This window comes from Toxotes jaculatrix, chromosome 9 (assembly GCF_017976425.1).
Source record: "Toxotes jaculatrix isolate fToxJac2 chromosome 9, fToxJac2.pri, whole genome shotgun sequence".
NCBI classification, from domain to species: Eukaryota; Metazoa; Chordata; class Actinopteri; family Toxotidae; genus Toxotes; species Toxotes jaculatrix.
In genome coordinates, this window is record NC_054402.1 from 7,996,374 (window position 1) to 8,061,764 (window position 65,391).

The following is a 65,391-nucleotide window of genomic DNA, read 5'->3' on the forward strand; positions in this document are numbered from 1 at the left end:
CTAGACTGGTAGATACTAGCTGCCTGTGCTAGCTGCCTGTGCTGCTACAGTTACCGGTGGCCCATCTTCTCAATCCTATTTTGAGAATCGCTAATCATCTAAAGCCAGATTTACTATAATAAGCACTCTGAGTTGTGATAGCCTGGTTGGTTTGAGGGTAGCACTCACTACCCTCAAGCCCCTGTCATACCCATGATCCTCTGAGATTACTCATGCAGAGCCATACTTGGGTCAGTCATGGGTCAGCATTGTTGGTCAAACATGTATTTATCCACTGTGAGATGATAGTGTTCACAAGTTTTCTGTATTCTCACAGACTCAGACTTATTTGACTAATGATCATATACTGTATTCTTAATATGTTTTATCCTCCTGCTAATTCCATGTCAACACAACCAGTTTTTATTTCTTATCATTAATAGAAAAGTGGTAGAGAGCTCTCTAAGCATAATAACAAGCTTCTTTGCTTGTCACTAAGAGAAAAATGAAGCCCTCACCCACCTGCATGTTGATATCACACAGAAGATCCTTCAGTTACTTTGACCTGGTTGTGGCGAGTGCTGAAAACCGTTTAATTCTTCACAATGATAGGGAAGAAAAGGCAAAGTAACTTTTAACAATTTCAACTTATTGTGCTTTACACTGAGGCACATACAGCAGCAAATTAAACTGAATCAAATAAAATCCAAGAGTGGTATCACTGGACATGAAACCTTAAGAGGACTGTTGGATCATGCATCCATTGAATAGTATGTCCTAGTATTGTCCCAAATATATTGTTCAGTGGCAGTGTGCAAACCAGCACAAAGCCCCAGTAAGTACAGTGCAATGCACTCTGCTGCAACATCAGTTCTATAAGCCCATTGAGAGTCTGACCTGAGCACGAGCGGCAGCCTTTACACTCTTGTTAGCCTGTTAGCATTATTTAAAAAGTCAAATAAAGTCATATTAAGCCACAAAATGATAATATTGTTGCTCCTTTACATTTTTCTTTAGCTTTTATTCTTTGCGTCTCTGAAAAGTATTTGTCATCTTTTAAAAACAGAGACATAGAAATAATAGACTTATCAAAATTATTACCTTTTGAAAAAAAAGTACATAGATTTACATGTTTCACCTGTTTATGTATAGGTACTGTAATATGAGTGACTATATTTATCATAGATAATAATAACTTATGTAATATTTCACAAGAGCCTTAATGTGGTTTTGTAGGCCAGAAATATCCTTTAGGCTGTACATGTTTGTAAAGAGGATACTTAGGTAGGAATTTCCTTGGGTAATTCCAGAGGAATCTCAGGGTGTGTGATAACCTCTGAGAGGGCACACAGCCAAGTGAGCAAACTTAGATGATTTATTTGTGTGCAAAAAGAAATGCGATCATGAAGGTGAGAGTGCAAAATAAGTGCTAGTTATGACAATGAAAAGTAATTATTTGATAATAATGAGGGGCAATGTAAAAATTGTAAAAACAACAGAAACAGAAAATGAAAATAGCAAATAAATACTGGAGCAGAAATATTTCCACATTTCAGTAGTAATATAGCAATAAATGCAACTTCAGCTCTATGGCTGATGTAGACCATCAAGGCAAAGGTCATCAAGTATTTATCTAAGAAACAAGAGGTCAGACCTGAGGGAACTTCCTTTGTATAGTAGAGTCTGAACTCTGCATATTAGCACCTAACCCCTCTTCAGTTATCGAGCATGAAATGTCCTGAGCTTCTAGGAAGACTTCTGCAGTTATCCCATTAAAGGGTTATCTCTCCTTTTGGCTGTCCCAAGACTTAAAGATTAAGGTGGTCGTTGCATGAGTCTTCAGCCAGACCTCAGTGCTGTCAGTGCTCTGTATGAACACTGTCCTCTGTCGCATCAGCCGCACCTCCAGCGCTCTGCAGGATTCTGGACAAAACTCCCACCTCTGGAGGAATAATGGGTGCCCACGGCTCAAACCTGGATGACATACTGGAGGAAGACATGCATTACTGGTACACCAAATTCATGAAGGAGTCCCCCTCAGGGCTCATCACTCTCTTTGAGCTCAAGACAATGCTTGAAATGAACGGTATGACAGAGGAGGCCAGCAGCTATGTGGACCAGGTCTTCTTCACCTTTGACATGGATGGGGTAAGAAAACACCTGAAACACATTTCATCTTCTCTGCCCACGAAAAAACAGACTGTGTGATTCCCTAAAAAAATGTTAACAACACCAACAGTTTCTCAGACAACTGAAGAGACAGTTGCTTGGTGAATTCCCATTGCATGCGCCTTGTTGAAGAAATCAGATCAGTGCTTTAGTCTCTGATTTTTAAAACCAAACAAAGTTGGTTTTAAGTGGTTACATGAAGAGTGTAACATTTTAAAAGGAGTGATCAGAGATTGTGGAGATTTCTGATATTTTAAGAGGGATCAACTGAGGTTAAACTCTGCTCTGCTGTGTGCGTCCTGGACTCACTCACAAAGCTTAAAGGTCATACATATACATTAGAAGTACATGAGTTACAATACCTATAACTATCTGTGGCAGTTTCCTCAGAGTTACATTGCCCCCATAGCCCTTGCATAGAATGATAATGTGCTAAATCACACAATTCTGATTTTAAAAAATGAATATAAATAATAACTTTAACATACAGTCCTTTCCCTAACTGTGTCTTTTATGTGTTTTTTTTTTCAGGATGGCTACATAGACTTTGTTGAATACATAGCAGCAATAAGTTTGTTACTGAAAGGAGAAATAAACCAGAAGCTAAAGTGGTACTTCAAACTTTTCGATCAAGACGGAAATGGGAAAATTGACAAGGAGGAACTAGAAACTATATTTAAGGTCAGTATATTTTCTTTGGGTGTTTCATAAATAGAGTTTCAAATATCTAAGGAACTCGGGAGTTCACAGTTCCCTGAATCGCAAAGCTTAGCTGTTCAGTTTGCGAAGGAAGAGAAATGGGTTTATCTGGCCATGAACTAGACATGACACCTAATCCAGGGGGCTTCTTATCTAATCCCAGTTCTAAATATGGCCCTGTCTATAACCTAATTCACTCTGTTTGAAGAACTCATACAGATTACAGTCACGCTACAGATTAAATGACATTTTTTCACTTTGTAACTTTTCACCAGTCAAAGAAAATCATGATCCACTTACAGTAGATTGCTCTTCAATCTGAAATGCTGCTCAGGCTACTAAGTGCCATGGTTATGGTAGCAGTAGTAGGTGCTGTAATATCAGTTGTAGATGTAGTTGTACCAGTATGCAGTATTTTAACACAAGGTTCAATCTCTCGGTTAGTCCCACTATTAAGCAGCTGAATGGAAGCAGGAACAGCATCACATTAAATTATTAGGCCTTTGTATATATCTATTTAACTAACATTTAACTGTGTTTACTCTTCTGTCAGGCAATTCAAGACATCACCAGGAGCTACGATGTGCCCCCAGAGGAGATTGTAAATCTCATATATGAGAAAATCGATGTCAATGGAGAAGGTATCAAGTTTTGTATTATCAATCCATAATATATGATTTTGCAACCCTCAACACAGGAACAGTTTATCACTTAAATCCCCAGAATGTGGTTTCAGCTGCAAATAATAATCCAGTAATGTCCAGAGGCTCCTGATTTTCAGAGTGAAATATCACATAAACAGGACGAAATGTTTAAACAGACATTCGGATCACTGTGTACCTGGAATGACCAACAGGTTGTTCATCTTTACTGCTGCATATGTCCTCAGGTGAGCTGACGCTGGAGGAGTTCATCAGTGGGGCAAGGGAGCATCCTGATATCATGGATATGCTCAGCAAGATGATGGATCTTACCAATGTCCTGGAAATCATTATCCGAGGTCAGCAGAAGAAAGCTGTGAACTGAACTGGGTATCAACAGCCTGGATTATGTGGAGAATCCAGGATGTTTTTTGGCGGATTTTCAGAATGCAGCGGTGTTGAGGAAAGAGTGTATGTTTCTTGATGAAGAGCTAAGCCCCATCTCAGACAGAGTGAAGTGACCGAGCAACCCCTCACAGATATGACCTTTCTGTAAGCTGGCCAAGGGGTGAAGGGAATTTCCTTCTTCCTTCTGCTTGTGCTCTAACATTTCTTCTACAATGGCCCTTCAGTCTTGTTAAAGTTTAAAAGACTTTAACAGATTATGTGTTTGGAGAGTCTCAGTGAAGACAGACCCAACTGTTTTCAAATATCCATCATGCTTCAAGTAAATGGCTCAAAGCAAGGTGGATAAATCCCTTCGATTTATGTTGTTAAGAGCTTACTGAGCTGGAAATGCTGAATGGGCATCTTGGTTTGCGGAACTGTGTGAGCATACAAACTGCATTGAAACTGAAAGCAAATGTAGTCACTGAATGTCAAAATATCTGTCACTGTGTACATGAAATGTAAGGTTTTGCAATATTTCGCTGCAAATAAGGTTTCATTTTTGCCTTAAAAATCAATACACTTTTTCTTTAAAACATTTTTTTTTGTCTAAAGAAACAGTTCTTCACACACAGTTCACTGTTTGATTCTTCAGATTCTGGAGTAGAAGGACCATGATGCAATACTATTTTTTCCTGAGTGTATGGTTTCACTTTTTCTACATTAAACAGAATTTACTACATTATGTATCGTACAGTAGCAAATAGTGGAGGTAATATTAAATGTGTGTGGGAGGAGTTACACACATACATAAAGTACATAAAGCCATATGACATTTGGCATGTAAAAACCCTATTATTTGAGGGTCAGTCAATAACTGATGAAAGTACTGATTAGATACCCGACCACTAAAAGAGCTCGAGGACTCCATCTAGTGAGGACAAGAATTCTCAAGAGATTCACTGGTGACAAATTTTGTCGATGATGATGATGGACACAGATGGCAGCAGCTCAACTCTGCGACTCTCGTATTTCAGTGCCCTTCTTCATTGTAGCTTTATTGCTCAGGTGATACATCCGACAGTCTGTTCTGTTAAGTGGACCACTGTCAACAGGATACAGGCTTTGTAACTATCATCACTCATTCACTTTAGCAGACTATTCTGTCTGAAAACTGATTTTGGTGTCAGGAATATCCCTACAGTTTCAACCTAACAAACACACCATACATCACCGCATGAAAATATATTTTAAATCCTTCCTGATATCATTCTAAATAATAATCTTTACATTTTTCAGTGACACAAACTGGTATTTTGTACACAGGGCTATGTTTGCCTCCTCTTCTGAACCAGTCTGGAGTCAACCAGTCCAAGAGACAGACTGCCTGCAGAGCTTTCATTTCCATTTGTGCAAAAAATACCAGAGCTTGTCACACACACTCAAAAGAACCTTATAGGATCAGTTTTGAGAGGAATCACACCTAAAAACAAATGTTTGCACCCTGGCATATTTGGACCCATTTCATCCAGTGGTGGCTTCCCTCATACTTATATCAAGACCATAACAAAGCCTAATTTTCTGTAGGTAAGTTAGGTAGTAAGGTTCTTTACTTTGCATCAAAATTTGACAATCTGCAGCTCATTTTTCACCTTAAACAAATCAAAATTGAACCATGTTATCCCTTCATGCTGAGGTCACTCAAACCTAGAGGACTGCATGGTTAATGATTTGACAGAGGTTCGTTTTGGTGCACACTGCCCAGACATTATTATGAACTAAGACACCAAAGGTTGGGTAAATCAAATAAAGATAAGGGTTTGACTCCACATAGCACTCAAAGTGTTCCTAAAAGTATCGGACGATGCCATTATGTAACTGATCAACCCACCTCCGCTCATCATATAAACACACCGAAGTACCAATCTGCTCTCATAGCTTTACACTGCACAGCGCTTCCTTCTGTCCTCCACCACAGTACAGGCGCAGCTGACCACATCCAACTGGAACCATGCAGTCTGTCGAGGCCAAATTTAACAGAAACAGCCTTCTCTTAGCTCTGAGACGATACAGTTCGGCTGTCAGTGACATGGAGCAGACCATCCTCCTGCCGAGCCTCCTGCGAGATGTGCCCTCTGACGAGGTGTGGGACAGTGAAGCAGCAGAGGAGTCATGCAGATGCAGAGACCTGTATGGAAACTACCTGATGCTCAAAGCCATAAGAAACACAGTGGAGAGTGGCCTGGTTCCCCTGGATGACCCCAAGACCAAGAACAGCACAGTGCTCAGCAAGACCCTGGAGCCTCTCTTGGACACAGATCCTGAAGCCCTCTTTCGCTTCCACCTGAAAGGACTGTTTTCTGTGATGAGTGAGCTCACCAAGAAGACTCAGAACCTCACTGGGAAATATATGGACATAATTGGAGCTGCAAATTAGTAAACAGTGCAAGATGTGTGGACATCACACAAACAATCAGGTGGTTGTAAATGTGTGGTATATGTGACAAAGTCACTTGAACGTCCCAAATGTCTGAACTGTTTACATTTGTTGACCCTGTGCTTCTAACTTAATAAATATGAAATAAACATGCATTGCCAAAACTTTCTATCTTCATCTGCTGACTGTAATAGCCTATTGGAAACTATGGTGTGAGCATATAGCAAAACATTGATTGATTAAATGATCATGAGGAAAGCTAGGAATGATTTATGTCCAAACACACAATCTTCCAGAGGATTATGCTTAGTGTTTTTACTAATCAGGAAAATTTCAGTGAGAAGATGTTTAATTTGTGTATTTTTTTTATTTACATAACTATATTTCACACAACATATGACAGAAAGATTTCCCAAAAAGACTTCTGAAGACAGATGATAGTCTGCAAAGGTTTTCTCTCTCCCTCCCTCTTCCATGTCACCAGCCGCCAACACTTAACGCACAGGATGGAAAGGCTCGATGATCTCTGCAAAGGTCTTTTTTTCTGGTGATGAAAAACAGAAGAAGAAGAAACCATATGATTACACACGTTCATGATCCACCATATTGTGTGTTCCGGTTTTCCTACTGCATGTCCTACTGCACTTTAAACACTACTGAAATTATGGCACAAACCAGTTTTATATCCTGATGTTGATTGTGTCTAAAGATACTGGTTTGTCATCATCATATGACTGCTATTGTGGTGGAATGGTGAAATATATAAAAGTACTGCGCTACCATCTTTGAACAACTGTTCCTATGCTCTGAATGTAAATCCACCTGGCACCTATGTATTATGCTTCAAATGTTCATCAAAGTATGATCTCTGATGTAATTTGCTTTATTGCTCAGACAGATGATGGATGAAGTGGATCAATCACTGAACCTTTCAGACTTTAAATGTGGGGTACACCAGCCGCACCCAAATATGAAGCAAAATATGAGACACTACCACATATAAGCAGTAGAAAGAAAGAAAATTTACTTACCCTTTTCTGGAAATTCCTCTGGGTGGAGTCTAATGTACTCCCTCATATCTCGATCAAGTCTGGCATTAGTGTAATTTTCATATTTTGTAATGTGGTAGCCGATGAACCAGCCAATTGTCGCCAGCAGGACTTGTCGGTGAACACCTAAAAAAAAAAAAAAAAGACAGATTAGGAGTATGGTAAGGTACACAACATGACAATACTATAACATGAACTTTGTGTTGAAAGCACAAATAAAAGCTTTCATGGTGCCGTGCTTATGATGAACCACTGGCTTGCACCTTATTCCGTCAAAAATAAGGAGGAACAAGTTTCAAAAAGTTTAACTTAGGTCCTTTTTTAACTAATGCTACCTGGCACTGAAACGAAGTAAATAAATTAACGACAACTCAACTCTAGAATAAAGAAATAAACAAAACACAAGTAGCCTATATCAGATTAAGTATGCAAATACAAAAGGTCTAACACAAGTTGTTTAGTAGTCTAGTTGGATGGGTTTATAAAAACTGATAAGATCCTATATATGAACTGTATCTCAAAGTAGATAAAAATGGAGAACCATATATTCAGCTGTCACAACATAACAAACTGTCACGGCAACTTGCTGCTCTGCTGCGACACAACGTGCTCATGCTTCACTAAATGCCCCATATCAGGGCAGGCTGCTGATGCTTTCTGATCAAATGTTGAAGCACCGTAAACATGATAGTGTGTGCTAACCTGCTTTTAGCGGCGGCCTGTGGTTTATAGCATTGTGCAGCATCGCGGAGCACCAGCCCACACCGGCGAGCCACACCGAGTTCCTGTTGACGATTCCCGGAGGAGGGAGACACTTTCCCTCGTCTGGTATGATGCCCATGGCGAGAAAATCTCCCGTTAATTCAGATTTTTTTGGTGACCTCCCAGCTGCCTGCTCCTACTTCCTAGCTATCACCTCTCGTAGGAAGTCAAGGGCATGATGTGCAACCGAGATCAGACCTCCGGGTAAAACATTTGAAAATCTACAGTTCCGCCTGCTCTGTTTCCAAGCAACCAACGTCAGAGGACTAAACTTTACATTAAGCGATAAAGATGATTGCTGTTCAGTTACATTACATTGTTTTGTTTGTTTTTTTTTTATCTTACCTTAAAAGACAACAAACCACATCCATATACGTTAAAGGAAATATTTATAGTAAACAAGGCTCGCTGTAAGCAACTGGATCACTACTAACGTTACCACCAACGTTAGTTACTTGTGCCGGTAACAAATAAGTTTTAGTTAAGACTTCGCAGTGGTAATAAAAGGCCAGTATTTCCACCGTAGTAGTACTATTATCAGTGGAAACCAGTTCCAACCAGTTGTATCATGGAATAGTACTAATGCTACTAGCTAAACTAAATGTAGTGTGCTCAGTCCCGTGAGTCCCTCATACTACTACTACTACTGCTACTACTACTACTAATAATAATAATAATAATAATAATAATAAGCGCTCAACTTGAAGAATGCCGCTTTTTATTCTATGCTAAAACTCTGTTTTTTGTTTTCCATTGTAAGTGGTCCAGTTGATACAGATTAAGTTCTTTAACAAGTTATGAGCTTATCAGTTATGAGTACATATATTTATCATGATCGCTTCAGAGTTAATCCTGGTTATACAGAGGGTCAGATGCAAAATCAATTAATTATAGAATAAAAATTGAATTTGAATTGAATTATAACATTTAACAGTGAACTCACAGGCTTTCAGGACAGCATTACAGCGCTGTACTTGAGTAGATGTACTGAGTTACTTTGCATGTGAGCTGATGACATCATTGAGTGCAGTCCTCCACCTCCTCCTCCTCTTCCTTCTCCTCCTCCTCCACCTCAATCAGACAGGCTGCTGAGGATACACAGCCACAGGAATTATGCCCTTCCCAGCAGTGGCTTTCCCCGTTTGATGAGGTGACCTATGCATCCCAAGTAGTCAAAAGTCCGGGGATATCCCCGTGTTTTTGGTAAGTGCAAACTATTTCCAGGCTCGATGGACAGGGCTGACTTTGATTTTTTTCCCCCCTCCTGCATCTGCACATAGTGCCAAAATGGCTAGAGTCACACGGTAGCTGCTACTTGCTACTGCTGCTAGCTTCGCCCTAATGGCTATCAGCTCAGAAAATAATGGAGCACTATTAGGAAGAAATGTGATGTTAACTCAGATTAAGTCTGTGCAGAATGTTACCATGCCTCAGTGCATTACAAAACAGGATAAAAGAGGGAGGAAGGAAATGCGACACAGGGAATTTTTTTTTTTTCATTTCTATGCAAGCGATTCCAGCTGAATTAAACCCTGAAATATGGTTCATTGTATCACGGTTGGCATTTAAAGATTCATGCCGTCTTGCAAGCAACAGTTTGATTTATAATAAATGCTTTTTTTTTGGAATGAGATTCTCAGTTTTCTCTCACATATAGGCCCCTTTCACAATGCTGGTATCGGAGCAGATGTAACGGTTCTGCAGATAATACTGAAACTGTGTGTTACTATCCCTGTTTACATTCGTTTAACATGTGCAATGTGTGGCCACTGACCTATGAAACACAGCTACATTAGCTCTGCGTCTGTGTGCGTTTTGCAGGTTTTTCACTCCAGCAGTGTTTCGAGCCGCCGTTGCTCCATTATCCTCCCCCAAAGTGATGCACGGCCCCTTAAAACTGCAGCTAAGCAAAAACATTAGGAATGTCAGGTTGTGCACATCAATAAATCCGGTGGAGAAGTGAAATAGAAACGTTTCCTTTGTGTAACTGTCACTGTTCTCAGGCTGCTCAGTGTTTAAGACGTGTAGCATCAAGGACAAAATAAAATATGTGTCTATCATCAGTATCAGAGACAAGGAGGTGTAACAGCAACAATAAATACCAATTTATTAAACTGAGACTTGATGAAAAGAGACTTTTGCTTTGAGTGATTAGATGTCAAAATGGACATTTCTTTTTTTTCCCCGTTGTAACCAGTCTATTTGTGCAAATGGGCAAAATCTGAACTCAAACCCACATATTTAATAGCTAAACCATAACATATTTAACTCACAGGAACTCACAGGAACCTGATTTGGTTTTAATGCATTTACTCATCTCTGTTTTGTTTTTCCTTTGATTTTTTTTCACAGTTTAGCATGAGCATGGAAGATTATGACTACCTGTTCAAAATAGTTCTGATAGGAAATGCTGGAGTTGGGAAGACATGTCTCGTCCGGCGCTTTACTCAGGTTTGTACCTGTCTGTGCTTATGAATTTGAAGTTATTACAGAATATTAAATTATATCGTAATGTAATATATAATATATTCTAATTTTAGGGCCTTTTCCCACCTGGACAAGGGGCTACTATTGGGGTAGATTTCATGATTAAAACTGTGGAAATCAAAGGGGAGAAGGTCAAGGTATACAAAGATTAAAATTCTTTTTTTTACATAAAACCATGTGCTTTTGTGTTTTGTAATAGTTTGGATGAACAGTCACTCATTTCAAATATCTGTGTTCCAGCTGCAGATATGGGACACAGCTGGACAGGAGAGATTTCGCTCCATTACTCAGAGTTACTACCGCAGTGCCAACGCCCTCATTCTTACGTATGACATTACCTGTGAGGACTCCTTCCGGTGCCTTCCAGAGTGGCTGAGGGAGATTGAGCAGTATGCCAACAACCAAGTGGTGACTATATTAGTCGGTAAGAGAACTTTATTTTGAACTTTAATGACCTGATAGATGGACTTCTTTTATCATCATGCTCATTGTTCATTGTTGGAAATCTGAATAATAACAAGCATCATATTTTACTGGAACTGACCTGGTTTTCTGAGCCCACTTAAACATGAGCATGAATTACTGAGCTGATATCAGTGGCAGTTTCTGAAAAGACTTGCAAAAAGGCCATTTTTTTCTTTGTTAACATACATTTTATTGTGTGATTTCTATGAAATCCTTTGTCACTTCACAGGAAAGAAATCATTTTTGTCTGGAATAAAAACCTCACACGCTCTCCTTTCTTACATCCATCCCACACATGAATGCACACACATACACCCACCTCCACTTCCATCTGCCTCATCTACACCCACCCAGCACTGTTCTGAAAGACAATTTGTGTTGTGATGCAAGACACCACATTTGTACTTGTTACATATGTTCACAGATAAATCTGTATGTCTGTATGTGCAGGTAATAAAATAGATCTGGCGGAGAAGAGAGAGGTTCTCAGACAGAGGGCCGAAGACTTCGCTGAGGCTCAGAGCATGCTGTATCTGGAGACCTCAGCTAAAGAGTCCGACAACGTTGAGAAACTTTTCCTCGACCTGGCCTGCGAACTTATTCGAGAGGCCAAGCAGAACAAGCTGGATAACAATGACACTGCCCCAATGCCCGGCGAGGGTAAAACCATCAGTTACTTGAGCTGCTGCAGCCTCAATTAGAGAGAGCTCAGCATTCTGGCCATGGTAACTCAGTAGCCATTGACTGTAGAGGGCAGATGGCTGAGCCCCAATGCCTCCGTCCCTCTAAGATGGCATACAGCCACTTAGTTCCGTCATTTCTAGTCCCATGCCTTTTTTTAAGCTGTACAAGGGAATTAGTCAACTTTAGTTTGGCCTTCCAGGAATAAGCATTTTAAGATGCTGCCATTATGGAGAACATTATCCTCAGTGCAACAGGATGTAAAGTGTGTCTGCCTGATGCATCCAGGAATCTGAATAGGGCTCCATTTTGTCCTCTTCATTGTGAAATGGCAGAATTTTCCTGTTTGGGTTTTAGGCTCCATTTACATTAAACATCAAGGTTCACCAGCAGTATTATGTGAGTGAAAAGCTCTACCCAGGTATTTTGTTACAGATTCAACAAAGCTGACAGAAAGCATCATGATCATTGGAGGTTATCAGTTAATGGTAACAATATGTTTACACACAGTATGTTTTTGAGATTACAAAGTCTGATCAAGTTGCAAAAAAAAGTTGCAAACTTTTCCTGAAATCAGTTGCACAATCATTTATTTCCCACTACAGTTTCTTCTGCTCTGAATATTGCATACAATGTTAGTAACGTTCATAATCTCATTTCTGAGTAGTGATTTGCACCTGTCATTACAAACTGTGAAATATTTGTTCCCAGTAGAAGATTTTTACTTGCTGCTAAAATATGTTTTTATGTCAGATAACATAAATTGAAACACACGTATAAATACTACATTGAAACAGTATTCTGTGACGCCATTATTTTTTCCGTAAACTTGCAGTGCTTTGCGATTAGTCAGTTGATTTAGTGTGAAGCAAATGAAAAGAAGGCCTTTGAAATTGTCAGTCATCAGTAGAAGTTCTGAACAGTTTAATCACTTGACATTTTTTTCGACTGTCAGCTGTTACTTTTACTCATAGACGTGAATATTTCCGCCTTTGTTGTTGCTGCCTAGCCATGAAATTGTATGACTTATTATTTGTTTGAAGCTGTTTGTTCATGTAGTTTCGTATGACTTGTATTTCATACATTTTTTTTTTTTGTGAAATTTGATTGTCCAGCATGTTTTGCCATAATTTGTAGTGTCTAACTTTATCTTTCATATATTTGCCATAACTGTAACATACTGTATTGCACAGTGCCATATACTGCACACTTATTTTTATTGTAACATTTTGTCTTTTTGTTGTACAGACTTGTAGTACATCTCAGCACTTTGCTTTTATACTTTTTATTTTCAGTAATCCCTTTGTACACCAGGCAAGCATTTTGTTTTGCCTTTTACCTTAGACTCAACAGCAGTTACTGTTAATTCCTTTCATCTTCTTGTCAACACAGTATGGGAAATACAAAGGAAAACACTATTGGGATGTTGTGCTTCTTTTCCTTTATGTGTACAAAATAATCCCTAAAAAATTACTCTGTACATTAACATTAAATAATTACACTAAATGTCTCGTATTTGTCTTATGTCATTCCTGTTGGCCGATGTAAATGGAGTTAGACAGTGTATTATTCCCAGATGCAGATGTGTTTGAATTTAATTATTTCAACTGTAATGCTGATAATATTGTTTATGGTTCACTATAATGGAAATATGTTTATATACTGTCTCTAGTGGGGGCCTATTATATTTTATCATGGCATTATAAATACAACTGTTGCTCTCTATGTTAAACAGTGTAAATACATTATTATTATTATTATTATTATTATTATTATTATTATTATCATCATTATTATTATTATTATTGTAGTAAATCGTACATTGCTGTAGCTATAACTCTAAGATCCAAGAGCCTTGATAATGTGACAGCATGTGACGTAATGGGAACTACCATGTCCTGATAGTGGTGCTTTGATTTAGTCTTTTAAATACAGAACCTTACTGTCCTTGGTTATCAGACCTCACGGCCTTTATGTTTTTCAAGTTGTGTTTTTTTTGTACATCTTGCATGTACATACCTTTGTCTTCCATAAAGTATTCATACAAACAAAAGAAAAGAAAAGAAACATCTCTAATGACGACATACCAATACTTCCGATAAATACTTTTAAAATAAAACCTCAAATATAGAAAGAAGTGTAGTAGGGCGCTGTTCTCTGTACTGCAATTACACACACTGTCAGCTGTCTCCAGGACAAAAAAAAAAAGAAGTATTTGAATGCCTACGGACATACGCATGATAAGACTTCCGGTAAATACATTCAAAATAAAACTTTCAAATTAGGATTAAGTGTATTTATACACAGTTGCAGCTCAACAGAAGTTTTACGTTCGGTGCAAACGTAACAAGGCGTCGTTAGCGACGGTTGCGTGATTTTTGTGCGTCTCTAGCGTAGCATCTCTGACATCAACACGCACGTGTAGAACTCAAACTCCCATCATCCCTTGCGAGCTTATTTATAGCAGGAGCTGTCGGCTCTCTCTGTGCACTACCAGCCGACTGTAGTTAAATTAAAGTTATTAAAATATTGGGGAGACGTTGAACCCGATGTCTCCTGCGGAACAGCGGGCTTCCTCTGCCGCTCTGCTGCTAAAGTGTAGGTCACACGCTGCCTAACGACGCCTCTGTCGATTTGCTGACAGGCGAGTCTCACTTCCTCTCTTTGACGGGACAGGTCTGCTCTTCCCGGTGCAAAAGCAAAGAGAGATCATGCGACCTCATTATCATGTGCTGAAGACCAGTTTGTTGTGAGTTGTGTTTGACAGTAGTAGCAGCAGCAGCAGAGATGAGGGCTGGAGGCGGAACGGAGGTTTTGGACAAAGCTGCAGCTGCCTGCATCCTAACGCTGTGTTTTGGCTGTTTACACGTGATCGCCCTCAAATCACAACTTTTTACCAGACACGGTGGTTTGCCTTACTCCACCGAGGCCCCCATCAGCTATGAAACATTTTACTTTGACCAGAAGGTGAGTTTAAAAACTCTCTTTATTTTAATTTAATTTAATTTGATTTAATTTAATTTAATTAAACTGACCGTCTGTCCATCAAAACAGCATATTTTAGGTACTTTTTACACTGGTTTCTTCCTGTTTTACTTCTTTCTCTTTCACTTCTCTCTTAAATGCTTGATACTATACTATAATGTTTGAGTTTAGTGGTGTAAAAGAGTAACAATCCAAAGAAACAAAAATGATCCCCGTATCTGGCCTGAAACATCTTGTAAAATAATATTGTAAGTATGATGAGACTGGTGTCATAATGACAATAGGATATTTAAAAGAAAACCATAAAGGAGTGTTTTCTGAAAATAAGATCGACAGTACAAGATGATTTCTGGCTCATTGGAGTTTGCTCACCTTTTTTTTTTAATTTACCACTACTTTGCTTCATTGTTTGCTTTTTAGTTATATCTGCACCACTTGCTCTTTCTAATATGTTCAATGTACTTAATGCTGTAGAAGTTGCTCATGTGTTGTGCCTGCAGACAATAGGTGTTTCCCTCTGGCTTCCTGTAGTGAAGGGAAAACCATCACAATCGTCTCTGTTCTTGCCAGCAGAACTGTAGATCCCTCCTGGCTCCTTGCCTAAAAAGGTCTCCAGGGTCCAGTGAATCTGAAACACTTTACCTCAGGGGGGTTTGAGAGATCTTCTTTCGGCTTGTACATTTTCCTTTTACTGTTATTTCATGGAGAATCAGATTGCATGTTGAGTGTGTGTTGCGGTACGCGACATAGCATCACGTTCAGTGACTTGTGAACCTGACTCATACATTCACAAGACTGTTCTTTTGTCTCAATAAGTCTTCTATTCCTGCAGGCAGGGACGTTGTGAAAAGTAACCAAGCACATTTAAAAGGATGACTTATCATTTTGGTGTAAATCAGACTAATTGCTAGGATTAGTCATTTACTAGTTGAGGTCACTCTTCACCCTCATCATGTACTGATCAATTTGTTGTTTCAGTTCATCTATGCTGTGCACACACCTCCCACCATGACAGTAAACTGTGTGTAAATTATAGAAACTTAAAACAAGTCATGATGGAACATTTAGCTGCTCCATAAGCTGGTACATCTGTTCACAGGTTGATAGTGTTAATAGGGACTAAAATTTCAGGATAACTGAAAACTTTACTCTGAAATTAGTGAGACTATAACCCAATTTTTTGTTTTATGCTTTCATAGTTTTTTTTTTCTCATATGTGCTTCATATCCTCTAATATAAATCAGTGTCTTCTGTCACGTGGGGCTCTGAGAAATTGTGATGAGCATTTTCACTATTTTCTGATGTTTTACAGATCAACTATTTAATCGCTTAATCAAGAAAATAGTAAGCAGGTACATTGAAAAAGAAAATAAATAATTAGATGCAGCCCTTAGTGTTATATTTACATACTGTTAGGAGTGTTTGTGCACTTAACAGTGTTTGGATTTGGGGGACAATGCTCCACACCTGGTCCAGCCCACAGCATCCTGCCTAATCAGCCAAGCTGACAAGAAGATAAAGACCATTTCCTCCCTTCTGATACCCATTGTCTTGTCTGATGTGTTTGTTTTTCAGCCAATCAACAAGAAAACTGTATTCTTCTTCTTCTTCTCGAGAAGTGCAACAAAAAATACCCTGTAATCTGCTTTTCAGTACCAGTAGCAAGTCTGCTGTTATTACAAAAGAATCATCAATCATGCAGCCTTTTACTGCACTCTCTGTGAGACAAGCTTTTGTGAGGAGAGCACCAAGTGATCCAGCAGTTGTCCAGAGGAAATCCTCTTGACTGCATTTTGCCTCCAGACAATGAATGGAAGTGTCCTTTAGCATCCTCCAAATTAGCTGCCGTCATTTACTGGAGCTTGTACTGTGGCTGTTTCCCTCATGTCTCCAATTGCTGGACAACAGATGCAGCTTTCTTTCTTTTGGAATAGTTTACGAACTGGTCCAGTAGATGTACAGTATGTGCTGTGAATTTTAATTGAAACAAATGGTGCCTAAGTCCTGCCTGCAGTAACCACATGGGGGCACTACTTATCAGGGTGTGGATCTGTTACAAAACCAGTCTTATAGGTTTTGTGATGTGCATACTGAGTGGGTGCAAGTGATACGGAGCTCACCGCGGGCCCTTTTGGCAAACCACATGATATATTCAATCTTCTTTAGTTTTGGCATTTATATCATAGTTGTTTATAAGAATGTTTTTGTTGCATTTCAGGAGAACTTTATTAATTTAAGAGCTTAACTCCCAAAATCAGATGTCTACCGTTTGAAAACTTTGGTGTAAAATAAAAAATAACACAGAAAATCTAAATAAATGATGTTACTTTTTTAATGGCATGAAGTAACTTTAACGCGTTGTTCACAAAATCGTAACAATGCACTGTGGATAACCAAAACAACTCAAAGTTATTTTGCTGCCAAACTGCCGAACTTTTCCTGTCTCATGGTCCCCTCACACTTAAAAGCATTGCCAAATGCTAAGGAGTTGAGGGCTGAATGAACACATTGAGGCTCCAGAATCTTTTTGCTGTCATTGGCTCATAAAATTGCAGCCTCCTTTGTATCCACTGAGGAGGGAAGAGAGCGAGGAGGGGGGGAAACAAAACAAAAACATTTTGTATTAAGTGTTGGGGCTGTTTCAAGGGTTGGACAACTCAGTAGCCTCATGGGGTTGTCTTCTCTGTGAAGTTGTTGGTTTCTTTCTTCCTTTGTTTAATAAAGAATACAGGAAATATAGTTGAAAGGGGAAGATACCCCAGAATCCCTGAGGTTTGATGAAAGGATATCTCAGAGCTCATCTAACGTGGAACTAATGCGGCATCTCTTAAACTGGCTCCAACATTTTTAATACAAATTGGGGCTAATTACCCTACGCTCCAACCTCGGGACTGTCATTTCAAAACACCATAGTTGGCACAGGGCCAGGTGTCCACTGATCACACCCACCTCAGAGCAGTTTATATGGACTAGACTGCAATTGCTAAAATGCTGTTTGTTGATCTTTAACATGAATAAGTGACTGCTGCGCTAGTTTTTCTGTCAATAGATTCTCATCTGTTACATTTTCTGCTGCTGGCTCAACTGCTTTATGTTACACAAGTAGATTGCTTTGTGGCTCTAATAAAGACAAGTCCCTAATTTAACTGCACTTTGAATGCTGGTCTCAGGAGGGATTCTTGCTCTTCGGTGTGCAGATATATATAGCTCTCTGACACAGTTTCAACAAAAACTGAATATTAAAAGCATCACAAAGGAAGTGTGTGTCACAAGCCTGTGCTTCATAAACAGGTGACTTGTTGCTTATGTCAGGCAGAAAGGTCACAAGTTGCAACATAATTTTTTACACGGGAAGCAACAGAATTTATGAAAATCCAGTCTTTGTGAAATAACAACAGCATTTCACGCTGGCATACAGAAAGTTAGACACTAACCGAGTGAAGATTTTTTTAGTTTGTTATATTTTCATGTTACAACATACTTTTTTTCATATACACAAGAGCTGTCAACAGCTCATCTTCCTTTGTGTTCATTAAAAAAACAAAACATGGAAAATAATTGCACTCTCTATGGTACCAGCCTGAGACACAGGCTAACAGTAATCTCAACTGTATCTTTCACTGTATCAAGGTTTTCATTTGAATGTTAATTTTAATGTTGAACCATAAAACAAATTGCCCTTTTAAGGAGGTTTCTGACAGGTTTGCACAGTCCAGCTACACTAAGATTGATGATGATGATTGTGATCAGTTAGCATATCTGAATACACTTAAGATTAATTAGTAATTTTACGTCATATCACGTTTTTATTTCTTACAGATTGATCATTTTGGATTCCTGGAGAATGGCACCTTTAAACAGAGGTACCTTGTGGCTGACAAACACTGGAAGCCCGGAGGACCTGTTTTGTTCTACACTGGCAACGAAGGCGACATCACCTGGTTCTGCAACAATACTGTAAATATCCCATCTGTCACCTTGTATTTACACTTGCACACAATCCTCAATCTAATTCAGCACCTAGCTTTGTTTTCTCTTCAGGGCTTCATGTGGGAAATTGCGGAGGAGTTAGGTGCCATGCTGGTTTTTGCAGAACATCGTTACTATGGAGAATCTCTGCCATTTGGACAAGATTCTTACAGTGTAAGTGAAGATGCAGTGTCACACAAGGAGACCACATCTATGTCTAATTAAAATCTGATTAAATATGTTTTCTCCCATTTGGGTTTCAAGCCAGTAAGTAAGTTACAGTACTAACAATAGGACATCTTATATTTTAAGATCTTAAAGATATTTTACCCAAAAATAAATGATTCAGCAGATGCAGACGTGTCCATTCTGATATTCTAGTACTTGAAAACTTAAGATGTTCAAATAATTACCTATCTAAATAATTTGCACTTACAGTGCTAGAGAATAATTATATGTGCATGTGTGTTAATCTTTTAGATGATACCCAGTTAATTTTTGAACGATATTTGTCATTTATTTGCAGGACAGCAAACACCTGAACTACCTGACCTCAGAGCAGGCTTTGGCAGATTTTGCAGTACTGATTCAAAACCTGAAGAGCACTTTACAAGGAGCTCAGCACAGCCCTGTCATTGCTATTGGAGGTTCCTATGGAGGGATGCTCTCTGCCTGGTTCAGGATGAAATACCCCAATATCGTTGTTGGGTAAGATCCAAAAAGAGAGTTCAGATTTCTTTGGGCAAAGTGCTTGTTCAGTATTTCCGTCTAAGTTTTGCCTTCAGTCCTGCTGGCAATTGAAAGTCTATAATAAACACCAGCTGTTCATTTGAGCCAACAGGGTGAATCCGAGCAGTCTGTTTTACAAGAGTCCCTGCAGAAGTATGAGACATTAGGTATCAGAGTTTGAAGCAGCTTTCCTTTGACGTTCTTACTGCCTTTGTAATCAGTATGGTCCCCTCGCAAGAATCTTACACAAATGTTATTCAGAGATTGCCAAGGACAGTGGATTGAGAGAAAATTAGAAATGGTTTTGCTTCTTCTTGTATTTCAGAGCTCTGGCAGCCTCCGCACCAATATGGCAGTTCCCTGGTATGGTGCCATGTGGAGACTTCTACAAAATAGTAACACAGGACTTCGCCAGAAGTGGCTCTAACTGTGATGCAAACATTAGAAAGTCGTGGAAGGCTATTAATAATGTCTCTTCCACTGGTAAGTCGAACACTCATGAGTTGATTTATCTTATCTGTCATATTACAGGAAATATGACTTATTTGAATTATTCAGAATAATTTATCAATCACGGAGGAAGGCTCGTGGATTGTAAGACTATCGGCCCATATGGTCCACATTTGTTAAGTGGTTCCACCGTCTACTAAAGCCTGAAACCAGACAGCTGTTACCAAAACCTGTCGTACTACTGGGTATAAACTCTAGAGCCTCTCCACAGAGTACAGATTGTGAGAGAGAATATGTGGATCCATAAAATTTATAACCTACATAATTCAGACAATCTGAATTATTTAGTATTCCAATCACGATCTGAATAAAAAAGTGTGGCTTTGTTGGATCCCCTGGTACTTTTTTCTGATCGCAATCTTAAACTGTAGGATTAAACTTTATTAAATTGTGTAGTACTTTTTATTCTTGTCACACCACTAGTAATACACAGCACACTATAAAAAAAGTCGATACAGCTTTCTAATAAGGCACCTATTACGAATAGTTTAGAAGCTGTTATTGAAGGTTTGATTAATTGGGAATCGATCATTTGCATTATGCTTTGAGGTTGCCAGGTTAGAGGATTACCGTTCTTTTGTCTTTTTTATAAATCGTCTTACACTGACCTTTTGTTAATTTGTTGATAAGTGGATTTTCGAGATCAAACAGCCCATTTTAGGGTGATTTTCTGAAGAGTTTTATAGTTGGCTAAAAAGACAGAGGCAGTGTCGTGCTAGAGGAAGGTTCTTCCAAACTGGCAACCCAAACGTTCTAATTAATGGCTTATAACTTATAAAGCATTAGTACAGGATTTAGAAAGTGATGCTACTGGGGTAAGTCTATCTTATAACTTTCATGCACGTAAAATATTTTCAACATGCAGTTTGATATCCCTAAACAAATGTCAAAATCAAGAGAGGAAATTCTCCACATGCTGTTAGTCTTTGATTATTAGTGTGCAGAAAATGTCACTTCAACCACAGACAAAGCATTTATTGGAGCCAGGACACACAGGATCTACACTGAGAGTTCACAACAACATTGATCAATATCACATAACAAGTGAGCAAGTACTGAGGCAGCATGGTATTTGTCATTATCAGCCAGCCAGAATACAGTCAAACAGGGAAAACATCTTGAATCTAAGTATTTTTTTACACAGAAAGCCAGAAGCTGCAAATAAATGGATGATGGCTGACAACTTTATGTGAGCGATGGCTGTTTTTTGGAGGCATCTGCCCCAAAAATTTGTAATTTGCTTTAAATTTGATGGTTAACGCAGAAAGTATTTTCACAGGAAGACATCCTTCTCCATTTAAACTTATCCTCTGTTCCACTTGCTTTCAGTTCTGTGTTTTTTCATGAGAATGTCTTTTCTGAAATGATGAAACATGATACTGAGTGTTTCTGTGCATATTCTAAACTAAATTACTGTTTGCTTCTTTAGCTTATCGGCTAAAGCCATCATTAGATTTTGATATGAAATCTGTGAAGGCCTATGGGAACTGTTGTCGTTAAAACAAAAACAAAACATTGTTTGTTTCTTGGTTAAAATGACAATGTCACTGTCAAATTTTAGTGCCCACTGGTGTAGCAGATATACAATGATACAATGCAGTCCACTTTAAAAAAAGAATTACTAATGTAATGACACTCAATTTTTTTGTTTGGCAAGGGTCTGGTCTTCAGTGGCTGTCAGAGGAATTCAGTTTATGCACCCCTCTCAAAAGCGTGATTGATGTTATAAACTTCAAGAACTGGCTTCAAGAGACTTGGGTGAATCTGGCTATGGTGGACTACCCCTACGAAGCTAATTTCCTCCAGCCGCTGCCTCCCTGGCCGATCCAGGTACAAACAGCCTCTGGTAAAATTCTGTATTTAAGACTCAAAGCAGTATTTTGAAAACTAGGTATATCAGTGATTGCTTTCTAGCTTGGCCTAAAAACATTATCAGATGTTTAGTAAATCAATTTAAAGTTTAGTTAAACTTTAAATTGATTTATTGTAAAAGGTTTTTTCTTTATTGCAGCTTTGAATTTTGTTTGTCTTTGGTTAAGCACCTGATGTGGCCTGACAGTCTGTCCTTAATTGAAATGAATGCGTGATTCAACCAGTTCTGTTACAAGTGTTTGTTGTGGTCTTCCAAGCTTTTGTTTACAACAGCTGTCAATTAACTTCATTAATATTCATAAGGATCTGGTTTCTTTTCGATTTTAAGTATTCTTTAGATGAGCAGCTACAAGTAAGCCACCATTCTTTTCTTCTCCCGCACCAATAGTCTTTTCATTCGCACACTCCGTCAGAACTCTGAGGTGTTCCTCTTAGGACGCTCACACGGCACCACAGAAAGAGGACATTTGCCCAGTGCAGCTCATGAGGCCATTTAACAAAGGTTCACCACTCTCATTTGAATGGGACTGTAACAAATACTTCACTAGACACTTGATGTGAAGAAGGAATTGCAGTAACTTGCCAAAATTGAAAAAGAAAAAAAAACACAATTATGTAATGTGGCTAATGCAAAAAAGAAAAAATGTTTAAAATATTTTATATTTTTGCTCTCTGTCCTGTTGTTAGCATTACAAAATGTCCTTTCTTTTAATGTAAAAGAGCTTGTGACAGTACAGCGGCTGATTTTCGGAGGCTGATTGACTTGGGTGCAGTGTATTCTACTAGTCACCTTGGCATGTCACGTGCATAAACCAAGCTCTGCTATTGACCCCGACTCCCTGTTTGGTGGTTTAACACCCCTTCGACTGGCCCGTACAGCACACTCAAACTAAAACTTTTACTAGAGTGATACATTTTGTTATTTGTTTATCATTGAAACACTGAATAAATCCGAGAGCATCGCGTTACATGAAACAAACACTAAATGGTCATTTTGAGTTTTTTGGCTCTTTGCCTTTAATGTATGCGACCCCTATGGGTGGTTTAAGCGGTTTAGGCAGTGGGTGCAAAGAGGAGCTTTTTTAATGACAAAGCTAATGTGATTATCTGAGTGAGTGTGAGAACGGGGTATTGAGGGCTTAGAGGAGGGAAATCTGTTGGCAGAGATGAATGTATAAGCCTAATCCTATCTGAAAAGTAAGGAGAAGATGCTTTGGAGCAATTGCAGTGTTTTTTCACGGTATAAATCTTTGGTTGGACATGTCTGTGGCCCTCCTCATCCATCGACCACCAACTCCTCCCCAGTCCACAGACAAAAGCCTTAGTAACAGACTCCACACCAGCGCAGCTCCCCTCCAACGTCCAAACAAGAAAGCCCAGTTTCCCTGCCTCACAAAGAGTGCAGAACAACAGCCACGGCCAACTCTGCTGCTGCAACCATAACAACACGCAGCAAAATCAAACAAAAGCCGAAACTCAAATATTTATCATCCACGCTATTAATTCTGAGAAATCAACCATGGACAGACAAAACAGTTGTAATGAGAGCAAAACCTTTAAATTTTCAGTCATTTAGATGTTTTGCTTTAAGTTAATGGACGTCTTTTCCTCTTGTGCCAAGATTAGAGCAATAAATTCAAGTTCATTCCAGGGAATTTCATATGCAAATCAGGCGCCACCACTTTTTATGTGGAAAAACACTTTATGGGCCACAAGAAAGCAATCTTTAGTAAACAACTTGGATTTACAGTGGCTTCAGAAAGTACTCAGACCCCCTCACATTTTGTACACTTGTGTTGTAGATTTAATTTTTAATGGATAAAACTGATATTTTAGCCCATCAATCTGCCCTGATGATGACAAACCGAAAACGTTTTCAGACATTTTTTGCAAATTTGTTAAAAATTAAAAATTGAAATCTTTCATTTACAAAAGTATTCAACCGGACACAGTTTCGAAAGGGGCACACCTGTATATGTAAGGTTCCATAGTTCACATGCATATCAGGACAAAAAACAAGTTATAATGTTTCTGCAGCCACTGTCAGTGATATAGACATTTTTCTGTTTAATGCTATTTAAAAGAAAATATATGAAGCTTTCACAGCTTGCCTAAACTGTAATGTAATCAGTAACTTGCAGTTAATTCTTTTGTGTTTTCCCTCTTAATGTGTTATGTTTTCAAGGTGGTGTGCAAGTATCTTGGTTTCGACTCCACTGTGTCTGACCACCAGCTACTGCACGGTGTCTCCCAAGCAGCTAGGATCTACTATAACTATACTGGAGGCTCTTCCTGTCTAAACACATCTCAGACAGCAACCGGCAGCCTTGGTTTTCTCGGCTGGTTTTACCAGGTGTGGTAGCACCGAGCGCAGGGATCAGTCATGTCGTGCTGAATAAATTGGGGCGATGATGTGTCAGTGGGCAGCTTTACCTGTCTGAATGAATGTGTGTTCAATCCCTCATCCCCAGGCCTGCACAGAGATGGTGATGCCCATGTGCACAGATGGCGTCCAGGACATGTTTGAGCCTTCGGAGTGGAACTTCCAGGCTTTCTCTGATGAGTGTTATGGAATGTTTGGTGTCAGGCCACGGGCTGACTGGGCAGGCATAGTCTACGGCGGGAAGGACATCGCCTCTCACAGCAACATCATCTTCAGGTAAACATTGCTTGTAAAATGCCAGACTTAGGCAGAAGGCTCCCTGTGTTTCCTGCGTTTGTCTAGTGCAGTGAGATCAATTAAAGTGCAGATTCTGCCTGGCTTTTATTTCAGGCAAATTAAGAGTATCCATCTGGGTAGCCACAGGAGGTAGACAGAAGCATTTAAATGTAAATTAAAAAGCACTGACTCCGGTGTGGCTTGATCACAAACACTAAGGTCGGTCATATTAGGGTGAATGCTAGTTAGCGGCTTTTGTCATGCTATGAAAAGTAATAAGCAATTTGATGTGAGCTTTCAATGCAGTATTTCATAAAGCTTTGAAAGCTCAAATCATATGTTTAAAAAATCACAACAGATGCCAATTATGAAAAACAGCATTGACCAAAAAGGACTGCCAGTAGTTAAGTAATTTAAAAGCAAGAGAAAAAAGTTTTGTTGCTTCATGTTAACACCTTTAATCTCTTGTAAAGCTGGCATAGCCCGAAAGATACAAGAATTAAAGAGTGGGATGAATGAATGAAATAAATTAATAAATTGTTTTGCTTTGTTTACTTCCCTTGCTGTGTTTTCTTTTTTTTTTTTGTATTCCCAAAAGAATCTGTGACACTATAAGACATTGACAGTTCTGTGAGTGCTGACATATTGGCTCTAGGATGTAAAAGTCACCCATGGTGTTTGTTGCTTTGCTGACACACCATGCTCTGTATGAACCCCCTAACATGCTGCACACAGGTGCTAGAGCAGACAGATTACTGTCAGTGTCCGTGTCTCTGCTGGTGTATTTCAGTAACGGAGGACTCGATCCGTGGTCTGCTGGTGGGGTGACCTACAACATCACGGATTCTCTGGTTTCCATTGTGATTCCTGAAGGAGCCCATCACTTGGACCTGCGCTACAGCAACGCCCGTGACCCTGCATCAGTCCGCGCAGCTCGGGCATTAGAGGTGAAGTATTTCCGTGAGTGGATCAGGAAGGCTAAAAAGACACCTTGAACTGCATCAACCCTCTAGTCTCTAAAAGCAACAAAATCTTAGCCAACTAGGATATCCTCGAAATGTAAGATTTCTCTTTGATCTGAGTGACATGGTATTTCAAAGGGTGCTCTCTCCTTCATTAGGCCAAAGATTGACCTTTTTAATCAGTTGGAGATATTTTTTTAACATTAAATTAATACATTTTTATCACTCTTGATTTAAATTACACTGTCAATCGCTTTTTTTTTCAATTTAATCTTAATCACTATGCTGGAGTATCAACTACAACTTTGTTTGACCTAATATGACACACTCCATTTCTTTATGCCAAACTATAAACTTCCAAGGGCTTGGAAACAGAAAGGTGCTGTAATATGAACAAAAGTGGGATCTGTTTGTGAAGTAAAAAAAACAACTGTTTATTCATCTCATCACACTATATATATCATAAAACTCAGTCATCCTCAAATTGACACCACCTTAGGTGTTTTATGTTGCCATTCTTGTCGATGAGCCATTGTTGTTATTTGGGTGTATTTGTTCTTTCAAAATAAGTGTATGTTGTAATATGTTCTTAACACGTAAATGAGTCTCAGGAGAAAAGTTGGCACCAAATATAGGGAAAACAATTTTTTTTAAAAAGATTTCTGCTGAGTGTGATATTGAACTTAATTTGTTGTTGCTCACAGAAGAACAGTGTCTTCCTCACTTTTTAAGTTTTTAAAAACTTTTTTAAGTTTGCTGTTTATCTTGTCTTTTACCAAAATTCTTTACAAGCTGTCATTACCAAGAAGCACATCCACCAGTGAAACTGATTAAAAAGCTAGCAACGGCATTGTCATGTAATCTTTCTAAAGGTCCTTTAATCATATATAGATGTAATGTTGTTCTGTTGAGCTGACTCTTTGTCATGTTTTCGAAAGACTGGGGCTTTTAAGTTGCCTCCACCTTGCAGGAACAATTGCATGTGCTTGAGATTTAATAAAAACCCAATCGGAGGAGGCCAATAAAGCGAGTGGTGGGAGGTTATTGCAGCTACGCCTGCTGACCTCACCCCTGTGGACCAACCTGTGGGATTCCCCCTGGCACGTATTCATTCACTGGCTGCCGTTAAAGCTCTAAATTGCAGCACCAAGGCAGCCCAAAGACCCTGAGTTGTTCCCCCCCTGCTAGTAATATTATTAATACAACTCCTGGGGTGCCAAAGAAGTTGAGAAGGGTTGACGGAAGGTTAAGAGTGAAGTGATGAGTGGATGCAGGAATCGGCAGGGACCAAGAAGCCTTTTGTAGTTCACCGTGAAGTCACCGTTTTTTTTTTTCCATTTTTTTCCTTATTTCAAATGTCAAGATAAAAGGCTCAAATGTCATGAAAATACTAAGACTAAAACGCTTTGACTGGCAAAGAAAAAGCATCTTCTTTCTTTGTAATTTTCTTTGAACAATTCCGGTCCATTCTTTTTTTTTTTTTTTTTTTTACCCCTCCCCTTTTGATGCAAAAGTTCCTGACATGACATGACTTTGCGAAGCAGATGGGGAACATGTCCTGCACTGGTATGTGGGTTGATTTTCTATCAGGAGACTCAAAGCCTGACTTCTCAACATTTTGTCACAGACTTGACTGAATTTCAGACGCCCCTGTAGAAAGAAACATAGCTAAACATGGGGGAGGATGGGTTCTCTGCCACTAAATGCCCTCCTTAAACTTTTCTCAGGACTTTGAGAGGTCATTAATTTTGTCAGCCTTTTCTAAGTCTCTGACACTGGCCATCAATCAAAGGTGTTATTAGTATTCGCCCGACCCCAAACTCTGAGTATGTCCCTGCTCAGACAGGGACCACACACTAGTAGGAAGAGATTAAGCCTGTGTGTGTCACATCACGTTGCACTGAGCACCCCGCACCCTTGGGGTTGGGTGCTGCTGAATAAGTAAATTCTCAGGGACAGAGGGCGTGGTGGTAATGTTTAACAATATCTCAACAATATGGATCCGTGTACTGAACAACTTCTGGTTGTGGGAAAAGACACAGACACAGATTATTAATGATTTTCTCCAAATTAAACTTTTCCAAACATAATGAGTTTTTGAAAATGCAATCCACAGTTTGACCTTTGCGATAAAATTAACTCTGATCTATTGTGTTAAGTAATTTAACAAATAACTTAACAATCACCCACACACTTAAAGTCTCGAGAGTGGAAACTAGTCAAAGCCTCCTCAGTCATACTCTCAGTTTCTATATTTTTTCCAAGCTACTCCGCCACAGCCCATTCCCTCTCACCCTCTCAGCCTTTATGCAACAATGGAAACTTGTTTCCGGGATCTGTGCGTCAGGCTCTGTGATGTGAATGACCCACCAGCACAAAAGCCAAAGCCCCTTGACTAGGAAAAAAAAAAAAAAAAAGAAGGGGGGGGGGGGTGGTTGGTATGGCTGCCACGACTGTGATGATGTCACTTTGCCAAAATTGTGCCGCTTGCAAAGAGAGGGAGGCAAAATCAGTTTGGGCAGGCGTTAAAAGCTCCTTGCTCCTCCACTGAATCCGTGAGATGTTGTGGTACTGCTGCGGCTGACCTCCATTTTCTTCCTACACTTTGCTGTAAAGAACTAAAACTAAGAGTTTTGTATGTATGTCTGCTGTGCCTATTTAATGAGTACATCTGAATATTCAAGGACTCTAGTTTTCCCACATGAATTCTTGTTTTTTATTTCTAGGAAATGTCAGAAAGTTTTTCATTATAAATAGAAATAACATTCTTTGTTTTGTATGAGTATGTCTGGATTTCTTTTCAGTCATAGACTTGTGTTGGGGCACAGATAATTAGATCAGTGCTATCAGTTTCACTGTCCCTTTTCTCCCCAAGAATTAACATAAGAAAGAATTTTTTAATGGCCTCACTCCCTTTGCTGCTTTTTTTTTTCATCCCTCCAGCTCTTAAATGAGTCACTGCCTCAACTCAACACGCACTTTCGCAAGAGGAGTGATCTCCTCTCAATTACTCAGCTACAGAATCTCCTAAAAAAAAAGAAAAAAAAAGCTTAAAATAAGAATAATAAATGAATGTTTAATTCGATCAGAGGCCAGGGCCAATAGAAACTGCTGCACTCTTTGGTAAACAAATTGAAAATATGTGCAGAGTGTCACAGTAAGTTAACCCATGTCTAACTGTGCACACACTCAAAATTCACTTGAAATGCAATTGAAAATCCTGTTAAATTGGGATAAGTGTTGGCAACATAACAATCTGGCTCTTAGACACATCCTTTATTGTATTCACTGCTGGCCAAGAAACTTCCTGTAAATACGTTATTGTTTACAGCAGAAGTTTCATACCCAAGATTTCTTAAGGTCAACATTTCTTCTGGCACACTGAGCCTGAACTGCACTTTATTCCCCTTTAATTTAACAGCTCCGGCAGCTTTTCTAGTTAAATCGACTGTTCATTATTGAGACCCATTTTACGAAGGGGCTGTGAGGTGCAATTTAATGAATCTCTGGCACAAAGCTCCCTTTCACTGCCGGGCAAAGAATAGAGGCTATTTAGACCCTGTAGGGCTTTATGTCAAAGGCAGCCCATAATAGTTGTCAGGCCAGGGCAGAAATTCCCACTGGCCTGGGAATGCACTAGAAATCAACTTTTGCCATGAACAGATTAAGACACAAGCGAGCAGTTGGGAAGATTCTCCCAGATAGTGGCATATGTTTGGGGACAAAGATTTTCCCACAGAAAGGATGCCTTTCTTATTACTGTATAGTCTTGATTTTTTTTTATAGTTATTAGGTTTGTTTCAGTGCCTAAATGAACAGTAATTAGATTACAAGTTAACCTTCATTTGGTAATCCAGACAGGAAACACATAAATAGACATGAAGAGTGAGTAGTGGCTTAAATAGCTTTTGCAAGCAGGAATTGTTTTTCATTTAAATATGTTTTTTTTATAATTATGTATAACATGACGAGATATTTTGGTTGAGCTTTTAATAATTAGATTTTGCGTAACAATTCTGCCCCCCCTCCCCCAAAAAAGTCTATCCAGGATTTCAACGGCTTTTCTGCTCACTGTTACAGTAATATCCTCCAGTTTCATGAGACTGTTTTCGGTTCAGAGCACACACAAACAGTTAAACTAGAGGGGGAGAGTTCTGACAGAGGTTTTTGTCTTCAACTCAGCAGGGAATTTCAGACAAATCCCTCTTAGATGCAGGTGGTCGGGCACAAGCAAAGAGTTAAGTCCTGCAGTCCCTTTGCCCCTCCTCTTTGATGTTCTGACATCATTAGTCCAGCCCCCTGTAAGATCTTCCAGCTTTCCTCAGAGCCCGTCACTTCTACTCTGGAATGTTTACAGGAACTTCATGAGCAGCATCAGGACCAAGTGTTTGTCAGAGGAAAAAAGATATGATCTGAAGAAACTTTTGGTTCAGGGATCACAGCGGATGCCACAGGTGTAGCCGCTGGGCTCAACAGAGTAATGGCTGTTCAGACTGCAATCATGAACCCTCAGTTCATGAATTTCTGCTTCCCTGGTTCTGTGATGGAGTACGATGTGGAGAAAAGTCTGGATGGGAGTCTCCTGGGTGAGGCAGAAAATGACGAGGACTACAAAGAGACCACTAGGGACTTGCTGAGCTTCATAGACTCAGCCTCCAGCAATATCAAGCTGGCCCTGGACAAGCCAGTGAAATCCAAAAGGAAAGTCAACCACCGGAAGTATCTACAGAAGCAGATCAAAAGGTGCACTGGCATTATAACACCAGGAAACGTAGCAGAAACCCCAGTCAAAAGACAAGGGTCCCCCCTAGCTCAACCCAGCCCTTTACAGAGCAAAACTCTACCTAAGCGTGATGGGGTCCAGGCGAACTTACAGAGCAAGAGCTTGGCAGCCCTCTTCAGCCCTGTGAAGGATATAAGGGGTGAAAAAGCCAAGAAGCCACCCCTGAGGCACCGCAATCTGCCCCCCTCTTTCTTCACTGAGCCTGCCAACTGCTCCAAAGTCAGCTCCACATCTGGGATGACACTGAAAGACTTGGAACGAGGAAATCCTGAGGCTGCAGAATTCTTCGAGCTCTTGGGGCCCGATTATAGCAACATGGTCAGTGACCAGGACCTTTATCAAAGCATGCCTCTCCGGGTGCAGCCAGATATGGGAGGCCCTGATCCCAGTTCCTATGATGCTCACCATTTAGTTGGTGGCCTCCTCTACTCTGAACCCTGGACTACCTGCTCTGGACCCTCTAAGAAATTAGGGGAAAGCCTGAGAACAGGTCCATCCCAGCCTCCTGTCTACTGTCACTCTGAGGCGACTGCTGGGCCCATAGAGGACAACGCACTGTGCACTTTGGCCTTCCCCAACTTCTTCACAGACTGCTCCATACCTCAGGTCACTTATGATTTAAGTGGTGGCTATAACAGACCTAATTATTCATCTCTATGAGAACCTGACAGTTCTGTTGTTAGATGTGCTGGTAAAAATCAGATAAAATTGCTGTGACAAGTTTAACAGTAGTCTAAGAGAGTTTGGTATTGCTGTGTTCTATTTGTTTATCTGTTTATCTGGAAATAATATTGCAACTGGATTTAAACATTTTTATCATCTTCGCTCAACTGAATTGTGTGTCATGGGCCTCCCCCCTCCAAGAAAACCCGTTTTTCTTTCATGGAATTATGTCAAAAGCTCTTCAAAATTATTAAATGCCAGTTTCATTTTCTACACTGTTCTGTTTAATGTTAAATTGTTTCACACGAGGACATGATTTTCGTAATCTCAGGCAACGTCAGATGACATTCTGAATGAAAATAGATCTGATGTCGGGCCTGTTTCAGTTTTTCCACCAGAGTACGTCACTATGTTCATCAGACTGAAACATATTCATTTGGAAATTTGTCAGTGAGACATTTCATTACCTTTTTCACATTTTACAAAAACAAAACATACAGCCCACAGAAATAGTTGTTGGGTTAGTCCACTAAACATCAGTTATTGCTAGGAAATTATATTATAGAACTGTTTGTCACATCTGACAAAACATGCTGCAACAATCTCACAGTGAGGCACTTTTTCAGTCCTAGTAGTAACGATTCTGAGCAGATACGTGGAGGGGGGAAACCCATTTGCTGAAACGATGATCGCAACAACATGTGATGCCATATTTGTTTTACAGCATTTTTCGGTTCAGCCGACAGATTTACCACTTGTATCCATTTTTTGGGAAAAACCTTTAATGTATCTAGCTATTGTACGAAGACAAAATAAAGCTGGTCTTTATTACTGTGGCCACAGTGTCTGTTTTTGTGTTCATCGTGGATGATGAGGTATGATTATCAGAAAACAAGCCGATACAAAGCAGAAATACTGCAGGGAAGAAGGTGTGTGTCTATGAAATACATTCATATTGTCTGAAGTTATTTGCATGAAATCAGACACAAAGTGTTAATAAATAAACAAAAACAGAGACTCTTGCATATTAGAAAACAATCTAATACAACTGTCTTGTAATAAACTGGGGCAGAGTTGAGTGAGTACAAATAAAGAATAAAATAGTACTTTCAACAAAAACAGAACAGTGTTAGTCGTATTTACTGCATGGTTGACATATTGCAGTGTATTACGTTATACAGGTGTTTTTAATTGTTCTTATCACACAGACACTTTTTATATTACGTAATACGTAGAATTCACTCTAATTAGGCTAATATTTCTCACAAAAACAAGTTCTCTCATTTGTTGAGATGTTGGACAAAAGGAAAAAAAATTACATAACAATTCTGAAATAATTATACAGCACACAGGAAAAATATGTCTGCAAAGACCAGGAAGGAGACTTTTTTTTTTCTTTGAGCAAATTCAGACAAAACATTTGGTCCTTTAAACACTTTGGAGTAAGATTCCAGTGCTGCATTTCATCTGGGACCAAGAGCAGGTTGTTAGACACTCTGTGCTATCAACCCCTTAAAGTGTCATGAGGATTTAAAAAAAATAATAAAATAATTAAAGTTCGTACATGTCAAACCTTTTAACACCATTTAAACTTAATTAGTTTTCAACAAACATCTTCTTATTTCCACTAATGAGCAAAGATGGAGAAAGCGTGAGATCATTTTCAAATGAATTCAAACTTTTAGCTACCACACCACTGCACTGGTCCATTTAGTGGCTAAAAATAAAAACTATAAACATGGACTTTGTACTATTAATTCTTGAGTTATTTCCTGCAGAGTTTGAGTTCAGCTGGCAGCCGCCCCAGAGATTTGAATACCATGATGCTACCAGCTCTATACATTTTTATCTCCCTCTGCTGGTTGTTGGTTCTCATTTATTTTCCTTCTAACATAGAGGCAAACCTTGTCCTTCTGGCTCACATATCGATCTGAAGTCCACATTATGAACTGACTGTATTGTACAGGACATTTTGTGTAAAGGCAACAGGAACGTACTGGTTGTTGTTCCACAAGAGGCACTCTAACAAGAACATTATTTTTTACATCTTTTCCAGTGACACTGAGAGTTTTCCTGTGATATCCAGCTGTTTCAGCATCGGTCGTCAGAAACTACAGAAGAGGAATTTCAAATGAAGGTAAGAAAGAGACACAACTATTTTAGCCTTTTAGTTTACTGAACATGCACGATCTGTCTCTGCCCTGTCGCGTCACAGTAGTACATGTACTTGGCATCTCAGATGCAGTTCAGTGAGGACGAAGTGCCTTGGCTCGTTGTTGAAGAAAGCAGGAGCTATTTTCCATTTGTTTGCACAATTTATTGACCCATAGCTTGTTTCCTTCCTCAATTTGCAATTAAGAAAACGCCATAAAGTGGCTGAGGACCACAGGCCCACAAACAGCTGCTCGACAAACACACTAGATGGCAGTAATGTTCCACTGAAAACCCAATGCCTACCACTCCCATCCGGACAGAACAGCACTTGTATCTGATGTATGACATTATGCATGAAATTGTAGCCTCGTGAGCTAAGAACTGAGTGGTTCTTTAGTAGTCTCTCCATAAAATGAATCTGTCCTGAAGTAAGCAAGTTGGAAGGGAATGAAGGGCTGTAAACTACGATTTTTAATCCATCAGTCTTTTTCAGCACTGGTTTAAATGGATTCCCACTCACGGCTGTTGGGATGCTTACTCCTGTGAGCATATTATATGATGGTGGACATATTCATTGTAATATGCGCTCTACTTTGAGCCTGATATTGTCTGCCAGGATTTTTTTTTTCTTACCTCCCACTGGCTGCCTTTGTTTGCAGGATGGGCAACACCACCCTATGTCATTTGCAGGAGAAAATAATATCTGGCAACCTGCAGTACAACAAACTATGGACACAGAAAGCATATGGATTTTCTGTCCCTGAGTTGACACCAGCTGATGCATTCAGATTAGGCCCTACTGATGGAGCCACAACTGTATCCTGCTTTGATTCATGGCACAATGGAGATGCAATGTTTGTCAAAGCGATTAACAAGATCTGTGTTGGCGCAGACCTGAATAACAAGAGCCAGCTATCTAAGTAAACTAGACAATATACAACAGATTTTCTCTGGCATGGTATGTGATGTCCTATCATGCAAAAAAATGTGTATACACAGATGATATAAGGTGTTATGTGTGTACACACACATATACTGAATCCAAACATAGGAGCATGGTAAAAATAAATAAATAAATGCAACCAGGACTGAAATGAACTCCATGGCAGAAAAGTTATACATTTTAGAGTTGTTTCCTTCATAGAGCTGCACTGGAAATTGAGTATCCATCCACACTTGCCCTCTCACTGACCTTTCACAGCTAGTCCTCTCGTCTTGTTAACACCACCGATATGGAGGCGCAGTGCCAGATGATATTCACAAGCCTTTATAGTCTCTCTCAGTGACACGAAGCTTTTGTCTCTGAGCTCAAATCAAAGAATCATTTTTACATATTTGCTTTACGGAGGGCAAATAAATACAGCGAGAGAAAGAATTCACATGTAAGCTGCTGAAGCATGACATTACCATTATCTTGAATTAATTGCTTTTCAATAAGAACAGGTACATGCTTGGTTTAATAAAATTTGCTGTTAATTGTTCATGACATCTGCTGATTATAGTTTATCTGCTTCTAAAGATTACATTAATCTTCAAAAGTTGACTATTATTTTTGAAAATTTACCTTAATTTGCTTTTTTATTTATACTATCTCTTTCATACCCGAGTACTGACCAATAATTTCACGTGTTTCAGTGTCCAAGTAGTGTACATCTATAATCAGGCCACACATCAGTTTTTCCATTGTCCTTCCAAAGATTTCCTGTCAAAGTCTTAAGAAATGTCCACTGTCAACACCAAACTAGACTTTAAATCCTTAACTTATGAAATGTTATTTCATCATACGGATCGTGTAGGCTGCTTCCCACCTTTCAAGGACCTCCTACTGCAAGTTCTGTAACTGTAAACAAGGTCAGTGCTGAGAGATATGGCTTCACAGTCCAACTCACATTTCTCCTTATCTTGTATCTCAGGGTCTCAACCAGTGATGGCAGTTAGTAAACATTAGTTTTAAATTAATAATGTATCCCTGCCAGATCCTTTTCTTGTCTATAGAAGTGAGAATACCCAAAAAGACAATTTGCTTACAGCACAGTATATTTCTTTCCATATGCATTTCATGTCTCACCGCTTTCCATTCACGTCTGCATTCATTTTCAGTAGCTATGATGCACTGTTTTCCTCCTCAGGGTGTTGTGGGTATGCTTGCTTACATCTGTGTGTTTTTGTCTGTGTGATAACAATTGCAAGCTGTGCAGCTGACAAAAGTCTTGGCAAGATTAAAGACAATACAGCCTCAAATTTTTCATTTCCAGCAGATGCTGCCACTATTGACAGACACAACTCTCTCGTGCATATGAAGTTAATAAATATCAGTCTAAAAGCCATTCCTCTCTCAATTGATAGATTTTAATAGGTGCACTTGCTCCTGTTATGACCTAAAGAAAGACAACTCCTTTTACTTCAGCATGGCTGAATGGACAAACCTGAGATACCGAAAGGGTGCAGGAAAGCCAAATGAAAATGTCACTGTAGTAAATTTAATGTGATGTCTTAAATCGGTATGATGGACCTGATGATAGACTCCAATGCTGTTGTTAAGGAATCCTTAGTATTTGGAGTTATACTAAACACAGATTACTATGCTATCAACAATTAGAATTATTTCTGACCAGTTTGTGGAGGCTCAGGAAAGTGAAAAATGAAAAAAAAGAATACTGTTTTCCATCCATCTTTTTCTGCTTATTCAAGTCAGGGTCATGCTTGGGGGAGCCGAGTATCTGAGTCTGTTTTCTCAAGGAGCTTCCTCGGGTTTCTTTCCTCATCGCTGGTCATGCTCCATCAGAGCCATAGCTAGAAATTTTGTGCCTCCTGACAACAGCTGAACAGAACCTTTAACACATTGAATATCTCTTAACCCTGAAATGTGCCTGGGCCTCTGTTCAGCTCTGGGTCAGGGTTCCACACACCAAATGTCTTTAGGAGAGAGAACTGACTTTGACTCGCTGCTCTTATTGATGACCCCCTCTTCCTATCAATTTCTGCCATTTGTCACTGTTGTTCGGTCACCATCCAAAGCATGTCACTACAGGCGAAGGTCAGAAAGAAGGTCAGCTGGTAAATCAAGAGCCTTGTATTGTGCGTCTTCATTATTTTTCCAATACAGTGTTTACATTACTGCAGCTCATTTTCCTAATTGGCAGTCCAAATTCCAAATTCCAAAACCCTCTTAATCTTGTTGTGGCTACATGCTGTCTCACCTGGATCTGCCTGGTGACCTTTGTCTGGGACAGAACCACTGGAAAGGATTTGGAGGTAATGACCATTATTTTAACTACTTTCTTCAGCAAAACCTTTGAGTTCACAAAAACACAAAGGATGGCATCCGTTGCAAAACAGCAGCGCAGCATTATTTTGTCACAAACCTGAGCACATGCTGCTGCTGTGTATTGATTGCTCAAATTTTATTAATTTCATGTCCTGTAATATTACAAACGGGACAGCAACAGGGCGTAACTGTAGGTGATCTCAGCACGCCATACTCCTGCAGTACCTCGGGGAACATGGTCATTAGCCTTTTCCAAATCCTCCAAACACATGTAGACAGGATTTACGGACTCCCATAACCCTCCAATTATCTTCAAGAGTGTAAAAAGCATGTCTATGTTCCATAAGTAAGGCAGAAAAAGTCTGATAACTTTATGAGAGTTATTTTTGTGAGATGATAACGTAATCAGTCTTTTTTCCATCTCTTGGGCATTGGCCTTCTGTGGATAAGCCAGCGGTGCAGGATTCTTAGAAACCACACTTTGTAATTTGATGCATGAGAAATGTTAATTTGTTTTCATTTTTACAATTACTTAACATGCAGAGAGCATGACAGCAGGTATCAGCAGCTCGAGCAATGAGTTTCAAACGTTCACCACAACAATTAGCAATGTCTCTTTTAATACGATGCAGTCCACAGCAACTGTGCACTGCCTGATGCCTCGCCCGACTGCTCTCAGATAAAACTAATTGTGACTGGTTATTTATTTACTTGCCTGTTTGGTTTGTTTCTCTGCTCTACTCCAGCCTGTATAGCAGTGGTTGGTGTTAGCTGCATAAAAATGTTCTCATACACACTGACAAAACAATATGTACATAACAGGCAGGATGATTAATATCTGATAGTCAAATCATATATACAGTTTTAAAGTTCTTTAATAAAAAAACAGGTAGCTGATCTTGTGCTCTTCCTCAGTTGCCTTGTTTATAATATTCTAAGCCTGTGCACAATGTAAAAAGCCTTCATTATAAGTGGCAATGGCAAAATTAAAAAAATTAGCAGTGACACTTACTCAGCAAGCTCTGACACGTACCCTGCAGCCATTTTCAGTTTTTAGTCTGAAGTGCAGTCCATTTATGGTTGTGTCCAATTCCTTGGAGCAAACAACTGAGCAAAAAGACGCATTTTATTTCCATTATTATCACTTACTGCCTTTAGGTTGCAACAGACTTGAGAAACAAGATTGTTGCATAACACCTCTGCTTGGGGCTGGATATGTATACACTGTCTGTGGTAATTTAATGCAGCCAAGTCTGCCACTGCACACGGCATGATAACACTTCTTTTTGTGAATTCTGCTTGTCTTCATGCAAAGTGGGAACGTGAGTAACATTCTCACCTCAAAATAGATGTTACTTTGTGAAAATCACCAAAATTGGCTGCCAACAAGGCTCACAGAGCTGTTCAGTTATGGAGTTTTAGTATGTCTTACTGGTGTGCTGCAATTATCTCTCTATTGACTGTCTTGACTTGTGACTCATAGCATCCTGTAAAAGAAATTTTCTCCCTGGCTACTGTCAGGTACAAATATTCAAGAATGTTAAGATGAAGGTGAATTGTGAGGCCTGTCTTTGTATCATACTGAGGGCAGGATCTTATCTTAAGATATAAATGACTTGCCTATCATCTGAAGGAGATGAAGTTGTATCATAACACCTGCCAATCCCTTGAGAAGCATAATAATCTGTAAAAGCAGAGAAAATCCCATTATCTGTCACAGATTTCTTCCCTCATAATTGCAGGAGCCTCCCCTTTGGGAGGGATGGGGGGGTGAAGGACACCAGACGTGCTGGCATCAGACTATCTTCACAAAAAATCTAGGGGACATCTATTTTCGTTTTGTCATTCCCATAGCAAGGTTTGGCCTTTCTCAATCCCTGAAAAAGGGTTTTGACATAAGATATTACTGCAGTGATGCCACTGCAATATCTTCTATGCTAAGGACCCAAACCTGAAGGCTGTGTTTGTTTGTCTGTGTCTTGTTTTGTGGGATTTTTCAACTTGTTGAAGTGTTTCGGTGCAGATGCTCCTGTTTTTAAAAGGATTTCTTAAAACTAAAAGACATGGAAGTTGCACCTGGTTATAGACACAAAATGCTTTTGATTGTGCATCTAGTCAAGCGATTGTGTTATATAAAAATATATAGAGAGACACTGTATTAAAGTTCAGACAGTTCATCTTTATTAGAATGGTAATGCAGGTAAAGCTGGTAAGGGGGAATAGTGAGGGGTGAAGTGAGCAGGCAGACAGAGGTCAGTAACTGAGCTTCACCCCAGCTCAGTGTGAAGAAGCATGGGTTCTACTCCAAGATCCTTCTAGATCCCTGAGAAAATAACTACACTCTCTTTTTGTCTCTACAATCACCTATACGTGACTGGCCCACATCTCACATCTACACACAAAACACTTCCAAAGGAGCAAACCCCATACATGACAGAATATACAGTAAACCACACTGAGCCAAAGAGGTAAAGTTAATTACCCTGGTTCACAAACATTTTGCCCACAAGAGCAGAATAAACCCTGAGCCTTTGTTAGTTGACCGGCATGAGAGACTCTGTTACCTAAGATCACAAGGACTAGACATTTGTTTGTTCTGCTCTCCCAGCTCCATTTGTTCAACTTTACATCTAAGTCAATCCAGTTACTGAGAGTCAGAATATCCAGGGTCTTGTCTACTAAATGGCTCTGAGATTTAATTTCTTCCCCTGACAAAACGATAAACAAGATCTGGTTGTTGTTAAGCTGGAATTAAAAAAAAAAAAAAAAGTAATAGTAACTCTGTGAAAACTGAATGTAATCATATCCAAGTTATGTAAGAATCATAAGCCACTAAAGCTCATAGGCATTATGTAAGCCTCAGTCTCCTCACAGGATACATATGTTCAACACTGACATAGACTTCCATACAGGGTAGCAGCACAAATCCTATTTCAGCTTAGGTTTTCAGCTTCTTCCATGCAACAACACATCTCTTTTGCAGGGTTTTCATTGTTTTATCTTTTAATTTATTTATATTGAAATCTGCTGGAGTTTATTCCTGTTGTGCTCCTGGCTTTCATCACTCAATCCTCTGGTCTGTTTAGATGATTTGACTAATGTCCAAGAAAATTGTTTTTGTCCAGGTGTATCCTCGGATGAGACTGCTTTGTTTGTTTGCTTGCCTTGTTATTTCTTCTGCATCGTGGTGCAGGTTGAGTGGTGCGATTCTGTGAATGATGGCATGCCCCCATTTTTAATGAACTATTTATCTTGTGTCTGGTTGCTGGAAATGTTTGATGTTTGCTCATGGAAATACAGAGACAGCAAGGGAGAGAAAAATGAGAAAGAGAACTCCTTATTGTGACATTTTGTTTTGTCTCATGTGAAAGATTTCTGTACATTCTAAAAGAGCAATAAAAGGTAAAAGGAGGAATCATCTCAAATAATTTGTAGGATACTGACTCTTTAAAACAGAGGTGTCAAACCTGTTCCACAAAGGGCCGGTGTGGCTGCAGGTTTTTGTTCCAACCAAGCAGCAGCACACCAGACTTGACTCATTTAATCAACTGATCTCAGTCTTCAGAAAGCTGATTGGTCAAACTGTGTGTTCTTGATTGGTTGGAACAAAAACCTGCAGCCACACCGGCCCTTTGTGGAACAGTTTGACACCCCTGCTTTAAAACATCAACTCTGGGCTGTCAAATTCTGTCTCAGTTTCTTTGGTGATTTTGCCTGTAAGTTAGTTAATCTCTCAGTGTGATACTGTACCGTTCCCTCAGGTTACGATGGTAAGATAAAACAAAGTTTGCTGATCCTTGAGGAGAAATCAGGCCACTGCAGCAGCAGAAAATATTGCAGTGATGGCACATTTACAGTCCAGTGATCAGAGCAGGTTTTGAGAAAATTTAGAAACAAACAAACATGAGATGATTAGATTAAAGTTACACAGTGAGCACTGCTGATTTTCAGATCAATAGACATCTGGACATTTAAGTTAACAGTAGGCTGAAATTTGTCCAAAAGTTTTCAGTCATGTCCCCGTAGGTTACATACAAGAGATGTTTCAGCAGCATTTCAGTAACTCTTGGTTGGAGCAACTTTAAAATGAAATAGTTGTTTAAATGCTGTTGAAACTGTGGTTATATCTGATAAATTTTGTTTTCAACCAAATGCAAACAAAAGCTACAGCTGCTTCTTGATTAACCAGTTGATTATGTTGACTATGATAATTGTTTTTTGGCCAAATATTTAACAAATATTAAACAATACAATTACATATTTGTTATACTGTTTTTCCACAGTAAGTGCCATTTAAAGGTGTGTGTCTTCCTTAGATTCTCAGTCACATTTACTCATCACTATTTCCATCCAGTTAGAGTTAAAGCAATGAAGTCATAAAGACATGGTGCCTCTTTATGTCCTTGTTCGTTTTTGTGATATGCTAATGTATGCAGATTAAGGGTCCATTAGCATCTTTGTCCCAGGAGATATGTCTGCGTGGACTGATTGTGTTTCTGGGGCCAAAAAAATTCATATAGACCAGCCAAGTTTTTTCTTCCTACTGTGGTAAATTGTTCCATTAGCCTTCCTCCGAAAAATAATTCTAGGCTTTCCAAATATCCAGACAGCCTATTCTCTGGCGATATCAATAATTATTACTAGTTTCCGACAACACAATTACATGTTGGAAAGATATGCTTCATAAGTGCTTAGTGCTGTGGATACTGTTTGCAAGAGAATCTATTTTCTGTGAGATGTGTGTAAAAATGTGTTTTATTTCTCTGCCTAACAGCGATTGAACAAGTTGAATATCCTCAAGTACAAATCTGTGCACAATGGCATCATCTCAAAAGTTTGCAGATATCAAACTCTTCCACAGAAGCTATGCTGGCTCACAGAGTGCAAAACCAACTCTAAAGCAGATGTGTTTAATAGGTGAAATCCTCCCAAGCAGCTGCATTCAGCACTGGTTCATTGACCATACAAAGACAAATGACTAACAGCTGTTTTACTAGCAGCAGTCAAATTCTCACAAGGTGCATTTTGCTTTTACTGTATCCGTCCTCTGTATTCAGTATGTATTCTGCTGTCTAACTCTCAGTCACAACACACAAACCAGGAAAGTGCACTGTACATCGTTATCAGAGAGCTGAGGCCACACTGAAAATGTCCTGGTATTATTATTTACTTACATTTCTTTAATGTCTGATTGCTGATATTAAGTGGAACAAACACAAGAATTCGATTGCATTGTTAGTGGCAGATTACAGGACTGTTATCATTTACCAAAAATGCTAACATTTTCCTTGAATAAACAGTAAATGTGTCACAGGTGTAGATATACAGTTTGGGGCACCAAATGTAATGAGTTACAGGATGCCTCCTAGAACTCAGATAAATTGGTCAGATTTGATCCCAGTTTATTGTTGCAAAACAACTGCCAGTTGTGACATGTTTCGGGTCTCATATTCCAGCTCTACTTAATATAGTAGATCTAACAGATGTTGCAGTAGTTAAACTGAAAATGAAACAAGTATCTCATCTCAGTTCGCATGTTTTTATTCCTGCAATCTCACTGTTATGATATAAACACATCTAACAAAACTCTGTGGATGAAGGTCGTAGTCATATAAAGAGATGCATAGTTTTGCAGCCAAGCGCAGTCAAAAGCCAGTTCACAGGGTTCAAGGTTTGATGAATATGAAAAAAAAAGCTATGAGGACTAAGACCAGACATTTATTTACACGCACAGCAATAAGATTATTGACTCATCAATAAACCTTCGTCCCAAACCAGTAAATCTGTCAAATGCTCAATCAAATAAAATCTCAAACCAATAGCATCTGATCCTCAACATGAGGGCGCATTAATGTGTTCTATTGACACGGACACGAAAATCTGAATACAAATGATGCCAAATTAAAGCTGGTTCAACCAAGGCCTTCCTGCAGGATTCAGGCGAAATATTCACATGCAACTCAACACAGTTCAAAACAAAAATGACTGTTGCCATAAAAGCTGACCTCATTATGGAGAATAGTTGAACTGACAGCCTATCTAAGATTTTTATGTAAATAGTAGTAGCCCATTTTTAGGGTAAAGATAATCTTTTCCCATTAAATATTCACTGGATAGCATTTCAGCTTCATGTGTAACTACAGGTCCAATCCTATCAATCAGGACAAATACCATTAGTATGAGTGTGGTCCTCTGTGACCTTTTCAGATTGCATTATGATAGTGAACACAGTGAGAAGGTCAGCGAGTGTCCTCTCTGTACCAAGGAGGAGGCATGGCACAGTGTGAGCTGCTCTGATTTAGATATTACAGGAAAGACTGAGGAACATGCTGATGAGGAAATGCCCCCATAAACAAAGAACACACAGCTGACACTCAGCAGGAGCAACTTGTGAGCAATTACACACCAACTGAATCTTAGGGCCACAAACAAGCATGAATTTTCCAATGTCAAGGCAAACTTCCCCTTGTACTGTTGTTTGTTTGTTGTGACAGATTTTTTAAAAAAGCTGTCATCTTAATAATCATTAGTTTCATGACTTTTATTGACTTATAAACATGAAAAAAAAAGTTCTAGAGATGAGTGCCAATATTCTGCAACAAGCCTGCACTAATGAAATAATCTCACTGACAGTTTGTTTTGAAAAGGTAAGATTTTATGACTCATTAATAGGCTAACAACTAATAACGATGGAGATTTTTGCTGTGACTCATCCCCATCTAAGCTCCAGCACCAGATTGTCAGCTTTTTTTTTCTGCCCCACACATACCTTTATGTTTGATCTATGGAATAAACTAAGAGCTCTGACTCACCTTAGCCACTTAATTCCAGTCAGGTAAGGCTGAACTCACCACAACCCCAGCTCTGACCTTATTAATTAATTTCTCTGGGACTTTATATTGATTGCAAAACAGTCACTGAGCAGGCTACTGGTGAATGTTTGGGCAAATATAACACAAATATGGAAAGAAGAGCCTTCGGCTGCTGAAATGAATTCAGCTTCCCTGTCTATCAGTGATGGATTAAAAAAGAAACAAACTGATGTTTCTATGAATCTGATGTTAAAATGATACACAGAGGCAAGGGAAGACTGTGTTATGAGACTTATTGTATATAGGTACATGATTATTTGTGTTAGAATCTAGGGCGACCTGACTCTATCCCAACATGCAGTGGGAGAAGGACAGGACAATGCATTATCCATTTTTATGTCTTAGTAGGATTTAGTTTGTAGTAACATTGTTCCTCTGTGTTCAAGCGATACAACAACTGCACAAAGTTTTAGTGTATGATGTTTTACAATATATTGTCAAATACAAAACTCAATTCTTTCACAAAACATTACAACATAATTGCGCACACTGACGATAACCACTGACTATTTATTACAACACATAATTGGAACTAAAAATGAATTTCACACCATAGGTGTGATATAACTACATTTGAAGCTCCACTTTATGGCCATTTTTACTCAGCCAAGAAAAGCGAGTACAAAGTTAACATTACTGTAAAGTGCAGCCCAGCATCACCACCATTGTTATCGCATGGCCAATAGGTAGTTAACAGTTTCAGGAAAGCAAGGGAAGTAGCTGACATTCATTTAAAAAAAGGATTAAGTGTACTGTGATGGCTGCATCCTGACAGATACAGTCAAAGGTTTTATAGGAGCATATTTCACTGCAATTAATTTTATTTTGAGCACTTCTGCCTAAGCCTAAGATTGCTTTTTAAACTAAACTAAGCGTTGCAATTACACCAGTGTGTATAGGATGATTTGGAGATAAATTGTAATTATATTGGTGAAATGTCAACCTCATGGAGAGAATATTTTCCTAATGATAAAAACCGGGGAACCCTTTGCTGTGGCTTGTCTTGTGCCTCAGAATGTGATAATGTGATATTTGCACGTTGACTATTCTTGTATTGTGTAGGTGTTATCATGACATTTAATGTCGCCAGTAACAATCAAAGTACAGGCTGTGATAAGAGTACCACTTGAGGCTTTTTTCCCCCCTTTTTGTGGCACACAATGCTTACCTACCGTTTAATTTAGTAATTAACATACATGAATCTTAAGCTCATCTTAATTGAATTGCGTTGATTTTAATTAAGGGCTAGTTTAAAACTGTAATGGGACATGCCACTATCCCTCATTGTCTGATAAATGCAGGGGGCAGGGCAGATGAACATGCCTCTCTTCTAATGAAAATCAAAAGGTTGTGCATTCATAATGTCTGAAGTACAAATGCTACAAAAAACAAAAAACAAGCTCATTAAACACTCTGACTCTCTGACGCTCTGTATTTCTGTAAGCATATGCAACAGCATGTGATGTTTGGCATGTAATGAGTTAAAGAAATGAGATGAAAACCAATAAACATAACTTTGTCCTCCCAGGATTTTGCCTGATCCCATTCCCTCTTATCCTTTTGCTTCAAGTGACGCTCCCTCCATCATGATTGATAGAAATTATACAGTTCTAGCAGACAGAGGACAATTCCACTGCATTTTCCTAGAAAAGGTAATAATAGGAAAGGTGCTTTTGTCACACAGATTTAAATCAAAGTAACGGACCATTAGTGTTCTCTCACAAACCTCTGCTGCAGGAGGTGAAGACAATATCAAAGGTGGACAGTTTCACTTCAATTCTCCAAATACTTACAACATTACAATTTAATGAGCCACATGTCTCTGAACGTTATGTCTCAGTGATACCCACCTGTAGTCTATATTAAATGCACTGTAATGCATTGGCGCTGCTTCGCCGTGGAGGCTTTGGCAATGTGCGAGCGTGGAACACACTGTGTAATATCATCTCAGTGTCATCCCAGAGATTATCATGAAATAGCTTTGGAGTTAGTGATGAAACTGAAAGCGTGAACTAATAATATCATGAACAAATAATGCTTCATCAACTCAGAGGATGAAAATGAATGATCAAGGGAATGGGCTCTGAATGCTGGTTTAAATGGGGGGGAAACAATCCACCCTCAGATACTCTTACATTATTCTTCAGTTCATTATTTTGTGATGAAGTGTTGATGAAGTGTTGCCATTTTTAAATATTTTTTACTAAAACCTATTTCCCTCAACTTGTATGATCAGCTACTGCTTCAACAAGTAATTTTATGGGCTTCTTGAAGAATTTCAAACAACCTCTGAAGTGAACTTGTTACCTTCAATCAGAGGTGTTTGCGTGGGCTTAGAGTATAAATAACTAGCTAGCCAGTGTATGATTGCAGCCACGCCCCCATTCTAAACATGCGGTCTTTTGTCTGCATCACACTCTGGTCTGCTGATGCTACCTTTAATGGCAAAAACTGCTATCTCTGCCTCATCTGTGGAAGGATCTGTTCCTCTTTGACTGCTGAGCATAATGTTGAGACTGGATAAAATATTCATGTTCTTTGATTCTGAGGTGGTGGCATCAAAATGTGATGTTTGCATTTATGTTTTAGCAGACTAAACACTAAAAATCACTCATAGTCAAACTGCAAATATCTCAATATAGCATCGCATCATATTTTCAGAACCACCTAAAATGAGTGTAAAGGTACACTAAACAATAGCCATGTTTTTAACAGTGTTAAAGTGTGTTCTGTTGTGTTTTTTCCTTTTACAGTTTGGCTGTCCTCTGGTCAGAGGTGCCCTTGTATTCTGAACAGCAGAGAGACAGTGGGAGGACTCATGGTCTGATGGTCTTCCCATGCCCTGCTGCTTTCTGCTGCAGGGAATGAAAGATGCTTTGGCATGATGATGATGATGATTGTTTGTTCCACCATGGTTACCGTCTGTTTGGAAAACAAATCTGTTTATTCCCACAAGACCAACACTAAGCCGTCCCTACTTGCCAAGGAAAGTTTTTTTTGTGTATGTGCAGCCATCATCCAAAAATTAGCCTGTAGGCAAAAATTGGGTAATTATGCATTTCAAGAGGTTGGGATGGCTTTTGTACCACACATCCTTTTATTTATTCTATCTAACAAATTTTATTGCAGTGGATTAACCCAGGGCTATACTCTAAACAAAATTTAATTTAATGTTCACAAAGGCTGTCGAATATTGAACACTTAGCAAATGCTGGCATACTGACTTTGACTTCAGCAGCTGGAGGAGCTTACAGTATGAGTCACGATGAGAGCAGTCCATGGATTTACATCTTGTGGATAACTTAATGAAGCAGATGTGACTCCAAAGCTTCTCATAGGAGAATGTAAACTGGAACATGAACCCCCAAAGAACCTTAAAAGAGCAACCAATTGAAAGATTGATCACATGTAGATGAGGGTGTATTGCATTGCATTACCTCATATAGGTGTTTTTATATTTCTGGTGTACATTGTCAGCAGTCTGGTCTAGCACAACTATGTTGGCCTAGCTTTGTTCTAAGCCTCTGGGCACATCAGCACTGTTTTTTTTTTTCCATTGTAAGCTGCATTATTTTTCCAAGTTTACATAACGCATAGCAAACACATCACACATATTCTACTTCAGCTCAGTGTTTTTAACTGTCAGTTTGTCTTTTGTTCTAATCCCACACAAATCATGTTCATGCTGTGTTCCAGTTTGCAGGGAGCAGTCTGGCGTGATGTAACGTCACCCAAGCTTTGTTGTAGGCTAAGAAATTGAAGTTAGTCCTTTTCTAATGATTTAGCTTTCCTATGAAATCACCTATTTCTCCTTTCGTAACATTCTAAAAACTTGTATTTAATTCAACATATTGTACTCACACGCTTGTGATTTCCAAAAGGATAACAGCAAACAAAACTTGGCTCAGCAACACAACAGTCAGAACGATGTTTGCGCAGTCTGGGTGAGAGAGTGTGCATGTGTGTGTCCATCTGTCACAACCTGTTCATAGCAGTTCTTTTGCTTATTGATTTTCTCAATATATCTCTTCAGTTTCATGTACTGTCTCTTTTCTACTCCCTTGCCACTGATCGAACGGATGTCCCCCCCTGACTTCTCATCGGCTGCTCTTTTTAGACCTCCTCAGGCAGCCAGTCCTCTGTTTGTTTTGTAGTGGAAATAATGATCTCAGGTCTGTAACATTAGAAAATACCACTTGTCTACATGCCAGTGTTTACTGTAAATCAGCTGCATTCTGCATTAAAGCATATACTACAGGTTTGCTATTTCAGGGAAAATTTGTCTTTAATCACATGATTAAGTTTATGTTTGTTTATCAGTACACTGGGTGACTCATGTTATTCCCAGACTCATCTTGGCTTTAGTAAACACACATACATCTGGAGCAGACACTTGCTTACGTAACTGATTTATAGTGTTGCTCTCAGATTTCCCATTTGAAGTAAATGATTCGCTTGCACATTGTCTTGATACTCCCTAAACAGTGTGACGTGTCTAATTACAGCTCAATTATCCGAATTATCAATGTAGAAAATATGACGATCTTATGTGAGTTTTATACACCCCTTTCGGAACTTGGCATTTCTGTCACGATCACAGGCTTTGTAATTAAATAGGGTTTGTCTGCGCATGGATCATTGCTTTCAGCTGATTAAGGAGTGATAGGAAAGACTATATAAATCAAAGACAACCAACCCAACTAATTAGCTGTCCTAACCATTACATCCACTAACAACCGCTGGAGGTGGTTTCTCTTACATAATCAACTTCATTATTAGATTGTGTCACTGCAGCTTGTAATGGATCACATCTGATGTTAAGCCAGCTAAGCATTCTGGGACAAAAGGCATATTGTGTCATTAAATTCTCAGTAATTTCAAATTTGAACAGGATACAAATACAGGAAGCCTATCAGTGCTGCTGTAGGTTAAAACAAACTTATAGCTATTTTTTTAGACATTTGTTCCCAAGGGCGAACGGGAGACTGGGTCATTTCAATTACTGAGTCTGCTGAAACACTTTGGCTCGATTCTAATTTGTCTTTATATCAATTAATAAACCTTGACAGCAACATTACAGCAAGGTACAAACTATAAGTATGAAGGACATGTCGTTACTTAATAATTTAATTATAGAGAATCTACATCATGTGAATACAAAACAACTACATCCCCCTCATGTGAGCAACACTCAGGACACAAAGCCGGAGAGATAATTCTCTAACTGCGAAAAATCTGTGGCAATTGTCTGCGTTGAGTAAAGATTTTGCCCTCAAAAGGTTCACCTTCAGAGTGTGGCTATTATGTTTCTCCTGATATGAGGCTGATGCTAATCAGTGTGGATTGTATTTTATGCCTTAAGGCAGGAAAATGTGCTGATGAGAGCCCCACAATAAATGAACCTTATCACCTAATGGCATCTCGGTCCACCCTGTGACTTACTGAAAAAGCCCTTGCTAAATGTCACGGGCAGGCAGAATGCACATGTGAGATAATTAGAGAGAAATGAATGGTCCACAGATGGATTGGTCAGTCATCATTATTGCTGATGGCAAACTCAGGGGTCTCTTAGAAACGCTACCACAGATTTCAAATATCATCTTCATTTTGAAGCACGGAAAATCTTTTGATTAATGTTCAAATGTGATGATTAAAAAAAGTAAAACTATTGACACTAACCTACAGTACAACTCTGTTAACATTAATTTGTCATGTATTTGTTACTTGTGGCTCCACAACTACAACTTACATCGCACAACAGAGCTCTGAACTCATCTCAACACATGAAATATGTCTGCAAACTTTTGCTCTGTAGCATTGGTGCCCTGCTGTGTGAAGTGAATGCAGTAAATATTAAAAAAGTACTTCTCTATAATTGCATTTAAACAATAAAATATCGCTATACAGATTTCCTTGTATCAAAACCCCGGGCAGACAGAATTGTCACTAATTGTATGCTAACTGTATACTTGTAAGAGGTGCCTGCTGGCATAGATCAAGAACACACCATTATTCTTTAATGTCACATTATAAATGTTGTTAATAAGTCATATTACACAGTCTAAATCTACCTTGCTGAATGGAAATTTAAAAAGCTTCAAGATTTTATGTTCAAGTTATGGCTGAAACTAACAGGTAAATTGTTAGACAGAGGACACCATGCTTTTGATTTAATTATTTCTAATTTAATCCAAAATGTATAATTGAAATCAAACAGCAGAGTGAGACATCAGTCCAAAAAATAAAGGTAGCTGTAATCTCAGGCTAATTGCATGTATTTTTGGTGCCCATATTTGAATTTTAAAAATAGGGTAATTTTATAGTGAGACATTAAATAATTATTCCCTTGCCCCGCAGTGCATCAGCCACTCCTGGTGTGTCAGAACTTTCTGTTCAGAATCATAGATTGTGAAGGTGATTAGTGGTTGATTGTCGGTACACTGCAAAGAGGTTTTAACAGTAATTGCCCCCTAATTAACCCTCCAGGGTGAACACAAATCTTCTCATAAAAATAAAGCAATTTTTGGCCCTATATGCAGGTTTTAATAGACTTCACCTCTACCTTGTGATATCGGAATTATCACTTCAACCAAATACTTCAGTATGCTTGTTTGTGTGTTTTTTTTTTTTTTTTTTTTTTTTTTTTTTTTTTGGTATGGAAACACCCCGTGGAGTGGGGCTAAGTAGGCAATCACTCATTCTGAGTAACAGCAGAGGTGAAATGTAAGTAAACTCTGTGAATGTGCATGACCACCCAAGTGCCAGATGCTGGAATCCGGTGCCAGCTTGGCATGTGAGTGGCTCACTAAATCAGAAGAGTGGAATCCATTGGCCTTTCTCTGATGGCTCTGTCGCTCATTCAAACCGGCAGCACTTCTGCACAAGACTTTCTTCGATCAGGGAAAGCAGCCAGCTGGGACAGTTCCAGATTCATTATTGGCATGAAAAGATAAACAAATAATGAATTTTAAAAAATAGCAATGAGAATAGGACCGTGGGGAGGTAACTATGGTATTAGAGAAAAGAAAACAGTGTCCTGTAAGCAGCAGATTATGAAAACATTAAGCAACAATTACCGTAATGAGAGTTATTGAAGCGGCAAGGTAGCAGACAAGCTGTGTGCATCTGGTTGCTGCATCTGGCTGCAGTGGCAGAGCATCCAAAGGGGCAGTAAGGCATTCATTTGTTACAGACATTCCTTCCCTGTGGATGGAGAAATGGCATGTCAGTAATTGTCATGTACTGAAAATGATCTCACAGGCTGCATATTGATGCATGCAATTCTATGGATACTATGTGCACAGTCAGAAATTTTGAAGATGCCATTTAGGGTAAATTGAGGGAAAGGGTTTCAGTGGGCAATTCATATCCCTCCCTCTGTGCTAAGAGATGAGCACAAGATAGATGTTATCGATTGCTGATTGGACTCAGATCTTCATCTTTTATTTTGGCAAAAATAGCTCGAGAAAGAAGCCAAACTTGGCTCCAATGCAGAACCAATGCAGAAATGATATTATTTAAACTAATGCAGCAGTCTAACTTTATCTGGACCATAATGTCTGCTGCTTCAAAACCATTTTGATTGGGATTATGTTATCTAATACAAAACAAAGTGGATTTTGTACAGCTTATGTATAATACCACAACCCTTGATTTGATAAACTGGCTTATCATTGCTGTTGCCGTTAACATCTCTGTATCTTCCATACATTCAACCACAGAGCAGCGTGCACTCCCTATAAAAAAAACAAACACAAAAGATTTCACAGCATTAAATTAACATTTCATGTTCATCTGTTTTTACATTTAGTTGACCTGTTGACAATATCTGGTTGCAAATCAGTCGATCTTACTAATGTCTGCTGGAGGAAACAAATTGAGTATTTATCAAAAATGACCTTTTCACCTGATTAAGATCAGTTCATACCAAAGTATTTGTGTTTTGTTTTTTTTTTTTGTTTTTTTTTTTTTTGTTTTTTTGTTGTTGTTTTTTTTTGTTTTTTTTAACAATCCCTCTCAGTCCCAATAATACTTTGAAACTGTGGTCCTTATCCATATTATGGCCCTATCCTTGATGCAGTTTTCAAGTCTTTGAAATGATTATTGTTCAAGACTACAATCTCCAATAATCATATAGACTCCATCGCCTCTACTACAATTAACTGCACAGTGCATGTAATGATGACAATAAACTGACATTATGTGTTTTATTCATATTGTGTTGCATTCAGTTCCATTTCCTTGTTTTGTCACTGACAATTTAATGTACAATATTGAATCCTACCCTCTCGGCACACAGCAGCCCATTTAATCACAGAGTGGGATTAAAGCTGAGCAGCCCAGCCCCATATGAGACGTACAGTAACGTCACTCGCTACTAGGGACTCAAGATGGATGGGCTGGGCTATAGTCTGGATGGAACGCCTCCATTGGGCCGTTTGGCCTGGTGGAGCCCATCAATCAGGGCAGCACCAGAGGTCTAGGCTGAGGCTGTGTAATGATGCGAACAGCATGTGGCCAAGCCATCCCTGGCTGCTCAGGTGTAAGGGTCTGCCCTGTCCACCGGTCCTCTCAGCTCCTTCACCACTATCATCCATCATGTGCCAGCCAGATTCACAGCATGCAACAGATTTCAGTAGGTTTGATGTGATAAGATAACTTCAGCTCAAACTCAAGACAAACTGTAAATGGAGTTCAAGATTAAATATGTTGTTTTTTTTTTCTTTTTTTTTTTTTTTTTGGAGAACAGTTGTGTTCATCAACTCAGAATCATTAGGGGTTTTTTTTATCATCTCAGTTTTTCAAAGCCGTGAGTGTAGAACTGTGGTACAAGTCAAAAACTCAAACTGTGACCTCCTGCTACCTCTTATAGTAGCTTGTTCCGGGAAAATAAGTAATGGCAGCTTGGGTAGTGTGATCCTCGACAAGCATTGTGTTTGGATATCAAGTCTTTCAAATGGAAAGCGGTGCAGAGGTGAAGACCAGATAGACAACTTTCCCCATTAGTAGTTGTACAGGAAGTTGCCATTAGCCATTTTTTATGTGCCCCATACTTACGACTGTATAGATGCTTCAATCTTTCTATAAAGTTCATTAAAGGACATATTTTACTGCACATTATGTGCTTTATACCCCTCACACAAACATATTATGCTCCTGGAGGTAGGTGGCCTTATGAGTCCCATAAAGCAGGCCTCATGAATATGATTGTAAAAGCTGCTGCTCAGTATGGACTCAGTGTGAGGGGAAGGTCATTTGGTAGAAAGCATGCACTGCAAAAATGTATGCTTATAAAGATGTCTTTGGTGGAGTTTCCAGGCTACCGAAATACATCTGCTGCGGCCTAATGGACCTCTTTCCTGTGCTGGAAGCGATTTCTGGGTTGGATTTCAGTAGGCCTGCGTTATGGGACTGAATTAAAGCCAAACCCTTTCTTTGGTCAAGGATTTGTTTTACGCTGTCGTGAGGAGGGCAACACTCAGCCACCAACAGCCCTGAAATTCCATTATAAACGCAATACTCCAATTATTTTTTGGTTTCATTGCGATCATAAATTGAGTGTACATGTGGGGTCAGCAAGGTAAATGAGCATTGACAAGTGGCGTATGAATCCTGCTCTTGTCTCCTACTTGTTCATTTAACTGCATGCAAGACCTTTTGGTATTTGTATTTCCATGAATGTGATAATGAAGGATGTTGAATCAACTAAGCATTTTCCATTTTTCTTATGTAATCAATGTCGAATGATTTTTAAAAAAAGGCAGCACGTATGAATGGCTGATAATTGCTTTTTGTTCTTCACTGATGATTACTAGGTTATGGAGGCATGGCAATTTCTGATTAAAACCTCAAATTGGATTTCAAAACTGGGATTTGAGGTGTGAGGAGGAGCTTTATACAATGCATTTAATATGGATCTTAAATTCTGTTCTTTTTTCTGAAATTCAGGAAATCATTACGAAGTATGCTTTTAAAAGGTTTATTAATTTGATATTGATTGTTTCATTTACATGAAGAGGGATTTCACACTCTTCTAAAATTGAATGAGTAATATCCTAGGAAATCCTTGTAAGCCTATAAACCCCAGAGAAAGAAAATTTCCTGATAGAGTTACGGCACCTCTAGTGCCTATTTTTTCTATGTCACATCTTGTTAATCTCATCCATATTTGGGCATTTAATCAGTGAGACCTTACTGAGTGAACTTCATAATTAAAGAATGTATTATTATTCTGACTTTAATTACATAACTTTGTTTTAATTAAAAATACCTTTCCCCATTGGGAGCATAGTTTGACTGCCTTTTGTGTGCAAAGGTGTAAAAGCAATTTCTTACCCTGCACAAGCGTGATTATTCTAAAGTTCACTAACCCATATTTCAGGACGTACTCCATGACCTTGAAAAAAAAGCGATTGACTATGACGGTCTTGTCTCTCTGCCTATCACAGCATGCAAATTGCAAAATTGTATGCTCCATTACTGCTTGTAGTTGCCTCCAATCTCCTCACAGCATTACACATTTCCTATACTATGTCCAGACATAAAAAGAGCTCCTGGCCACTGTAATCTGGGGGTTAATAGCAGCCTTTTATAAAGGGTGGTGAGGGTGAACGTCCTTTTTGCAAAGAGAGGGGCAATGTCCAGAGATTATTAAGATGTGTTGCCAAGACATAATGGGGTTCCAGCACATTACATACACCTCTCTATGTCATTAGGTTTTGTCAGGCATAAAAACACTCATTTTACTAATATGGACAAACCATTCTTCATTGGCATGAGAACTGGGGAACTGAGCACAGTCCAATCAAGTCATCACTGTGTCATGGATGACCAGGCTCATTTGCTGTACCACCATAGATGGCACTGTTGCACTGCTGACAGGCTGACTGACAGCACATTGATGTGCCAGTCATAGAGCACAGATTGTGGTGTCACTCCAAATCTGTGCATTTGCTGAAAAGCTGTGGTTCCAGATTAGCAGTTAAAAACCAATATTGAAAAGCTAAAAAAAAATAATAATAAAATAAAAATACAAACTTCCTGCTTATTCATCTGTTCACTTTGTATTTTATGTAAGGGATCAAATTCATCTCATTTTGTTGTAGAAAGTAGTGAAAGAATATGTAAAAATTTTAAAATGATGTAATTATGAGACACACTTGGAGCTTCACTTTGTGATGTTGTTTGGCCACTTTGAAAGAAGAAAATAATGTAAATTTCAAATGAGTGGGACTGAGGCACTTTATCTTCATTTCCAGTAGAGCTTCAGGTGCTTGTTTGCTGTGAATTATACATAGAAATATGAGGTGTCATTCACCTTGACAAGTCTATTTTCTGCCCTGTGTTGGTTGTCAATCCTTTTTTCTGAGATTTAAATTGTTGCACGTACCAATTGTTGAATAGCTTTGGAAAAAAAAATAAATCAAGACATGTAATGAAAAGCATTAATCTGTTCTCTCATCACAGTTTAAACAATCTGCAGATAAAGCATATCGACAGCGTGTTATATTGAGATCCACATTTTTCCATGATGTTCTATTAAACCTAATAAGATGAAGCTTGCAGGTAGTTATTGTAAAAGGTAGAAAGACAATTATTCCTGTTATATGTAAGCCATCAATTTAGATCTGATTTGAACAATCACAGATTTATCCAAAATGGGTTTCAAGCCTTCATAGGTAAATACTCAGCGTCCTTGTGTGGGCGTTAGGCTGCATCACTATACTGTAGATATGAGAATTAGAGCTGCATTTCAAAAGGATATAAGGTACTTCAATAAGCGATTTGCTGAGGCGAACAGCCTACTCACGGCAGGCCACTCAGGCCTTTGCTAGGGCTGTGGGCTTGTCTGCTGGCTCTCCAATTTAACAAACTGATGTTTTAATGAGCCTGGATCCAAGGGACAGAACTGCTATTCTCATTTGAGTTCCTTGCTGAAAAAAATCCAGAACACCTGGTGCTGAATAAATGTATGGTACTTGCATAACAACATACTATTGCCCCCGGAGAAAGAAAATCGTCTTGTTATCCCCATCAGTTTGTCACAACTAAGTCAAGCATTAATTGTAATATTGAACCTAACCCATACATGCACTGAAGGTAACACCGACATTTCAGTTTGGAAACAAAACACGAATTGTAAATTGAATATTGATGAAATGACATTCTGAATTATGCAATGAAAACATTGAGCCGCCATCTCTCGTAGTCTGGGTGATAAGGATTACCTCTTCACCCCAGCCATAACAAGCATATCAAGCAGGCGACTTGGCTCCAGTCCTTTGACTCCTTTTAGAGTAGCTCTCCACTCTGATGTGCACGATCACAGAAGTGTGATGTGTTCTGAGATCAAGAACGCTCATGCTCATACATTGTGAGACTGGCCTCATTAGGGTCAGAAAGTTCTAGTTTGGAGACTTTATCCATGCCACAAAGGGTCTGTGAATCATTCTCTGAATCACGTTTGCTGGGGCAAAGCACCACACTGTAAACATCAAAGTTACTTTGAAAGGATGTTCTCCGCTATGATTAAGACACTGACCCAAGGTACCATCATAAAGTCCAAGATCAAATCATTTACTGTGAAAAAGACAAGACAACACGTGGGGGCCAAACGTATTTATATTCAAATTTTGGTTTATCCTTAATATCTTTTGGTTTACTGAAAGTCTGTTTATCACCTCTTCAGTGTAGGAATAGAAATAATTTATTATGCAATGCAAATGGCAACATGGGGCTATTTTTACCAGTCTCTATAGCCTAGTTAATAAAAAGGAAATTAATCAACACAATACACTGTCATGTCGAAAACAACATGAAGTGCATGGCAATGAGAGGGGAGATTGTAACTTTAACAGCCTATTCCTGAATTGTCATTAAAAACACATCACTGAACTGAATTGCCTCAGAGTACCACATAGCTGAATCCTTTCAGCCAGACTTCACATTGTTTATATCGCCTAAATACTTTCAAATGTTTTTCTGTTGTTTTTAAGTAACAGAAAACCTGAAACCAAAAGCACAAAACAAAACAGCTTTCAAAACAAAACAGTTTGTCAAAGCTCACACCACACTTTATACCTTACATATGTAGACTGAATTTGATAATTAAGATATGATCTATTTTGCAGACTCAGAAGCCATGTTGGTTCTCCCACAAATTAAATAAAGTTTTGGGTTTTTTTTTTTGGTCTTAATCTGAAAGAAAATGGGTGGACATGTTTCCTGCTCATTTTGTATGATACTATCATTATGTTTCATAGCAACATTTATATATAGCATAAAATTTTACATATGTATCGTGTAAATAAATGCATTTCATTGATAGTGAGTCATTTCATTCGGATGTCATTTAAATGGCGCAAAAATGACGTCACTTGCGGTTACCATCTTCGTTTGGATTAAGAGTCTCAGTCTGGGGAAGGCGCTAAAAATCTTTTTCGTGGTTCAGTGGACGGAATATGTTTTGATTCGGACGGTCAGAAGAGTCTTTGAAGGTTGTGGAAATACCTTCAAAGCAGCAGTGAGTGCTATGAAACGACCTCCTGGGGTTTTTAAAGATCGTGCGGCGTCATGAGGAAACCAGGTGAGTGGCCTTGGCTCTCTGCCAACTCAGACAGTGTCTAGTTTAACTTGTTTACTTACGTAACCTCCTGAAACATCAAACAAACAAATTTTCTTTCACTATGGTCTTGTCATATTTGTAAATATAATGATGTACATTGCATTGTAACTTAAATGTTTAGCTGGTGCTGGAGTCGTGCATTATTGCTGTATAATAGAGAGATCAATGTCTGGTCTCCTGTTAAATTGTATTAATTTTGTTTGTCTGACTCTATAATTGTCTAAGGTGGGATTTAATTGACATATTTGAGATGCGTGTCAGTTTTAGAATAGATTTTGCTCGACTGTATTCGACCTCTTAATCACATTGCCTAATCTTCTTTATTGGAGCCTTTTCACAGCTGTCAGTCTTCTTCACAAAACCTTGTACTTTTAGTGTAAATTAAGCTAGACTTTAAGAAATCAGATCCAGATATTAATTTAAAGATTATCTTGTAATATAGCTGATAATCTTCATGAAACTGTGATAAAAAGCTATTTGGCAAAGAATGACTGATTATTGGTAATCTTTGGTGTAGTAGAGGCCTTAAGTTTTCTTATATGAATGTCACACTTCTTTCTGCACAGAAACAAAATGTTTTTTGACAGATTTTTTGAGCAGGAGGTCAGTGTTAGTAGCTGTACACTCAGCAATAACAGTCAGTGCAAATTAATCCACAAATGTTTAAATGTTTACAGAGTAAGTTGCAGGTGTTTGCAAATTGTTCTGTATTTTTGTGGATGTTATTTTACACAACACAAATGTGCTGTGAATCCACTAATTGGAAACTCATGAAGAAAGAAACGTTTTTCTAAATCCTTGAATGTGACTGGCTGAAATGGAGCAAGCTTGACTTCTTGTCTTCTAATCTGATTTGGATACTCTGGAAAGGTCTTACCTAATCACATTAATGTCCAAAAATGGATTATACAACTTTATGAGATGTCAGCGGTCATTTCAATACATCACAGAATTAATCAGATCTTTTCTTTTTCGTAAGTTTGGGAGGGATCTCATACATCTCTCTCTAAACAAGGAACAGAAGTTAATCAAGTGGGATTGAGCATATCAATCATCTGGTCTCTTCAAGGGTCCATGTAGACTGCCAGAGCACATGTCATCATTCATTTTCAGCCATTTCACTTGCTAAATAAACAGCCCAGCAGAGGGTTTGGCACCTATTTTGAATTTACATAAATCTAATTGCAGGCGATATATTCAGATCTCACCTTTACCCCAAGACAGCCTTCAGTCCATGTGTTGTGAATGGAGCAACCATCTCTAGTGAGTGCTTAGCAGAGGGTACTAAAAGTGGTTGGCAGGCTTTGTTTGAGTGCTCCCACACATATTTACGGTGTAAAGTTAATTGTTTATCAACAATAAATGTAAGAAAAGAAACTATAATGGCAGGATCTGAGACACATTTCTGATTTTACTCACAGTGACTTGCAGGAGACGACATTTTTGTGACAATGATGATGTGTAGTTGTTTAATGGCTATACAATTACTGCAACACATGCACTTGGCTGTCGTTTTATTAGGAACATCTAGCGAAGCCTAATACAGTCAAATACAACGGTCCAGCTCAACTTCGTGAAAAGTTTGGAGGATGGACTTTGTGGTGCTGTTGAACTGTATTGTGTTATACAGAGAGGTGTTTCTGTTATTTAGCTGATCTTCACTGATCTAAATGGTGTGGACAAAATAATAGAAACACCTGTCAGTATAATGCAATACAATTCAACAGCACCACAAAGTGCAGCTTCCAAAAAGACCATAAAGTTGAATCAGCACATCTCGGTGGTGGTTTCATCTCAAACTCAACATTATAACCATCATGAAGGATTTATGGCAGGGCCGATGTATTGGACTGTATTAGTTCTAACTAGGTGTACCAAATAAATTGCCAACTCACTGTGTTTTTGTGATTCAGGTTTAGTAAAATCATTTTGGTTAAGTTGAGGGTGAATTGTGTTTGTACAATTTTGGTTAGACTATTGTTTTTATATTTTAGTTACCAGTTTGAAAATATTAACTGGCTGCCATTTTTCCACGTACATGTGAAGTTAATAAGGGACCTTTCTTTAAGTAACTGCAAATTTCCGGCAAGTACAGGTGTGATTGACGCTTAATATGCCTTCTGGATAATGAAAATTTACTTTCTCTGTACTAAATTACTGTACCATGCGGTGGATATGGTTTTACTGTAGTTAAACTTCTGACACTGATATTAGATAGTAGAGTTTAGCAATGATTTGCAGACAGCTGTAATCTGTGAGTAACATATTTCTGACTTTCAGTGAAGAGGAGAAAATGTAAAGCAATAGAAAGCGGTCAAGAGAGAGTCAGACCTGATGTGGAGTGGGAGCTAAAGTGTGTTCTGTTAACAAAAATGAGACCACTCATGAAAGCAAGCGCAGGGCTGTAGTAGGTGGTAAAAATGACACCCACTGCATTTTCATTTTGTGCAATATGAACACCAGCTGCCTCAGAAATATTATGCAAAGTACATGTAGGTGGGGGGATGAAAGGGGGTAAAGCTATAGATCTGAATTTCAGAATGAGGCAATTAAAGAATTTTACAGAAAAACCTGCAATTGGATAGATCATCTTTTTGTTCATGAACTTCTAATGAAAAAAAAAGTCAGCAAGTTTAGCAGTTTGTTTTCAAACGGTTGCACATGATTCAGCTCATTATTAACACTTGATACAACATATAGTGCGTCCAGAGGCTTTTTAACGATTTAGCTGTCAACCGATCAGAAGCTGTACCACCAGGCAATCGCACATGTCGTCTTCAGGATAACAGATTTTAGCATCTGAGTTTGAATCTATTATCTGTCCATTAATTCTGACTTAACTGGACCTGCTTGCATCAGTGTGTGGAATATTTACATGTTTTGATAACAATCACAGAGGACAGGAAACTAAAAATGACAAAAATGACTAATAAGGTAATCACAGGATTCTTCCACCCATCATTGCCACAGTGAGATCTGCTTTCTGGTTTGCATCATGTAAAACAGTGTATGTCTTCGCGTTGTGCATTAACACTACTGGGGCTCCATCATTTTCTTAAATTGCTTGTATTCCTTGGCTGATTGACTGTGACATATGCTGTAGTTTTGAGATAATTTTGCCATGAGATGATAGTGACATTTTGTCACGCTGTCCAATAAACTTCCCCAGAGGTTTTCAGTCTTCAGATTCAACTCTGCATTACTGCCTCTGATAAAAGGAAAGTCCTCAATCTCAAAGTCACCTCCGAGCTGTAATATGGTCAGCTTTGTAGATTGCATGCAGGCTCTTGTTTTCAGTTTGGCTGGCTTTATTTTTAGTGCTTGTTTTGAGGTAGTGAGTGGCTGTAAGGCACAAACTGGTCGCAGACTTGACTGAGATTCAAATTGTCATTTCGAAAGTGACAAGGTGCTGATTTGCCGGCCTGGCACTGAGCGATTGGACATCACTGTTGACAAATGGGCAGTGGAACAAAACTGGCAGGATGCTAGGGAAGACAAAATGCCTTCAGCCAGAGTTTTTTTTCTTCTATCTGTTATCACAGCAGGACAACAGGTAGTTAAAATTCCTGAATTTACTGATAGTATAATCGTTTTGCTCGCAGCTGTTTCTGTGTCAAGCACACCTCGAGCAAATATTTATCTACTGTACTATTCTTGGATTTTCAAACTACAGTCATTGTCAGTTATTTGTATGATGTGTATTCGGACTCTACAGGCTTCACTAATGGGTTTGTCTTTACAAACCCACATTTATTTTGTTTAATCTTATGTTTGTAAATGTGAATGTATGTAATCAAGAAGTCATAAGAAAAACTTACATGAATATTTCATGCATGTTAAGCCGCTGTAGCGGCTTCACCAGTGTGTTTTGCAACAAGTACATCAAGAGTGTATTTATATGTCAGATTGTCCTCAAGAGTGGACAAAAAGGTTTTGCTGGCCTAAAATAGATTTATTGGAATTTTTTAGGGTAAAATTAGGGTTAAAAATGTTCACCTCAGCAAAACCATGATTAAAACTTTATCCTAACTGTAAGTACAATAATTCTCATCGAATAAACCCTGCATGTGCCAGCAAAAAGCCAAATAGGTGTCATGGTAAAGTTGTATTGTTTTAATAAATACAGAAATTAAAAGCTACATGCTTTTAGCTACAGCTAAAATGTGTTATTGCCTACAGTACCTCCAGTAATCCAACCAAACAAGGAATGAAATGCTGTGTGTGTGTGCATGAGGAAAGGAGGCCTGAGGGATTAGAGAGGAAGGGATAAGATGCAGATTGCTGTCGTTTCTGGAGGATTTTTTTTTAAGTGACCTGGGGAGTGCAGTGCTTTCACAACCTCTGCATGTATTTATGGCCACTTCATTCATAAATTAAAACTTAAATTAAGGTAGACTTTACAAAAATTGTTGTAATCTGAAAAAGAAAAAAGAAAAATTTGAAACTCACGTTAAGATTTAAGTAAAAACGAAGACAAATTCAGTATATATGCTGTTTAGTTTTTCAGCTGTGGAAATGCTAATTCTAACACTATAATAGTTCTAATCTACACCTCTCTCTGTGTATAAAAAAAGATGCAGGCATGACTCCAGTTAAATGTGTTTGCAACAAGTGACATTCACCAAAGTTGAATGAGGCCTGTAGCCCACTAGACATGACTTGGCTGACTGTGGTTTATATCACATTCCCCTGTTGAAAGCTAATGCATTATTCAATCCAAGCATTGCTTGAGATTCAGAATAAGAGTAGAACACCCATTCACACCCATTCACCAAAGGTCGGATCAGATCCTGGTTCCTGCCCTGAATTTTCAAAATAAATTCTGCAGACAGAATGTGACTAGGTATCCCTCTCAGAGCCTGTCTCTGCTCTGGCAAGAAAGCAATCTTATGAAAAAGGAAAGGAGAAAACATGTTGAAATTCATCTTCCTCTGAGTCAAAACCAATCCCAGCTATTGATACAGATAAGACTGCACTTATAATTGAATCAAAAGGGAAACTGCAGTTTTAACGTGTAAAATATAAACAAGAGAAAGTGGGTATTTTCGTTGCATTGCATTTTTTTTTATTATTATTTAAGTGATTCATCGATGAGTGCAGATAATTTCATATTGAAACAAATTACAGATTTTAATTCTTTTTTCAGGGTAAAATAGAATTAATGATACTATTTGTTTGCTTTAATATATGTTCATTATTAGTATTGGTGTTGGTATTAGTTATTGGTAAGAGAAAAAGTATGAAATAAACACAGGACAATATCACTGAGGTTTTCATTTTATAATGAAATAAATTTCTGGCTGTCACACACGTTGTCTTGTCAACTGCTAACAAGCAGCTGGACCCCCTGCTTTAAATCTGAGGACATTAGGTGCTCCTGACCTGCAGCCGCTTGTTTTAAACTTGTGAGCATGTGGTTGGGGGGACAGCTCACACCTCCCATTAGGTGAGAGGTGAGGAACCAATTACCTGGAGATATGTCTCAGGGCAAAAAAATATTATTGTCAGCTTGTCATAAGGTGAGAAATGGTGTGTGTGTGTGGGGGGGGGGGGTGCACAGTGGTGACAAATCACAAGGTAACAATGTCAGATTGTGTTATCTTTTAATTTCCTCCCCAGATCTAATAGAACTGACAGTGGGACTCATAATCACAGTATATAGACTACTATACTGCAACATCACTTAATCCTACCAACCTGTTGATCAGTGGTTGTTTGTCACTTCCTGATCAGGACAGCTGCTTCTCTGGAAAGTAGATGGGATGCAGCTCCTTGCTCAAGAGAACTTCAGTGCAGTGAATGCTTGGCAACACGGTGGAACCTAACCAAGGTATTTCACTCTCTTTTCACCACATTAAGATTGTCCTTCACAGCACATGATTGTAATAACAGTAGTTTACATTTGTACTGTTAAACCTGCATTGCATGTTTTATTTGGCTACCTGGAGGCAACAGAAACAAGCTGAGTTATAACACGACTTATTATTACTTTTTAAGTTGAAAAGATGATGCTCCAATTTCTATGTTGTGAAATATTTCCTTCCACCTGGCAAATGTGTGTCCAAAGTCTCCTTTTAGCTCTGTTTCGGTGTCCACTTTTAGCTCATGAGAGAGATATCTGCCTCTTTAGCTGCTAAATGCTTTACTATGTGCACCAGGTGGTTGACAGCTTTGCTGAATGCAAAGTAGGTAGTGTACATTAGGTTTTTAGAGCTTATTTGCTGAAAACGTCGGAGAAGACGCTATGAGAGCAGTGAGGCTGAACCAAAACAGTAAAATGGACAACCGAAAAAAAGCGCTTAATGGTGCTAAAACACTCTTTAGGGGGGAGAGGAACTGTAGAGTCGGGTGATAATTTTCTGTGGGTTCATCACTGTGAGTGACGCCGTTCACACACAAGCAGTCATGTGATCCGTTGTCACTACAAAGATATGAATAACTGACTACACAGTGAAATCACATTGAAGTGTTTCCAGAGAAGTCAGAACAATTTGACAGCAAATCTATAAAAAATAATTAAAAACACAAAGAATAAAATTTCAGATTAAATCAAATAACAAGTGGTCCTCTCTAGTTTCACTATTCTGAGCTGACATTCAGCAATCATGCAGGATGGAAATCCATGGCAGAAGAGACAGAGATACAAATTTCCCTGCTGACAGTAGCTTCGGTTGACTATAATGCAACACACACACAAGACATGATTCATTTTGAGTAAGGGATATGAAAAATTTGATCTCTTGCTCTCACAATCACTGTCACTGTCTCTGTCACTATCACTCTCCCCGCCTACACACAACACCCATGGCTGACAGCAACAGGTTCATAGGAGGTCGCCAGTAGTCTGGGAAATGTACAAAATCATGAACTGAAGTAGATAAGACAGGTTGAGGAAGAGTGCACGTAACAAGAAAAACAGTTCATCACAAAATAACTTCTGAAATCATCGTAGATGGGTGATATATAACAGTGTGACTGTATCTGAACATGGAATTATTTTTATACAAGGAAAACAGGTCAGCAAGACATGGTTGTCCATTTGATAAATCAGTTGCCATGGAGTCTATTAATTCAGTGTCCTGCTGAGTCTGACTTACACCCAATGATTTATTTTGTTCTATTTTGCAAAATAGACTTAAATATCTGCAAAAATATGATTATAGCAGCCATGGCTATTGAAAACCAGAGAGCATCTGATGTAGGTAACAGGCTTTTGTTGTACAGAAAGTAAAAGCTATAAAGTCAAAAGTCTGTGTGGCCTTGGTGAATGCCAAAAACGCCTGCTACTCCTTTTATTACTGTCAGTGTGTTTAAAATGTGCCTTGCAGTGTGGGAAAGAGATGACTTCACAGCTGTATAACAGTGTGTACAATCAGTGCAAGTAGTGATGATCTGCTCAGGTAACCATTTCATTTTCACAAGACATAAACTGATAGCAACAGCTGAGACTGACAGCAGGATTTATATCCTGGCACTGATATGTACATCATTCTATATCAGCTTTCCTTGAAATGGAACAGACGGATATGTCTCTGCAGCTGTGTAAAATCCACAAGAGGTGCACTTGTATTCTCGAAGAGAGGATAGTACTGTTTTTCACAGGCAGTATATTTTATAGTTCACTTCTTTATGACACATGAGACGAAGCAAAAAGATAGGGGTCCCACGGACAAGACATTGAGATGTAGAAATGAAAATGCCGGGTCCATTTGTCATGTCACCCGTGGACAGGGCAGCCAATCAGCCAGTAATGACCCTCTCTCTTGTCTAAATAATTGTGTCATTACGATGATGAAACTAATGTAACGTCAGAAAGTATTTAGTCTCTTGTCTTGTATGGTTACTGTGTGCCTGTTAATAATAATGGACTGCGCCTGACTGTGCTGCGACAAGTTGCGTTGAACATGTGGGGTCAGATGTTGCAGTGAGTGGATGGGCCTTTTGTGTCTTTATTCTTGTGCTTTTTTCTTCATTCCTTCTGGCACGAGCAATGTGTCATGTCTTAACTCTGAATATTAAATTTGTATTAAGAGTGTTTCAAATACAGTAAAAAGGATTTATCTGGTTGAACAAAATGTATGCAGGTCATTACTATTTGTTTACTATACAACTTATTTGCTTTACTTTTTGAAAACCCAATGCTGTGAAATCTGTATTGGTACTGTACTGTGCTTAGAGCCAAAAACTAAAGATGCAGAGAAAATGCCACCAATGTCATGTCATAGTAAGAAAGAACTGATTGGCGCAGGGAAACTTGCAATACAGCTAACCTAAGATAAGGATTATCACTTGTTTTTCTCTTGCCAATAGTACCTCAGTCGTACCACAATCAATTTTACAATAGTGTGCTTGTCTTGTTGTACTGGGCAGAATATTTTCGATCAGGAGTTCACATCTGGATCACATTTGTCTTTAGCTGTATCAGTGATTATTAAGCCAAGGTACAGTATGTAACCAGTGTCACTCGATCAGCTCCTGCACTTGATTATTGCTAATGTATTAGGGTTTTTTTTTCAACTCTCTCTCATATCACTGAAACATTATTCATACTTTAATTATTGTGAGAGCAGAAATAATTAAGGAAT

The 65,391-nt window shown here is 38.8% G+C and overlaps 6 protein-coding genes across 6 annotated transcripts; 5 read left to right on the forward strand and 1 right to left on the reverse strand.

Moving 5' to 3' along the window:
• Positions 1-1,860: 1,860 nt before the first annotated feature.
• On the forward strand, positions 1,861-3,873 carry guca1c (guanylate cyclase activator 1C). The gene is made up of 4 exons (XM_041046749.1): positions 1,861-2,127; positions 2,680-2,829; positions 3,401-3,488; positions 3,737-3,873. The coding sequence occupies exons 1-4, from the start codon at positions 1,933-1,935 to the stop codon at positions 3,871-3,873; spliced, it is 570 nt and encodes a 189-aa protein (XP_040902683.1). The 5' UTR covers positions 1,861-1,932.
• Positions 3,874-5,830: 1,957 nt separating this feature from the next.
• LOC121187598 (thyroid hormone responsive) lies at positions 5,831-6,452 on the forward strand. Its single transcript, XM_041046915.1, has one exon. It carries the CDS (start codon positions 5,887-5,889, stop codon positions 6,310-6,312), a length of 426 nt encoding a protein of 141 aa, XP_040902849.1. The 5' UTR covers positions 5,831-5,886; the 3' UTR covers positions 6,313-6,452.
• A 207-nt stretch (positions 6,453-6,659) lies between these two features.
• Positions 6,660-8,303, reverse strand: ndufc2 (NADH:ubiquinone oxidoreductase subunit C2). The gene is made up of 3 exons (XM_041046603.1): positions 8,064-8,303; positions 7,344-7,487; positions 6,660-6,856 (listed from the first exon to the last, which is right to left on the reverse strand). The coding sequence occupies exons 1-3, from the start codon at positions 8,200-8,202 to the stop codon at positions 6,807-6,809; spliced, it is 333 nt and encodes a 110-aa protein (XP_040902537.1). The 5' UTR covers positions 8,203-8,303; the 3' UTR covers positions 6,660-6,806.
• Positions 8,304-9,202: 899 nt separating this feature from the next.
• rab30 (RAB30, member RAS oncogene family) lies at positions 9,203-13,250 on the forward strand. Its single transcript, XM_041046602.1, has 5 exons — positions 9,203-9,326; positions 10,476-10,574; positions 10,664-10,747; positions 10,851-11,034; positions 11,526-13,250. Exons 2-5 carry the CDS (start codon positions 10,482-10,484, stop codon positions 11,774-11,776), a joined length of 612 nt encoding a protein of 203 aa, XP_040902536.1. The 5' UTR covers positions 9,203-9,326; positions 10,476-10,481; the 3' UTR covers positions 11,777-13,250.
• Positions 13,251-14,249: 999 nt separating this feature from the next.
• On the forward strand, positions 14,250-26,292 carry LOC121187671 (prolylcarboxypeptidase (angiotensinase C)). Its single transcript, XM_041047027.1, has 9 exons — positions 14,250-14,723; positions 18,561-18,698; positions 18,783-18,884; positions 19,237-19,418; positions 19,765-19,922; positions 21,607-21,779; positions 24,007-24,174; positions 24,293-24,480; positions 25,271-26,292. Exons 1-9 carry the CDS (start codon positions 14,544-14,546, stop codon positions 25,473-25,475), a joined length of 1,494 nt encoding a protein of 497 aa, XP_040902961.1. The 5' UTR covers positions 14,250-14,543; the 3' UTR covers positions 25,476-26,292.
• A 3,202-nt stretch (positions 26,293-29,494) lies between these two features.
• LOC121187529 (protein FAM181B) lies at positions 29,495-31,689 on the forward strand. Its single transcript, XM_041046803.1, has one exon. It carries the CDS (start codon positions 29,923-29,925, stop codon positions 30,883-30,885), a length of 963 nt encoding a protein of 320 aa, XP_040902737.1. The 5' UTR covers positions 29,495-29,922; the 3' UTR covers positions 30,886-31,689.
• Positions 31,690-65,391: the final 33,702 nt, after the last annotated feature.

Bases quoted from the DNA above. Each gene is read 5' to 3' on its own strand.
- guca1c (XM_041046749.1), top strand. From the start codon at position 1,933: ATGGGTGCCCACGGCTCAAACCTGGATGACATACTGGAGGAAGACATG. The intron at 2,128-2,679 runs GTAAGAAAACAC...TTTTTTTTTCAG, and splicing joins TCACCTTTGACATGGATGGG to GATGGCTACATAGACTTTGT. The intron at 3,489-3,736 runs GTATCAAGTTTT...ATATGTCCTCAG, and splicing joins AATCGATGTCAATGGAGAAG to GTGAGCTGACGCTGGAGGAG.
- LOC121187598 (XM_041046915.1), top strand. From the start codon at position 5,887: ATGCAGTCTGTCGAGGCCAAATTTAACAGAAACAGCCTTCTCTTAGCT.
- ndufc2 (XM_041046603.1), bottom strand. From the start codon at position 8,202: ATGGGCATCATACCAGACGAGGGAAAGTGTCTCCCTCCTCCGGGAATC. The intron at 7,488-8,063 runs GTTAGCACACAC...TTTTTTTTTTAG, and splicing joins CAGGCCGCCGCTAAAAGCAG to GTGTTCACCGACAAGTCCTG. The intron at 6,857-7,343 runs GTAAGTAAATTT...TTTCATCACCAG, and splicing joins AGAGGAATTTCCAGAAAAGG to AAAAAAAGACCTTTGCAGAG.
- rab30 (XM_041046602.1), top strand. From the start codon at position 10,482: ATGAGCATGGAAGATTATGACTACCTGTTCAAAATAGTTCTGATAGGA. The intron at 10,575-10,663 runs GTTTGTACCTGT...TTCTAATTTTAG, and splicing joins TCGTCCGGCGCTTTACTCAG to GGCCTTTTCCCACCTGGACA. The intron at 11,035-11,525 runs GTAAGAGAACTT...CTGTATGTGCAG, and splicing joins AGTGGTGACTATATTAGTCG to GTAATAAAATAGATCTGGCG.
- LOC121187671 (XM_041047027.1), top strand. From the start codon at position 14,544: ATGAGGGCTGGAGGCGGAACGGAGGTTTTGGACAAAGCTGCAGCTGCC. The intron at 21,780-24,006 runs GTACAAACAGCC...TATGTTTTCAAG, and splicing joins TGCCTCCCTGGCCGATCCAG to GTGGTGTGCAAGTATCTTGG. The intron at 24,481-25,270 runs GTAAACATTGCT...GGTGTATTTCAG, and splicing joins CACAGCAACATCATCTTCAG to TAACGGAGGACTCGATCCGT.
- LOC121187529 (XM_041046803.1), top strand. From the start codon at position 29,923: ATGGCTGTTCAGACTGCAATCATGAACCCTCAGTTCATGAATTTCTGC.